The following is a 72089-nucleotide window of genomic DNA, read 5'->3' on the forward strand; positions in this document are numbered from 1 at the left end:
AATTCCAGCGCATGATAATGATTTACTCGCAACTACAGCTACTAGCTACTGGAAGGAGCTAGCTGGTTGATAATATCTCATTTGATTGGATTTAATTTAGAAATACACACCATGTGTATTATAATAAATAAAAAATATTGTAACATTTCATGAAAAAGTTAATTTGGCCCGCTGCTTCAAAACCACATATAATATATATAATATTAAGGTATCTTTCTCTTAGTTCTTATGCCTATTTTAACAGAACTATGTGCAACCGTTTCACAACATTAACCACACAAGCTTTATTTTGGTCTAATCCAACATTTGGTAACTTGACTGCGATTGCCTGCATGTCCTTTTTTTTTTTTTAAAGCGAATTGGAATGCCAAGTGTCTTCACAAACTCTGCATGGACATTTTCACTTGGGAGATAAAGGCCTTCCTCCTGATTGTGTGGTTGTGGTACCTTGTGGCTTTGACTCTTCACTGAAGGGGCAACTTCAGAACAGTCCAGTCTCTGGCCAAAACATAAAGCTAAGGGACGCTACCTGCCTCCACTAGCTCCCTCTATTCAGTTATAGCTCTCTTTATTCTAGTCTCACTCCATTGGTTTAGCTTCTTCCTTCTTTTCTCTTTTCCCCCTCTCTTTCTTCCTTACTGTTTCTGACATTACAAAGATATCATGTTTCTGGCCACTCGGTGGATTTGAGTCCAGTGTTTTCTCTATCTTCTTTATTCCAAGGAAACTATCTTGGTTTTTAACAGCTAAATGTTTGTTAGCTAAAACCTGGAAATGAGGTTGGTCAAAGCAGAGTTTGCTAAAAAGACCAAGACAAAGAGCTAAATGAGGCTTAAAAGCTCCATAGAGCTGGCAGCTTTTTGTGGGACAAAACTGCAAGCAACACCTTTCACATCAGTGCAGCCTTTGAGGCAATTAACAGGACAAGATAGGCATAGCTGTAACTACACTTCCACAGTTAGATTGAGGGGTTCAAATCTTTCTACTCCATTATCTCAAATATTTTATTCACGTCAGGGCTGCCCTGAAATCTGATGATTTGAGGAAAAAAAGCTTGCCTCTTATCCAGTTTGCACGTCACGCCTGAATAGAACTTGGCAGAGTTGATTGAGGGAGACATTTGCATTTGGCCGACCAAATCACTATTTTTATAGACCCCTTTCGCAATTACATATTCTCTGTGTTAATGTTACTTTCAGATGGAATTAGTTCTTTATGTGCTCCGATGCTTGTAGTCCATTAATTTAGTTTTATTGCTGCTAAATTAGATTCACTTACCCCCTCTGGCAAGGAAGCATAATGTGCATAAAAATAACTTATACCCCTAAACATTTGTTCTCAAAATATTCAGCTCAAGAACACTGTAGGTAGGCCACATGAATGTCAATAACCTTCAAAGCTCCTTCATGTTTCAGACGTTTATTGTGATACGAACTGAATTACTCTGCCTTCTTTCATTCGAGTTCTTCCAAAAGTCACAGGCAGCCTCTGCCAGGCTAGGACATGTCTCACCGCCTACTTTAAGTTTCTGAGGGAATGTTTTCTCTGAGGATCTGGCATTGAGATGATGATAATATTGTCACCTTCACCCACCACATTCTGTGCAGACGCCGCTCTTTCACTTTCATCCTTTAACATTATGTTTTAGTGCCACTATTAAGCCATTATGAGTTTGCATGAGTGTTTTCTTTCTGCTGGAGAAAGGGTTGTGACTCTCCGGGTCACTTTGGGAATTGTGTCTGATTGCAGCTTGTGTGGTGAACTATGAAGTACATTTTCAAAGAGCCGTACAGATTACTCTGTGGGGAACTGCGACTAGGACTGAGCTGAGGAGAAACAGCACAATGCTGAATATTAAAAACAAAGCAGCTCATGCTGATTGTGGAAATATTTTGACTCTCAAATCATAGAACATCTGTCTCCTGAGGAGGGAAATGTTACTTGAGAGCCATAAGCCAATCATTCATAGAAAAAGATGACCTATACTGTTTGAGTTCTGATGCATGACAAAGTTGCTATAAATTAAACAAAAGATGGTTAGTTTCTCTAAGTTGTTGATATGAGTAACTAATAATGTCAGTTATATTCAGTGTAAATTCTACTTTAAGGCCAAAATAGATTTGCTTTGATCAATGTACAACTTTCAAATCCTGACTATCACACGTTGGAATTAAATTTGTTGTTAGATTTTCATCGTTTGAATTTAACTATCCTCACATGTCTATTTATTTTATACTAAACTTTGAGCATGTATTTGTTTGCTCAATGTTACTTGCATTGGTTACTGTATGCGCTGAGGTTAATGTTTCCCTTTCCTGTGATATCAAAGGTTCTGTGCAGAGGGCTACATTAGAGTGTGAAATTTAATGTTCAGTAGTAGTCTGGCCCTGAATCTCTGAATATGAAAAGTAATCTTGATTTGTTTTGAGGAATACACTTTATCTTCTGTAACAATGTAACACATTGACGAAGTGCCTTCACTGCTATTAATTCAATAAAATAAAAAATAAAAACAAGAACACTGTGCACCTTCTGATTTATGATTCTAAAGGAGGGTTAAAGCAGTTCTAACCAGTTTTTTGATATTACTGTTCATGGCTCACACCATATGACAAAGGTGTTGCTCGTAGATCAAAAGGGAATTTTCACACCACTCTACACCCCCCCCTCAGCTCTATAGGCAATTTTAGTATCTCTGGCTCATTTTTAAGCTGTCCAGGCCTCATCTTTACTGCTTTGGTTCAATGTCATTGCACTCATCAGCACTGATGAGATCAGGTTAAGCTGTTTTAATCAAAAGATATAAAAAAAATAACTATAAAAATGTGTTCTATCCACCATTGTACAATGGTTACTAGCTTACAGTCTTCCTCTTCTTCCCTGTCTTTGCTAGTGTGTTGGTGAATTACTTGGTTCATTACAGGCACCTGCAGATCAGTAGAATAGTGTCAAACCAATGGCAATTAGCTGTAATAGATAAACAAAACAGGGACTCGCTTATAGATAAACTGCTCTATAGCGCTACTTGAGGTATCAAACTATACAGGGATATACTTTAAGGGTCTGCTTTGTTGCAAGTAAACAGCAAAAAAAAAAAAAAAAAAAGTCAATGTCTAGTATGTAACCTTTGGCCAAAAGAGTCTCGCATTCATCTTATTTTGTTCTCCTACTCTTCCATACAAGACATTGAATAAATTGCAATTATTTTCTTTGAGGAATTGCTTTTAAACTAGTGATTTGAATGAAACTGACAAAGATGAAAACCTTGGAACATAATGTGTGCTTTCACCATTCACCACAGCCTAAAACACATTTCCTAATTGAATGCCACCATAGCTCTGTAAGCCTCTCAAAGTTGAGCTGTGGTAAGGTATCAGATTTGATTGCTTCGTGGCCTGCACATGGCACATGGGAAATTCATGTGATTGAGGGATTAGTTTTACTAAAGGTTATATTTGGAATGGCATAATTGTTTATGGCTGATATTATGTGTTTTTTTAGTTTGACTGAGTAACTGTGAGGGCATATGTAATAATAGTGTAATTTCTTTATGAGTATGCCTCAAGTGTATGCAGTGTATATTTCTTTATAAGAAAATACTGACTGAATTACAACAAAAAAACAAAACAAATTACAGCTCTTTCAACCCGGGACCATAGGTAAAAAACTATAACTCAATTAAAAATCTATTCACATATTAAAGCTGATGAGTGTATATTGGCTGTAAAGCTAAATGGTTCGGAATTCTGTTTTCATCCCAAGGCCAAGATCTAACTCCCCTCAGTGTAGACTGAAACACCACATCATTTAATCATGTCTCAAATATCATAGAGCTTCTATCAGTGAGTTCCTGTGTGAGCGTCTGATGATTGGTATAAGAGGTTGGAGATAGTCCTTATCACGAAAGCAGAAAAAAACGTCAAAGAAAATCTTATCTTTTTAAATTCTTTGTGGCACAAAACACATTTGCCTTAAAATAATTGACTCCACAGACACTGTTATGGTAGTTCCTTTGCTTTATTTACCACCAGCGTTGAATTTAATGCTCCATTAACAACCTATGTCCCATCTTTACAGTCTGTTGTCTTCACTTGTCTTGACTTCTTTATTTTTCTTCTCTGTTTTTAGGGGTGGATTATGATGGCTGTCTAAGCATGAAGAAATTCAATTCAGGCCTGCCTCTTTGCTCCCACTTGGACCTGTTGTTTAATGAAAAATGTAACATTTTTGGTGTGAATCCACATAAAAATGTTGGCTTTCTCTGATTTACATGGAGTCATAGATCAAAACATTCCATGCAAACGTCACTTCTGATTGTTGTAATGCATGGATAATTTCAAACTAAATCACTATGCAGAAAAATAATGACAAAAGCAAAACACCAGACACTGGTGCATGATGGGGCTTATACTCTGTTCCATTAAATGTTGGAAGGGGAAAAATTCCCTGCTGGTATGGTGCAATTACAGTATTAGTATGCTACAGCGGTTCAGCTCAGATATGAGAAAAGTAATGAACAAAACATTGATGCTTATGAGATCTAACCTGCAAAAATGTATGTTGTCCGGACCACCATTAATGTGACAGTATGCCAGTGCTAGCTAAATAGCACAGTGTTTTTCCAAAATGCAACTTCCATTCGTCCATCTATCAATCGAACTTTATATTCCCAACTTATATATTCAGCATTTTATCATGCAGGTTTTAGTTTGATTTTACAGGAATTACAAAAAAAGATGAAAGTGCATTTCTTAGATGTCAAACATGTTAAAAGAAGTAGAGTTTTTTTATGTTGATTTACCACAGTATTGGAAAACTTGTGGTTGAGAAATCTTTCAAATTCTACTTGGAATTTCCACTTGATCTGTCCTTTCATTACATATGAGCAAGAGGGAGCAATTTGCATTTTCCCGACATTTCTGGCAGAAAGCGTCATTGCTGTCTAAACGTGTGATGGGGAATACTCTGGGCAATTTTAGTCTCTGAACCTGCACTTCCACTCTGACTGCTTTCATCATATGAAATGGTTAAACATCAGAGAGTAGGAAAAGAATGGCTGCGTGTCGGGGGTGCATACTTTACGCATATAGCACAAAGCACTTGGGGGATTTGGACTGTGATGCTTTTTTTTCACGGCTTGGAGTGAGACACAAACCCCCGCAAATTACAACAGATGACAAACCAGTGGAAGAATCACCTGAGACAACGGGCTTTGATGCTGTGTCTTCCCCAGTGCCTCCAGCAGCAATCCTTCAACAAAAAAACCCCAAAAGAGATCTAAAGCCCAGAAATTATCTTCCTGTTACCGAGCATTGTATGCATTGCTGCATATCTTAAAAATCGGCCAAACGTGATCAGTTGTAGTCTAAATTAGAAACAAACACAGAAATGCTGGACATACTGTGTATCTAATGTTCTGTAAACTTAAACAGCAACTCTTAAACACTGACATCCGAAGGAATAGATTAGATGTAATGATCCAATAGCATACAGTATTATATGTAAAACACTTGCTTCCGAATACTTTTTCGGTGAATCTCGCTTCACTTCAGAAATCTTTTTTGTTTTCCTGCGGTATGTCCTTCCAGAAAAGTATGCCAAAAAACGTCATTCAGAGGTGATATTTTGTGGAATAGCTCCTAATGATATTCACCAGCCACAGAATTTAGCATTTTTTTAAGGATGAAATGGGTTTGAATGCAGCCGTTTAAATCGTTTTTTTCATTTGCACTTAATGCCTGATTGACACTTTTTCTTAGAATAGTATTTTTTATGACTTGGTTTATGTATTTAAATATCTAAGTACATGTTAAGTATGTATCAGCATCAACAGCAGGTCTTGTGGTGATGGAAATCTCATTAGTGAAACGACCATCTGATGTATCAAAAATCCATCTAGAAATGACATTCTGTTAATTTGTAAAGATGTCCTGACACTGAAGATGTCAAAATGTACAATTTGCTTAGCTTTGCCACTAGTTATCAATAGCAAAAAGCCAAGTATTCAGATACTAGCCAGTTAAAATGATAAATGTCACCGGCAGCTGGTCATTACAGCTGTGGCTAATCAATATGTCCATAAGTGATCACAGGCCGAAAATAAAATTGTCCATTTGTTTGTTCTCTGTAAGCCAGTGTCTGCACTTGGCCAAGGATCTTTTGTGAGGGAAGAACATCCACACTGTTCAATTGCAAGTGGACAGAGTGGACAGTATATAGTGACATTTTCCCACTTAAACTGTTATTTCATTATTTTAGGCTATTTTAAACTTAATGTTTTTGAACAAAGAGCTGTTATTTTAGTGTGTGAGATGCATATTTAACCAGCTTTTATGTAAATATAAGAATCATATCTGACAATATTAAGGGACTAATTTGTTTTGCCAATTACATTTTTGCAGTCAAGGAAGTGCTACATTCTTGTACCACACAAATGTAGCCATGAGGAGGATGTGGTAGATTCTGAACGGTGGGTGGACAAAGACCAGGATTCACCTTGGAGACCAAAGACCAGGATTCACCTTGGAGACCAGGGCTCATATCTAACTGAAAAAGCTATTTGCTTAGGGTTTCTCCTTACAGCACATATGATCAATTTTCATGAAGTCAGTAGTTAATTACAGTTAACCTAAAAATCAAACTCACATAAAATCAAATCAAATAGTTTGTTTTACAATCTGTAGTCTACTAAGCGTATGGTTCAAAATTCATGACAAAAGCATGACAAATAGGCCTTTATGACAGCAGACATTATGACGTATCATAGTGGAAAAAGCACACGTGTTACTAATAACATTAACGATGGCTCTGTTCTATTCAAGTGTCCAACAAAGCCATGAGTGACAGTGAGCCTGCATGCACAATACCAGAACCCTGAGGAGGAGGAACTAAATGAAATTCAGCCATCATTAATCTTATTATTTACACCTGTGCTTTTCCTACTGAAACATGTCAAGATGTCTTATTAAAAAGATATTCCAGTCATTATGTAATGGTTGAACGAGTTTAAGTATTTTTTATATACATCCCAATCCCCAAATCAATTTGGATTGATTCTTTTTCTTTAGTGCACCTATTTTCTTGATTTTCTATAATTCATGTGATAAGAATTACAGCATATAACATGGTTTCTCAATAGCATATATGTTCTCATCTAAATCAATATATATATATATATATATATATATCTCATTTACCATCCTACCTAAAAGGATTACTTTTGCAGGTCAGGCCTTGAGAAACCGATGCTTTTACAAGTGCTCCAGACACATTTTCAGCTAGATCAACAGAAATATCTAGGCTTGTGTGGAAGAAGACATAGAAGAGCTTTTTCACAGCAGACATTTGACGTTTCATAGCAGGAAAATCTCAGGTGTTATTAATATCCTTAATAAAGGCTGCAATCAAGGTCCAGGGCCTCAGTATTCTGCATGCTGACTCACTGCAGCACCTAAATGTAATGAACTCTTTTTATTTCAAAGCTCTATTCAGTAATTGCATCACATGAATAAAAAGTACACCATCTATAGACCACACATAAAAATGTATTTTATTTAGTGTAATAACAAATTGTATTATACATTTTATAGACAGTGTTTTTGTAACTTTTGTTTCACAAACAACAGCATTATAAAAATAAAAGCACATGTAACATATATTGTAAGGTGGTGTCATTTTTTTTTTCAGCAAATCTGGAGTAATACAGCATCTATTTATTCATTTTGTTTATTCATTTAATTTTTTTCCTTTTCTTACAAAAATGTGTAGTAGAGTTTAAAAACAGGAGTGAGTTTATTGTTGTATGGAAAGCTAAAAACAATGAGGTGCCCATCATGTATGTCCCAGTTTAAAAGGATAGTAAAACAAGTATTTTATGTTTATTTTTGCACCCCGGAAAATAAATGTGATGAGAAAAGTACAAACAAAAAGACATGCTGGTGTTGAAATGTTCATATTTGTGAGATGATTACATTGCTTGGGTAATACTTCATCAGCAAAAGCTTTCGTTTACGTATGGGAGAGACGCAAATTTGTGCAACCTACAAACGTCAGCACATTGGCAATATATCAGTGGTGGTAGAGTTTTAAATTCATCTTATTAACCGTCAAAGTTATTATTTTCATCAGGAGAGAAAAAAAAGCTATGAGGCAAGTTTGGTGACATCCTCCTTATTTCTACAATGTTGTACAAATTTATACGAAAAGCTGACATGAGAATCTCAAATGCACTCTTGAGATCCATGACGACAATGAAAATGTCCCCCAAATGTCCCTTACACGACTCCAGAATTGCTCTTAACCATCATCAGGCCTGTGTGATAACTGCTCTGCCATCTGTGCACCTGGCTGCCTGCCCACTTATTAGCTACATAATTTGGTTGTTTCGTATTCCATCGAGTTGGGCTGCTTGGCACTGAAAGTCTGCAGGGCTGCCTGGATCCTGGCAACGTCTGTGGTGGACAGTTTGAGCCGGTGCCGCAGCAGACAGGAGAAGAGGTCCAGAGGCTGAGCTCCGGGCGGGGAAAGCCTGTTGACCCGATCCCGGATCTCCAGCAGCTGCAGCAGGGCCGAGTCCTGCGATCCCTGAGTATATGGGTAGTCTAGCTGTAAAATCAAGTCCTGGATCGCTTCCGGGTCAAAGTGCATACTGTAGCCATACACCTGGATGCTGTTGATCTTCATGTAGCCTAGATTTCGTCCCGGTTCCAGGTACTCCAAGGGTTCATAATATACAGTTCCATTCCCGTTACTTGAGGGCCCTCTGATCCGGCTCCTTAGGTAAAAGTGGACCGTCTCAAAAAATGTTTTCCACTTGTTGCCCAAAGTCAAAGTCCAGTTATAACAGTCATAGGGAAGGTCTAATTTAGTCCTCTCCCAGTCTGGGTAGTTATTCTGGTCTATGGGCATGATCCAACTCTCTGAGTGGCTCCCCCCAAAAGGATTGATATACACAGACAGCATGGGGTCCAGAGTGCTGTTCTTGGTAAGGCAGATCTGTAGAGACATCCCCAGGAGCATGTGGACATGGTTTGACTTGTACTTATTACTTTTCAGTGTCAGCAGCATCCTCTTCCTCCACGACGGGTCGAACCAGTTATTCAGCCTGACGTCGTTGCTGACAAAGATCCCGTGGATGCTGATGCGGTTGTCACGTTTCTGCAGAAGGTAGCGTAGCTCCAGGTCCTGCAGGTCCGTCTCAAAGCCAATGTAGTGGTCAGTGGAGTCAGGAACTTCGTTGCGGCACACCCCCTGGCTCAGCATGTATCCCTGGTTGCAGGTGGCACAGCGGGAGCGGTTCTCATAGGAGCAGGAGGCGCAGGACGTACCCTCGCCCACTGTGCAGGGGATGACACCCTGGCAGGGGGGATGTTCGTAGGGGCAGGAGCAGCTCCTGGTTTCCTCAAGGTACGAGCCGATGTAGTTGTTCTCACTGCAGTACATGATTGAGAGGATGTAGTTGAGCCAGTAGCTGATGGGCCTGCAACAGAGACAGAGCAGTATGTAAGATTTACTGTAGATATATCAATACATCTATATTACAAATATTCACTTAAAATTTTCCCCCAAGTAATTCTTTACATTTTCCAACTTTTTATGCTGTGTCCCTGTGTTAATTATTCAGTTTTCTACATCTGTCAAGTATAATCAGTACAATCCCTATTTCCTCCTACTGTGAAACATGAAAATATTTTTGATGACACATCCTGCAGCGTATACATAAATATATCCAGTGCATTCAGGGCGATCAACTAAACCCTCGCATTATATAAAACAGCGGGTTGTAGTGGTGAGCAAAAGGGATATCATGAGGTTGCTATGTGTTTTAATGTCAATGGAAAAAAAAACCAACCCAAAAACATGACTAAGGTCTAATATCTACCTTGTTCGCTTCCTGATCCAACAACTGCTTCATATTCTCCAACATTGCATTCAAATCCCTGAACCCTTTGATCAGACAGAGATTATACCATCTAAATATTTGATTTCAGTCCATAATACGTCAGTTTACAGAAGATAGAGAGTTAGCACATTTAGGTTTTTTCTAATTAAGTTTAAGCTTAGCACTGAAAAGCTTGAGGTGATGTATCTCCCCTGGCATGATGAGCTAACAGTAGAGCAACTGTAAGAAGATTCTGATTGTTATGTTGTTTCATTCTGATCGGTGATGGAAATAGCTAACATCACCTTTTTTCCAACAGCGCCTTGTCCACTTTAAACCAATAAGAGCACAGACAAAAACACAAAAACACAGATTTCTCATAATGACTATTATTGCTCTGACGTTTCATGTAAAACCCCTTCTGATAAAGAATACATATGTCATTTGGGCCTTTAAGAACACTAAGATAACAAACGTCCAGATCAGAATCTCTTATATTAAAAGGGTATTTGAGAGTACATGATTCAGTCCAGAATAATGATTTCGAGTCAGTGACTGGTAACAATTGGAAAATGTTTCATTTATTCTAAGACACAATCTCTAATGGTAAATCAAAATTCCTGAGATTGTTTGTGAAAAAAGGAGCAGCTGGACTGCATGGCAAGAATATAATGTCATAAATCAGTCTTTCACTTTCTTTGTTCCACATCTGTCCCACTTCTGAATCCACTTTTGTTCTCTAGCAGAGTTAGCAGTTTTGTTTTTGTGGTCGTGTGCAGCTGCTAAATTAATTTAGGGGAAACAATGGTGCATGTATAAGTAATTTACATTCAAAAGCATATTTTTGAAGGAAAAAATAACATTTGTCCAGACAGTTGTTTGACTAAATAATAGCTGGGCTGCACAGTGTGTGCGGGGCACTGGGAATTTTACCTTTAATGATGAATATTAGATCAAAGCCATTAAAAGTCTGCCAAGTTTCTTTCCACAACTTCACAAACCAGGTTTAGAGCAAATATATGAGGCATATTTCAGCATTTCAAAATAAGTGTCTACCTCAGTACATTTTCCTGAAGGCCATTTCCCATTTCTACACAGAAACAAATACTATGGCGGTGTTTGATGAGACACTATGATAAATGTTGAATGCATGTGATTGTACATGGCACTGTCGCCAGAGGAGAACAGATGAAAGTAATTTGCAATACATTTTAAACAAAACCCTTTTTCTCTCACTCAGCTAAAGAAGACTTTGATACTTTAGATATGAAACTTAAAAACTGCATATCCTGTGCAGGAAAGATAAAGCAAGCTGAGTGTATTTTTGAGAAAGTCATCTAATAGATATATGTTCATCTTTGTCTGATCTGATTCAACATATTTTAAAGCAAAGAGTAACATTTTTAGTTGCCTGGAAATCATCTATATGCAGGAATCGCACAGACATGGCAGAGTTAGGGTGATTATCACGCTATGCAATGTGATGAAAATGGTAAAATTGCAAAACCTTTTCAATAACTCAAAGAGGCCCCTCCAGACATATATTAAGACATATACAAATGATCTGCATGGAACAATAATGTCTGTCTGATATGTGTTTTTTTTTTTCCACAAAAAAAGTATAATTCCCATATTAAAATCCTTAAAAAGACAATTACTCCTTCTACTTCAATAAATATTCCAGTATCAATGAATATGCTAATCATATTCATTTGTTAGGCTTTCCTGCTGGACACAAAATGTCTCCTACTTCAATGTGAAGCCCATTCTCAGTGTGCAGTGGCGGCTTCAAGTTTCTTGTACTCACACTTGTACTGATTGCAAATTGGACCAGGATTAATTTCCAAATGATCTGTGATGCAACAAATCATACTCATAAGCCTTAAAATCAGGAAATCAGAAACTTTCCACTTTCTGCAGATGATTGTGAAAACATCCTTCCAGTGTCAATCTCTGCACATACATCATTGTGCACTGTGAAGCTCAAACATCTAAGTCTAGGAACAAGAATAGTTAGTGGAGGGGTACTTTAAATATAAACATTAACATTATAAATATGTCAGTTTTTGCTGCATTTGTTAAGCAGTGTGAACAAGGAAAAAAAATGCGCAAAAATGATTGTCATTACAATTTTTCATTTCAATCCAATAAATGAATATATTAAAAAGAAAACTTGTACGAGGCTAATATGAAGAAAAGAGCCAGACTAACAGTGACATATTGTTTTTTATTTTTTTGTTTTGTTTTGTTGTTGTTTTTTATGAAGAGCATTATGTCTCAAGCATGAAAAAGATAAAAAAATATTATCATGTCATGCCAAAGTCTATAAAACATTTTCAATTGTGGTGTTTGTCTGCTTCAAATCAGTTTTAACACAAGCGCTTTGAACCAGCAAGGGACTCTAATACAATATTCCAACATCACAGTGAGAGTACAGGACTCATTTACAGTGTGTAGCAGAGTGTGATGTGGAGGAGAAAGGAAAGGAGCAAAATACTTTTTCCTCCAATCATCAAATTTAAAATCTGCCGACATTTTGTCAAAAGACAGCTGATATAATGTGTTAACAGACTTAACAGTACACAGCTTCTCAGAAACTCAGAGTCAGTTGTGCATATCTCACCTCCAGAGTGGAGGCTGTGCACAGCAAGAGAGAGGAAGCTGTCCCGCCTTCACAAAGCTCATTGTGTCAGCAGGACATGTAAACTGTCATAGCGACGCGGTGTGCAGTATGGGCCAAAGAGAAGCTGGGTGTTCACTCTGCAATCTGTTCATTGTCTGTCAGCTCATTTCACACAGATCAATGCCACACAAACCTTCTCCAATTTTACTAGAGAGCAAAACTTTTTTCTCTGCAGAAGATTTCTTTTCCATTAAAAGGCATATTTATTTACTTGGTGAGCCACAAAAAAACATTCTCAGACAGCTTATAACTGAGAAACCATACTGTTCGTATCTTCAAAGACTGTACTAGAAAGTTAGAATAGAAACTCCAAAATGGATTTGCAGTGTTAACTTCCAAAGCATATGATATTTTTCAGTTTGCTTTTGAGAGATGAATGAATATTTCTTTTATAAAAAAAACCAAAACAAATCCTCCATGAACTAGGTCATTACATACAAAGCAATATGGAAAGATGCTGTGGACATTATTGTATTATTTAGTGTAAAACAAGACACTAATTTTTATGTAGCTATTTGAAGTGAAACTTGTAATTCTTTTTGGGCAGATTTTTGAAATACCAAATGTTTAAATTATATCCCACAATTAAAAGATTTTAAAAAGGAACTGTAATATATCATCTGAAGTGGGGACTGGGCCTTCTAATCTAACTGCTTGGCTTTCAGCTCCATCAATATAAAGTGACAGACTCTTGCCTAGATCTTTTGAGAGCAGCAGGTTATATCGCAGCAGGATCCAAAATATCCAGTTTAAGTATTTACTTTCATCCCTTCCACATATCTCATTACCGTATTTACAACCCTCCGTGAATTTCGCCCCAGATACTGTCCAACTGAAGTGTTAATATTAAATATTAGAGTGCATATATAGTGCTGCACAAGTGGATGTGCCTTGTTTATCCTATAAGTCACCTATTATTTCATCATCTAATTTCATTGTCAGTTTTTGACAGTTTGGTTTTTATACTTTGCGAGCTCTTAGACACAAAGGGGGATATTTACTAAGCCTGTTGCAAATTGCCGTCAGGGCTGCAAATGTTGCATGACCGCAATTTCTAAAATTAAGACTACACACATTTTACCGGATTAAAGTGCTGCACAGTAGGATCTAATGCTGGACTGTTTTAATGAGCGTTGTGTATGTTTGAATAGCTGCAGCTGAACTTGGAATATAGGTTGAAGCATATCATTCTGCAAGAGGATGACTATATATGTAGCATCCCCAGCCCACTGTGATCAGAGGATGACTATATATGTAGCATCCCCAGCCCACTGTGATCACACTATAAACATACAAGAAAGAAAAACAAACCAAACATATCAGCTTCTTCTTTTAACATCCTAATAGAATATAGATCTTGTATTAAATGTAATTTGGCTGTTTAGCACCTAAAAGAGGCTGCAGAACCTTACAAAATATCCCAACAGTGTCCAACAACTCTGTAGTTCACTGGCTATTACGTTAAACTGTACTTTAAACTTTATCATCTGTCTGCGCTTAAGAATATGTCCTATGCATGTGGCTGTCTCGTAAGATTTTGCAGGCAATTGGTAAAATGCCGGTACAAAGAATAATGTACAGTTTATATGAACAGGGATTATATTCACTTATTAAATAGGAAATGATGGTGGTGGGCGATGGGAGACTGTAGCTGCAGCTAAAAATCACACTGCAGAGGATGAATATTTGGTTTCTCACCTGAAATAGCTCCTAAAATAAACCTGGCTGTGTCAGCTGTACTGACTTAATCACATTTCTTTTTCATAAGCTCAGAGTCTGCAGACAATATGACTGACTTTTTTGAGAAAAACACAAAAATAGATGGCAATGACGATGATGATCTACTGAGGAGACGAGGAAAACTTTTTTGTCTATGACTTCATCACAGACAAGTTAACCAACAGAAAAATCTCCTAAACTTAGCATATTCTTTTAAAACACTGCACCGTTTAATTTCACAGGAGGATAGCTTTGATTTCCTGGATGTAAAGGAGACCTGAGCTGGGAGTGCAGCCAAGTCATCAGGTGTGACACTATTGCTCACTTGAGTAGGACCTCAGTTGAATATCAAAGCCCTAATATATTGTGTGTATTATTAGCATAATGTCTAGTTGGGGGGGATAACAAAGCGCTGCGCACAGAGTGGGCTGAAGAAAATAAATGAGCACTGCCGTTCACAGCTTGCTTGAAAGGACTTGTGATGTAGCTGCAGGCTTTGGAATTTTTGCTTATTTTCACACATGCGCTACCACACACAGACATGAACACACACACACACACTTCCACATCCGTATGAACAGAAAGGTCAGCAGGAATAGTTATCAGCATCTCACCTCTCCCTCAGCATAATAATTTTGGGCTGAGATCGACACCTCTTGCTAAGGGTGAAGAGCTTGTTGACGATGCGTCGTGCTTTGCTCAGGAGCTGTTGGGTGCTGAGCTCCAGCTGTTTGTAGCGCTGGTGAACGGTTGGCTCCATCTTCCAGAAGTACTGAATTGCAGACGTGTTCAGGGCGTAGAATGTGGGAAGTCTTCGAACGAAGTTCTGAAACTCCTCTGGAAGGCAGGGAGAGATGAAGGATGAGAGCTGATCACTTATTTTCTTCTCCAACACATGCAGGCCAAACTGACTCCTCTCATTCCTTCCAACTATATTTGGCTAATTTAGTCAGACCAAATGAGAGAATCACTTCACAGAAGCCACATGGGCTCAAGAGCCGCAGGGCAAACTGGAAGTGATATTGTTTGACGCATATGCTAAGGGAGAAAGGCAGAGCTAAATACGGGGTCGGGGTACGATTTTGTTCTTCCATTAATGAACAGCCAACAGCTTTTCCAGGGCTAATACTTTGGGTCTGTCTGTGAGAAAATAGTATAGACAACGAACACAGAGGATAATATGTTCAGAGCTGCTGTCTGCTGCACACACAATGCACAGCAAAAAAGAAGACATTTCCAAGGCATTCAGTAACAATATCATCCTCGCTGTAATCCCAGTTGGTTGTATGGAAAATCGATGCGAAGTGCAACCCTGATGAGAAAATGACTGCACTATTTGTAATTAGTTAACGTTATCTTGATAATACAGCATCTGATTAGACAACCAATTAAGTGTCAATGGCTTCCCTGGTGATTATGGAAGGTGTATTACATGTTCCTATGAAATTAATAAGTTGATTAAACAGCTTGTAATAAAGTATATTAAAAGAGTATTTGGGGGGGATTTCCATGACCTACATTTTTAAATGAGAGATGTTCTCTTGAGGAGAAGAGAAACCACATGGTGCAGATTCTGTTTGTTCATTTGAATCCACATGTTCAATAAAGATGTTGCCTTTTGACATATTCATTTGTATTATTATTTTATAGGGAGTTTAAAGGATGCATCTGTTATATTTTTCCTTTCATCAACAAATCCCATGAAAAAACGCATTATGGTGCATTGCGTGTCTCCCCATTACATACATGTGAACCTCCAAAAACTCAATTTTAAGTAAAATGAAAAAAAAAAGTAGACTGATGGACAGTTGCTGCATCCACTGCAATGTGTGAGACTTCATTGAGAGTATCGTGAGGAAAGTTTTCAATGACCCTGCCATGCAAGTAAGGCATAAAGGAGGTTTCACACAGGCGAATGTCTCTGTCAGACACCACCATGACAAGGTGTATATCATTATTGTGTCACAACCTCTCCTAGTCCCTCTTACATGATAACTTTTCGGCATTGAGATACAAACTGGGATATTAATGGCTGTCTTTCTTTATTTATCTTTATGTGTTTGCACAATTGAAACATCATCTACCGTACAAAAACTAAATTCAAAATCAAAACTATCTGATGACACAAAGAAAATGAAAGCAAAAACTGCTTCAAAGAAACTTATAAAAAGGAAATTACTATTGAAAAGAAAATATAGGACAAAGAAAATATCACTAGACATTTAAAAAATGGTATCCTCCATGTTTTTTAATCCGTGTTAAATGTATTATGTAAGATTTTTTGTAAATTGACTGTGTTTTTCCATGCCTGCTATTTTATGCTCAGGAAAAGATACTGATTAAACACAGTACATAAAACAGTAACTAAACATGTTCATGCTGTCAAGTTTCCTAGGGAAGATGGAAACTGCAAGTTGCTGCTGAACTAGACCATTATTTTATCACCAAGACAACGATACCTCATCCCTGGAAACCCACTCTCTACCCACCATTATTATCTTGTCACCCACTGAACCCAGGACGGTAAGAACGCTTTAAAAATAGAAGACACTGTCACATTTGGAGGAAAATAACACGGGAGGGAGGGGGGATTTGATGTCTAAGTTGAGAGGCTTATTTGGCAGATTCTTCTTAAATTGCTAAATTATGAGGTTGCAATTACTAAATTATGTGTCTTAGTAGCTGGGTTAATTCTAAGCAAATATATTATTATTTATGTACAATAAATGAAAAATATTGAAATACATTTTGACCAAGAGCTCTTGGACCAGTACCTACTATCCGCCCTGACATAGTACATATTTTACCCTCTTGTCAATGGGTCTTAGTCCTATGTTTATTTCAATACACTATTATGAAAGTGACTATTATTTGTCTTACTGAAAACTGAAGATCACCCAGCAACTAAAGCACTGAGGAACTACACAATTTAAGAATTACTGATCCAGCTATATAATATATAGTCTCCTAATTAAAGCATATCACACTCTGTGGAAGGTCTTAGCAAATCATGTCTGCTATCAGCTGACTGTGGAAACCTCATTTAACAATCAGAGTCGTGATTATTAATCTCTCTGCTCTGCTACTGATGTTAGTTGTTCTCTATTAGATGAAATATCCAAGTGGAACCCCAAGGGGTTCAAGGGAGCTTACTTATTTTTCTTTATTTAATACAACGCCGCAACTGCAGTTCTCCGGGCACCTTGCTGTTTAAGTTATTGCCAGCTGTGTGCTAATCAAGTTGCCCTTAGTACAGAAGTATGTAGCCAGTAATACGCTCAGCCAGCAAGGTGCACAAGGAACAGCTTAAAGCAAAGACTGAAACAGCTAGATGCCCTCGGTGCCTGTAGATGCAGCTCACATTTTCAATAATGATGGGGACCCAGAAACAGAGCTTTGTTAGAACTCAGTAGAATATGTGATACACTGTGAGGGTGCAACATTTCAATGTGCACCAGACAGTGTGCCTATTATTCAAAAACCCAACTTGCAAAAAGCTTCTTTGAAAGATTGTGTGAATTCTGTTCTCACACTCATCCCACGTGAACACTGATGGTTACCCAATGGTTACTTGTTAGCTGACGTGCCTGTGTTTGCTATGCTACCCAGCTCACATTAAATAAGGTTAACTGATAAAATGGCTACAACTGTGATTACATTACAGGTCATAGGCTGCTAACAGATTACAGCAACTATACTTTGTTTCTGGGGTGTGACAGCTCCTCCTACGGTACTGAAAAACCTTCATTTGACTGAATCTCTGTTGACCTCGTCACATTAGTGTAAAGGCTGCCCTTTCATTTCCTGGACATTGAGATTTGCACCATGCAATTTCTGTACACAGACAGGCTCAAATGTCAGCAAAAAGTAGTGGTTTGAAGAAGAAGAGGGTTTTGACAACATACACTGTGAGATGACAGATTTGTCAACTGCTAGAGATTTTTCAGTGCTGTTTCTACTGAGTCAGCTATGCCTTTAATATCTCTTGCTGTATTAGGCCACTGAGGGACATGTTGGCAATCAATAAGCAGGGTTGCTTTATGGCAGTATTCAATTTACAGGGTTTCTTCATCAATGTGAGGAACAATAATTTATCAAACATTTAATTTAGCAGATTGTCCAACAAACATTTTATGTATAAACTGTTTCTCAATTTAATTTGTGGAAATTTTACAATATCACAATATATACTGATATTGTAAAGTAACATAATAGACTTAATCCATATTGTTCCCCCTTCCTGAGGAGTTGTGTACCATATCAGCTACAACATAGTTATGTTTACCATATTGTTTTCTGATGGCATTTTAACCAAAACCAACCAAAGTTATGAAATTAACCTTTTGTTGTCAAAATTTCTGTGTAAGAATTGATAGGCTATGACCACACCCAACACTGGGACTTTGGGAAAATCTATCACATTGAAGCCATTTCAGTTAATAGGCATGGGAGGCTCTTCTCTGTTTTCGTATAATTGCAAGATGCTGCTTTAAAAATTGCTCCTCTGTGTACTGATGAATTCCCATTACATGGATTGGATTGCAATCGTCCCTTGTTTTCTTTGCCCATCGGCTCCTCTAACAATAAGGTCTAATTTGTTGTCAGTGGGAGGGTCACAGCCATTGAATGAGCGTAGAAAGGAAAACACTAACCTGACTCCTCAAAGTCTTGGTTGGCCATGTTCCAGGAATCTCGGATTTTCAGCAAACTGGCTTCCATAGCCCTAAGATCCACCTCAGGGCAATTACACTGTGGGTAGTCCACGGCGCACTGGCACCAGCAGTCATTGTCTCGGCACACAAACTGGCCCTCCTCATTACAAGCGATGTAGCTGAGAGCTGCCTCCACAAACCTGACCCTCAGGTACTCTGGCAGTATGGCCTGCAGACCTGTGGCAAGGACAAAAACAGGACAAAACCATGCAAATGTCTCATGGATGAATGAGTAGGAAGCTGTAAATACTTTAGTAGAAAAAAAGCAGAAAATGTGTTTGAATGGATGGTATATGCTAGGTCTGTAACTCACTGAAGGCCAGCACTCATTTCCTCTGTTTTTTTTGCCATGCTTGACATATGCTTGGCGTCACATACAATATGCCGAGATTCACTTTAAGTTGTATTTTTACCGCACATTTCTGCTACTTTTGTTCTGAATCATTACTGTCTGGGATTCACTTCAGAACTCTGTAAGCATGCATGAGAAAAAAAAGCCAAAGAGTGATTGAAGCTAAATTCGTTCTGACACTCTCACGCTGCAGTTATAAGCTTGCCAGAGAACAGACACTGTGACAATTCCATCAGAAATTGGGGGAGTTCAATTATGGATGGCCAACCTTGCAAATGAATCTTGTTTTCGGGGCTCTGAACCAAAACGGAGCTGACAGAGTCGAGGTTGTCATAGTTACTGCATCCGAGAGGGCCTGTCCTTGTTTCGGTCACCTAAAGGGAAGAAAACAGAGGCACATGACAATAATCCATACTGAGAAAGAAGCCCACTAATGGCATTAAATATACAAAGAGAGGGAGAGAGAGAGAGATAAAGAAAAAAGAAAGGAAGACAGAAAGGCAGAGCACATGACTAAATGTCATGCAGAATAAGATTAACAACACCTGATCCCTTCTTCTGAGAAACACAAAATATATTATCCGTTATTTAGACCCCTCCATTGTGCAAATCAGATTTAGGGGAATGTCTTTGTGAGCTAGTGGGATGGTAATTGAGTTGTGATAAGGATCCCTGGAGTAAAGCGTAATGAGTAAGTTCTGGTGTCATCTGTCAAATTTATCTCTGCACTGTGTTTACTCATTACAGTGCCCACTGACACCCATAACATGCTAAAATCCATTGTGATGTTAGTGTAAGCATGTCCTATTCAATTATCCATGCACCTGAGGGGTCATGTAATTGCTTGGTGCAAACTTTTACATGAAGTATGCAATATTATTACAGTACTACACAGGCTACAAAACAAAATCACTGCTGCCAAGTGTGGGCCCGTTCTTCAAATGTGATTTAAAAGAGTAATCCACTGATTTAGCATTGCACTCATATAACACTGTCAGACTCAAAACGGACAGTTATAAAATTGATTAAGCAGAACCAGTTATATTGTCATTTTTATTTATTTCATGCTTTCTTTCTCCTTGTTAAAACCCAGTGCCTGTATAACCCACAATGCAACTCAAACTGCTAACACTTCGGTCAGAGTCTTTAGTGCATTAGTAGCAGTAAAGTAGACTAGGTAAGCTAAGCTAAAATCACCTCTTTCTAACTACACACCCCCAGATTTGTTTAATTTTCAAACTTGTATTAGGCGTATTTAGCCAACCTGTGAGGTGTACCCCACCTCTCACCCCATTTCACCTGGGACACCTCTGAAGAATAGCTAATGTATGGATGGATGTAAACGCGTAGACTTCAGCCGCAAACAATCTAATTTACCAGATTTCACCCAGCACCCTCTGGAGCAACAAAAAAACTGTATACAACTTTTTTTCACAATATGGTAGTACTCCTCAATCAAATCTTTGAATCAGCAAAGTTGTGTTGCATGTAACTTGGTGTTAGTCATGTATTGCCCTGCGGCCACTCATTGCAATACAATGAGGCATGCATGCTAACCATGATTAAGAATACGTGTGAATAACTTTGAATATACTAGTACTTTGAGCTCAAACAGCTATTGCTCTGACATTGCCAGATTAATTTTAGGACACCTTCATTAAGAACTACATCAACAACAACCTAATCAAACTTCAAAATCAATACAGAATTATTGCTAAGATATATCTACAGCCATTTTCAGAAGCTCATTAATCCATCTTTATTCCTTAGCGGTACACAAATTAGATTGTCTTTTCATGCCAAACATCCCTTGTTATCTATCGTAACCACTAGGTTATTTAAATGTTATTGTGGTTGTAACTTCCTCATGTAAAATTTAACTAAATGGTGGCTAAAAGACTGCCTGAGCATTGTTATGGAACTCGCAACATAATTTCTAACACTAGTTTTTGACTCATTTATGGCTTTTTTTAAAATCAGTGGCCCTGTGATGTGAGCATATATGGTGTGAGAATAGATTTTATGTCATTTTGGACTACAATGGGATTATATTGTGAGACGGTGTGATTACCTCAATCATGACCAATCAAGTCAACCCTTTTCATTTCCTTTATAAAAGTGCAGTTTGCACAATGGTAGTCTAAACATTTAGTGACGGAGAGAACAGTGTTGAGCGGGTTTTGACAAAAACTTTTCCCAGAGGAAAAGCGTGGGAGATGTAAAGTCTCCATGAGAGGATACATGACACCTTGAGTAAGCTATTGAGGGTTGGAGGATATTAAATGACTGCAGCTTGAGAGGAGAAAACACATTTGGTTAGCATGAGTTTCACTTGTCCCAGGAGAACTCTTGTACAAATCCAGGAAATGGTTCAGTGACATGAAGTGAGGCGCCAAACAAGTTGGCAGAAGTTGTTGGCTTGGCGCTGAGAGAGGGTCATCTACCAGCCAGTCTATAGAAGATATGGTCACCTTATTTATCCACACTCCATGTGTCATTACAGCATTTTTGTATATCTCACAATCTGTCACACAAAAGCTGTGTGTGTGCTGTGACTATATAATTAGCAATGAAACGTTTTCCTGGTTTAAGGATTTATCTAAATGATTAGACAGCTTTATTCCACAGAAAGAACTGGAAAGAAGAAGCTTTTCATAAGTGCTAGGTCATGAGTGGGCGTGTTGGAAGCAGCGGCTGGAGGTGGTGAGGGAACTTGGTTTTACATACCTATTCGAAGTCAGGTTAATTGACTCAGAACAGGTTAAACCATGTAGGAGGAGAAGAAAAAAACCACATCAATAGACACATATACAGACAGCCTTTTCCCAGCTCATATTTCGGAAGTGAAGAAATGTGTGCACATGCAGAGGCCTGTGGACAGTTAAGCAGTCAGTTGTGTGTACAAGGATTGTCCTGATTGTCAAAAAGCCGTTGTTTGTCTGAATAAACAGTCTGTGCAGTAAACATCACTGTGTCCTTGCGTCTGTGTAGCCGTGTGAAATAACTTTGCAATTCGCTTGCTAAATTTATGAAAACAGCACCTGTGATTTGTACTAAATTTGTTTTTCACCTTGCCTGTGACAAAAGCCAAGGTCACTATAACTTTTAAAACCTAATAGCAAAAGGTAATAGCAAAGCTGTTTTTGAAACAGTTTAGGATCTAAGCATTTAGTGTCCACTCCTAATATAATATATCATTACTAAATGACAGCAAACCTAACAGAGTGTAGAGGACTAGATAATGATTCATCTATAGCATCTGTTCCTTGCTTGTATTTTCTTATGAACAAGTGAAATGAACCTGTCTTTTTCCTCTTTTTTAATACAAGTATCTCCTGTGTGCCGGGAGGAAATGACTCTCTGGGACAAATGAAGCTTTTGAAGCTGTTCAGGCAGATAACTGATCCACAGCTCCACTCAAGCTGAATGTGTTTATTTCTATTACCAGTTGGGTGATCTGTTAAAACTCACTGCTGATTCTCTGCTGGCTTAACTCCAAAACAAATTCCATATTTAGGCTATATTAACTCAAAATTTAAATGTTATGATCCAATATGTGGGTTGACTGAATAGAATAACAAAAAAGAAAGCAACACTTTCTATGGAGACTGCTTCAATTTCCTGCAGCCATTAGGCTATACTCTGCTGTCTAAATTAATCAGCAACTGATGCATTAAGGTACATTGTAGACAAAGGGCTTTTAACACACAGTAACTTTGTGCAAGCACGTTTAGGAGACCGATTATGCCTATCATATTCCTCTTGAACATTGAATAAGGTGAGCAGGGAGCCAAACTCCGTCTGTGTAGTCTTTTGAAACACAGTCACTTAGTTATTCTTGATAAAAAGGCAGGATATTTTCACATCATGTTCATTTAAAGGGCCCTGTGGTTTTAAAATGTGCTGTGCATTGGACAAGTGGTCTGGGTTGGGCTTAAAAATTATTGTCTGGGCTCCTTGTGATGCAAATTTAGGTGATTGCTCTCACAGCACCATTCCACTCCAAAGTTGGTTATTGGCTTAGTTATTTTTGCAGTACTCAGAACTTGTGTGTGTGGCGGTTTTCATGCAGGCTAACCCACTCCCAATATAGCATACACCTGAAATCATACGACTTCATTTTTTTTTTTTTTTAAAAGTTCTGTTTGTATCATTTCAGAGGATCTATTTACATAAATTGAATACAATATTCATAGGTTTTCATTTAAGTATAATAACCTGAAAACAAGAGTCGTTGTTCCCTTTACCTTAGAATTAGCCATTTTTAGTGTGAGTTGTGGAGATTTATTCCACAAAGACCACCATGTTGAACCACCATGTTTCTACAGTAGCCCAGAATGAAAAAAAACAAACACTGGCTCAATTTTTCCCAGCTGGTTTTAGTCAAGGGTTTGCAATCTGCAATCTGCAATCACACCCCTAGATGCCACTACATTATACACACTGGTCCTTTAAAAATGGATGAAAACAAAAAAGAAAAAAATTGCATGTATAGTTAGCTAAATTAAGCATAAAAAAGACTTGATAGACCTTAAATGTAAAAGTCATAGAGACTTTTTTTTTCTCTCTATTTTCACAGATTACACTGTCATTGCATGAATACAATGAAAAAAAAGGTGCAACTGTCGAAGTTGGGAAAAAAAACTTGGAAGCGAGAAACAAAAGTTAAGTCAGCACAGAATACCTTCTGAGACAGGCATAAAAAGATCTCCCAACTTCTGCCGCAAGTCTTGAAAGACTCTACGATATCCAAGGCTCAGGGATATAACACCAGATTTGTGCTGACAATACACACACGAAACAACACTGTAGGATCTCTCTTCTCCTTTGAGCTCATGGTTAGATTGTTCACAATCTCAGCTCAATCATCCTTGACAAAAGCCTGATTTAGAGCACGCGTATATCCAGGCTCCATGGGCAGCAAAGATAAACTGCCAACCTGAAGGGAAATCCATCTCCTTCGCTGTCACTTGCGAATTATTGCCAAACACCATGACGGTGTCTTCTTTTAATATTTTCCCAAAGGTCCAATAAAAGTAACAACATCTCCTTGCTAGATTAATGACAGCAACCGTTATATCCAGCCAGGAGGAAAAGGAAGACTTTTGCCGCTGTGGGCAGAAAAGTTATTTTTCTTTGACATCTACTTTTGACAACTACAAGGTCAATGAGGAAACTAAATACAGAAAGACATGAGGATGAATAAAAGCTGGAAGCTCTGTGTGTACGATATACATTTAGTCTCTCTTTCAGTCTCCTACTAAAAAAATACTTAACTGAGCTGTTTTTCAAATTACAATGGCTTAAATACAGTTTTATGAATAAGATATTATCATTTTAGTCAGGACAGTCAGCTGGAGCCAGAGAGAGTCTGGGAGAGGGAGAGCAAGCGACTTCCATTCTTCTCTTTTATTATTGACGCGTTAACACAATTAATTAAAATCCAAGCAGGCTCCGTAGGGATCCGCAGATTAATTTCTAACACAGACAGATGTCCAACTTAAAGGGGAAAATTGACCAAATGCAAATCTAAAGATGGCTTTTCTATGCATAGCAATGAGACCATCTGCAAAGAGAACCCAGCGGAGCAGAGCATGTGTGCACAGTCAGCCTTCTCTATTAGAAATCGACCCCAAAAAGAAAAATCCCTTTTGTATATCTTACTACTTTCAAGACTTCATGGGGCAATCTTTGCCAAAAGTGAGAAAACATACAAATGATTAAAAAAAATGTGAAATGTAAATGACATGGATCGGTCGGTAGGGGAATTATTAATGTGCCATAATCGAGTACAAGATAATTGTGCTGACTGTGATGGAATAACTAACAGCTGCATTTAATGGAACATTTAATTGCACTTAAAGGCTTTCCTAGAATAAGCAGTTTGTGATGCACATGCTGTGGACGTGACTTGTATATCTTATCACAAATTTCACTTTGCCCTCCAGGCTTGCTTTTGATGTATTCTTACTGTCTGAATACTCTTTTTGAATTAATTAAACCTGAACACATTCCTTGTGTAGAGTCCCACAATCTTTAATCTTGAAAAAAGGTTTGTACAATGTCTTTAGGGCTGACTGCGGAAAATTAATATAATATATATAATATAATATATAATAATATTAATATAATAATATTAATATAGTAATGGGAGTATGTTTCTTGACGAATCAAAATCACATGGCTGAGTCCTTACTGCAGGGGCACAGGTTCAACTGTAACCTTTGAAACATGTCATTCCCCGCCTCTCTCCCCCAGTTCCTGTCTATCTAAAAAGTACGGTGGCCGACAAGGGCAAACGCGCCGCAAATGGGCAAACGCGCCACTGGTCCCAGAGGACTGGTCCATCCCTCAGGTTGGGTCCCTCTAGTGGCCTGGCGCACTTCCGTTTTGTGGAGCGAATTTGCAGCGTTTGACTCTTGGAGTTGTTTTGTGGGTTTGTGTGTTTTTGGTATTTGGAGCATTTTTCTTTGGCATTTGTTTTGTGGGTTTGTAAGTTTTTGCTTCTGCTTCATATCTGTGACTGCAGCATTTTTCTGTTGCTGCGTTTTTCTGTTGGATTTGTTTTATGTGTTTGTGTGTTTTTGGATTTGCATCCAACACGGGGTTTGCAGCGTTTAGCCGTTTGCAGCGTTTAGCCGTTTGCGGCGCGTTTGCCCTTGTCGGCCACCGTAAAAAAGGCCCTCAAAAAATTATAAAAATCTAAATCATAAGTGATCATATTGATGTATAGTGCAATGCACTGTATTCCACTGCTGTGCAAAAACTTTTTTGGCTAAACTTCAGGAGTTTCTAAAAAAAAAAGAAAATGATGCATTTTCCTGAACTCATGCTAAAAAGTCCAATCATAAAAAAGATAATACCTTTTTCAGTTTTCCATTAAGCTGTCATTTTTGTCCCTTTTTATGTAATTTTCTGCTGTGCTGTATCTGTCTGTCTTCAGCCAATCACCATTATGCAGAATCCTTAAACTGGCAAGCTTTTAAGCTGGCAAGCATTACCATCAGATCAGTGCTAAGCTTCACAAGTATGAATCTACATATACTTCTATAAAATATTGCACAACAGCAAATAAAAAAAGGAGATGCAATGACCAGCAACGACAGATGGCTGCCAAATTACTGGAAAAATTAACAAAAATTAGTATGTATATGCAGGTTTTCTAAACGTAGCACTAAATTCACTTAAAATACATGATTGACTCCTTTCACACTGTCAATGGATGGGTTTGCCTTTCTGTTTCCATTCTGATGTTTCGCATTTGATGCCACGGACATGAACAGGGTTAATAAACAGTAGAAAGTAGCATGGAGGCCAGTATCCTTTGCCACTGACCTGACAAAAGCCAGATGTTAGTGCGTTTTAATAGCTTCAGTGCTCATATAGATCATGCCATAACACAATACATGCTTCACATAATTTTCATCAAGCCATTCACAGAGCTCTTGTGCCCTGAATGGAAGCATCAGCATTTGTTATGTTTCTCCACTCATTTATTCAGGTTTCTTTTTTCGTCACCAGTCTGTATATTCAAGCAGCGAGCAAACATTCCCAAGTGAGCCCTCTAGGCATCCTATTTAGTTTCCTATTACACTCTGCCGGTGAAAATGTAGCTCTGCCTGCTGCCAGACGCATCGTTCAGGGAAACACTGCTGCTTGGAAAGTTGACATAGTTCCACTCCCAGCGGCCCAGCACACGAGTGCAGAGGTTCAGGATGTGTCGTTTCAACTTTTGGAGCAGGTGAGAGCCAGAGCCAGCATTTGGCATCGTAACTGGATTGAACGCTGCACAGCTGCTGGTTTTACTCAGTTTCTACAGCAGAGGGGTTTTTTTTTCAGACCCGGTGTTCCCACTAGAGAGGTCTATGCACACACACGGAGACACACACCTCTCAGTTCAAGTTCAAATATGCTTTATCTGCTACAAGGATGGGAAATAATAGTGTTGTTGCAAAAGCAAGCAGATGACCCAGCAAACAAAGAAATCAAGATAATGAAAACACACACATACAAAAAATGTCATTAATCAATCAAGAAATACATATTAATATAATCTAATTGATTAATGAAACAAATTTGATCTAATAAAATAATAAAATCAATTATTCATTTCTCTCTCAAACTTACCTAAGCAGGAAGTCACCATTAAATATCTGAATTCATTGAAGAGAGCTGGAACTGAATATTGAGAGCTAATACATTTAATTAAGTGAATATGATAAAAGGAAATGATGCTACAAGTTGGCTATTAAAATACCTGTGTTATCTAAATCAGATTATGCCTTGTCTTGCACAGTATTTAGATAGATGATGGCCTCTGTGTTATTGGTGTGGGGCCTCTGCAGGGCAACGCAGCACTTAGCCTGTTAACATCCACTGATACAGATGGCTCTGAGGCACATCCATTATTTAAAAATGTAAGGCTTTAATATTATTATAAGACCAGTTAGGTGAGAGCATTTTACTGATGAAGATTCATCACTGCTGCGAATCCCTCATATGAATAATTCCACAAAAACAGCATAAAATGTCACTTAGCGAGCTGGTGTTGTCAGATTGAGCAACAATGGACTTTAAATGGCTGCACTTTCTGCTTGCTGGAAAAAAAAAAGTACACGATAGCATTAATGTTTCATGAAAATCATCTCTCATTTTAAAATTGCCTCATTCCGCTGCATCTTCAAGAATTGTCACTCGCTTAATCACCATGGCATAGTTGATGTGTAAATCCACATTTGCATCTGAGATATGTTTACGGCTGTTTATTCAGTCTTTGAGGATTTCAGTGCATGTTTTAAGACCACTTTGTTAAACTGGCTTACACTCTAATGTCAACCAGCGAGGGATAAGCAAGAAAATGGGGAAAAGGAAGAAAATAGCATCAGAATGAGATTATTGTGTGCCATCAGAAAGTGTGTCTCGAAGCGACAGAGGGAGCAGAGGGGAACCTTTGGTGGAAGAAAGTGGAAAATAATACTGTATGTGGTGTTATGTTCACTGAGTCTCTTTAAGAGAAACTAGTACCAGTCACTTGAAAGGGGCCAAGAGAGCAAATTTTATCCTGTGTATTTATTTTTGCTCTCCAGGCTTCACTTCTTTTAACCAGCTGCAGATCAAAGAGAAATAGCTGGGAGAAGTGAAATTCTATAAAATCCTGACATCGGAAGTCAAATATGAGACTAAAGCCAGGAGCTATCCCACATTTATTTATACACTTATCTGTCTGAGGCTGTCACCTATAGCATATCAAGGAAAGCAACCTATAGATCTTGTTAAAGGTTAAAAGGGTTATGAGACGTGATGAAAAGACAAAAAGAACGTTTGTGTTCCTTTCTGAATAATGAAGATCCTAAAAAAAAAAATGCCCATGATGAATTATTCATCCACGCGTGTGATAACAAAGTACGAAGTGCTTTGTTTTTGTTTTTTTGTTTATCCTGCCATCAAAACTGCCCCCAAACTCGGGGAGCGGTGTTCTCTGCAACCGTTCCTCAGCAGCCATTATCTGATTTCCGAAGCCTCACTTGTGTTCTCTTCTACTCTGACAAATGAAGCGTAACGCCGCATGACTGACTGAACACTCAAGGCTCGCACAGCAAATTGGGTCAAACATTCCTTATCACTTCTCCTCCCTGTCAATGATATTCTCCTCCCAACTTCAGTCTAATGAATCTTCAATACGGAGGAGCCTGGGCTGCAAATCAAAGGTAAGCACATTGATTGATGCAGCATTTCCTGTGTACCTGCTGCACCTTGATCCTGGGCTAAAAGGCCTGCTAAATAAGGCTTGTCTGTGCTCGTCTCATCTCTTCAGCTCGGTCGCATATGACACTTTAACTCATACAACAAAATGTCTGACAAATGACAGAGGCTCTCAAAGGAAATTACTGAAATGGAAGGGCTGATTCATCACACTATGTAACAGCAGAGCCATTTTTTCCACACTCCTATCTAATTTTTCCCGTCTTTGATTATTTTCCAGTGCTGCTGTGCTCAGTCCTCCAGGCCTCCAGGCCAGGCATTTCTTCCATTTAAAATATGTTATCTCTTAAAACCAGGGGACCAGTGCTCTTCTTAAAGGCAGCTTTGTTTTGGCATTCGTCTTCATTGGGGTGAGGTAACAACCTATGTTCAGAATTAAAGGCTGCTGACGCTGTGAATATTTTACATCAGTCACCTGAAAATGCCTCACAAACAAATGTACCCCAGAGGGCTCTTTCTCTATTCATCTCAATCAGAGGGGTTTTTAGCAGCACTTTGGTTCAGTGGCGGCTGCCAAATCAGCTCAACGTCCTCTTGCCAATTCACTTTCGAGAATGTACAGTTTTATCTCTGATGGACTGTATAGTGGGGCATCACTAAGGACAAGTCAATGAAAAATGGGCTGTGGCTCAGGAAAAGGCAAGCAATTTAGTTTTTTAGCTGCAGCTTCACAGTCAGAATGAGGGAAATCAACTCTGATGTTTCTCCTGGAGTTCTTTCCTGAGACAGGGATACTGCTTAATGTTTGCTTTCTTCCTGGTATAAGAAGTGACCTCACCTTCCCAACTCCACCAATCACCGCAATCTAGGAATGTAAATTATTAGCAAATTGTGAGTTTACATCACAGATCATCACAGGATATTATGTACTGGTGAAAGACTTGACCTGTGTTGCTCAAACCCCAAATGCAATGTATAGAAGGGTTTTTGAAAACATGTACAGACAGTTTGTCTTACATGCTGACAAACAGTATTTCACTTTTCATTTATGAAATGAAACCAAAGAGACCATGTTAAAAATCTCATTGCATCAAAATGTAGTTGATGCAATAGCTCACATGCAGTATTTACAACTCTTCATTTCAAAAGACCACAAGATCTTAGCAACATGGGTGTAAGACCAGAATGTTGCAGAGTTGGAAGAAGCAAAAAATCCTGCATACTGTCCAACACCTGTACTTACTTTATTTTATCAAGATCTTACTGGTAGGTAGACCTTCATTACGTAATCATAAGTCTACCAATTGATTAGTCTTTTGACAAACATATATATATATATATATGTATATGATACCCAATATACTGACTAAGTCATCAAACAATAATGGGAAACCTGTGGGAAAACTTCCAGTTTTTCAAATGTGAGGATTGGCTGTTTTTTTCTGTTTTTCTATTATTGTAATATGGTCTGTTGGTCAGAGAAAACAAGCAATTTCAATACACCACTCTGGGCTCTGTGGAATTATAGACATTTTTCCCTGTTTTCTGGCAAAAAGATTGCTTGTAGCTTTAGTCCCACATAATGGACAGTACTATCGTCACTGACAAAGAAACCATGTATCTCCAATTTTATTTTTTTCACGTAAAAATTCATTCATGGGTTGAAAAATGTCTATTTTCTTAAGCAAAATAAACAGTTTAAAAACCATCTAAAAACAAATGCATAGCCAATAAGCCGATCTTTGGGAGAGACATGGTTTTTACATGACAATAATTAGACCATAAATTGAAATTTGTACCTTAATATTTGTGTCCCAAAGCTTGGCTTTGCTGATGAAGACTGTGATACACACTATTACAAAGGCAACTTTCATGATAAAAAGATATTTTGTTGTCATTGTGGCCTCCTGCTGTACTCTGTCAGATTCTATGACATCTCATCTCAGCACTACATGTTGTAAATGCAGTACACATCCCTAACTAACTAAATACTTTAAGAAATTAGATATTTTTTTAATCCTGACAAATGATCCTGCAGTAATTATACATGGTCCCACCATAGATCTTAACACAGTTCATTCATCATTAAAGCAAAAAAGAGATCTAATTGTCAGATCAGATGTGTTTGGTCACAGAACTACCACTATAGAGACAGGTGTAATCACAGCATACAGCACATGACAAACAGTGTGAAGAAGCCGACAGTGTCTCAGATGGTGTGTTTTTGCAGGTTGCTGATATTACCCACATTGCGTGACGTTAATCTGTTGTTTACCACAAGCGAGAGTAAACACATTAAAGCCACGTGAGGGAACAGTTCCCAAAGAAAGCATCGAGAATTCAGTCTGCGGTGCGAAGGGCAAACTCAGCCGATTCAATTCATTTTTCTTGATAAGAACTGACAGAGTGATGAATGAACACACCCCGAAGGTTTTAAGCGGTAAAAGATGCAAGGTGATATTTACATCATAAGCATATCTTGATATGCATGGCATTCTCTTCCATATAAGAGCCTGTGCATACACACATGAAAGAGCATGGAGGGAAGTAGACAATACTGCATGCTTCATCTTCTTCTCTTGGTCAACTCATTTGATCACTGAGCATGCATGTGTACATGTTTACTCCAAGTCACATCAAAGTACTATAAAATGCATACAATGCAAAGCCCGTAGGTCTCTTTTTAATCAGCCAGATAAATAAATAATGTCTTCGCTAATATAGTATGCTTTTTTTAATTAGCATTAGTTTAACATTTACATTTGTGGCTCCTCAACACTGTCAAGTTGTTATTTCTTTTTTTTTTTTTTTATTGTATAATTACTGTTTTGTGGCTTCACCACATATTTTCATGTACAATTTTAAAAAGTAGCAACATGCAAATACAACCAAACATTGAGTGACAGCATTTGTATGTCTTAATACATTACAAATGTTGGTAAATACTCTGCATTACAGTGCCGCTGCTGGCAATGACCTCACTCAAGGTTGTCAAAAACAGCCACTTCCAGAAAAAAAATAAAATAATAAATGTTACTGTAAATAGAGGTAAAAAAAAATGCTGATCCATATCAGGCCTCAACACAGTCTAAGGTGACCTGAGCTAACCAAAAAAGCTAAAATCAGACTTGGGGCAGATCTAGAGAAATATTCCTTCACTGCAAACAATGAAGATATTTGAACTCAAAAACCTTACATTATTGTGGCACATTAGCAAAGTATTGAATAGAAAGGTCTAAAAGGTAGCATTGGCAATCAATACATGGTTTTATTTACAAATCTTCATTTCTTCATACATGTCTTTTTTCATTGAATTTACAGGATTTAGTGGCAGTTAGCTGGCAGTCAAGTTGCAGATTGCAAGTGTGTAGGAGAAATTACGGTGGCCAGAAAACTCTGGACGGGACTGGTGTAAGAAACATGGCAGTTCAGTCTCCATAGAAGGCGAGGTGCGGCATCTGTAGATAAAAATGGCTCATTCTAAGGTAACGAAAACATAACCATTCCTATATTCAGGTTATTACACTAATAAAAACATACCTATGAATATTATGTTCCATTTTTGCTAATTGATCCAGTCTGAAATGGGGCCATGACATTTTATTAAATTCATTTCTGTTTCTGTTAAGTGAATCTTCACTTCAATCTTAGGTGACGTTAATATATTTATTATGAATATACATTATTAATATTAATAATGACATCCCTCTAGATACACCCTAAATCAGACTGTATAGTGGAAACTATTTGGTTTTCTCAGACAGGCAAAGCTAGTTGTACCACACCAGAATGCCCCAAGCAGGTAAGCGATGTTTCAAACTGACTGTAAATGAATGTTTACATTCGACTGACAAAGCCCCCAAGCACCACAGGATTATGACTCTTATCAATTGAGAACAAAAGAGGAATTAACCCGTAGATGGAGAAAATCCGGGTGGATCGATGGGTCAACAAAACACTATTTTAACGCGAGAGACCTTTATTTGTTTCCGGTTTCTGACACTCGACAGTCAGACTGACAGTCAACGCTGGTTTCTTTCGACCACAATAGCAGTCATTCGATAACCTTTACCAAGCAATTGTCGTATTCATAATGATGAAGGTCCCCCTGAACTTCATCTATTATTTATTTAACCCAAATTGTGATATTTCCCTTAATCTAAACAGTAGTAGCTTCGTGTCTAAACCCAACCAAACCATAACAATATCGTCAGATAACAAACAGTGAGGGCAATGACAAACAATACCAATCTGTTGTTACTAAACAGAAAGACACTTATATGTCTGTGTAGCTTGTAAGTATGTTTTTATGGAGGGCATGGATAATTTCTTTTGTTTAATTTGGAGGACTTTTTGGCATGGAAACAGTGTCAAATGTGGTGCTAAGTAAGCTATAGAGACATCTTGCAACAAAATCCTCTATAACCGACAAAGATACTGAGTACTTCAATCAACTAAGAGGTATATAAAAAAAACAGAATCAGTGCCTGATGTCATGTGCTTTAACTTTGGAATAGAAATAAATACATTTAATACATTCTGACAAATGATGATACATATTTAATCTATAATTTAGTTTACATGAATAGTTTGCTTTCTTTCTGAGAGATAAACAGGAAGCTTGACATCCTTGTCATGTCTATAGGATACATATGAGGCTGCCAGCAGTTGGCTAATTAGCTTAGCTTAGCATAAAGAGTGGAAACAATGAAAAGCAGTTTCTTGGTTTAAGAAAAAGTTTGGGAACTACTGCAGGACACATTTTGCCCAACAGTTTTTAGATCTAATATTAAGTAAAGCTATCAAATAATAAAGAGGCATTATCTCCCACTGGGTTTTGGCTTAAGCATCAGGTGAGGTTTTGCAGTACATTCACTATGAAGGGTTCAATAATTAAAAATGGTAAGAAAAGTAGCTGAAGCATATCAGTCCATGTTAAGGGGAAATGAAGTTCTAATTTTGTCAACCAAGGACGTAAGTTGCCTTATGTCCTTTAAAATATGCTTTAATAATCGGAAGCATAATGGTATTCTGCATTTCAAGCAGGCCATAGTAGCTCACTGAGGGCCTATTGATGGGTCGTAAACTGCGTACAGTAATTGGTAGTAAGTGGTAAGTACTTGGCAAGTACTGACCACTGTAGAGTGTCTTAATTTGTTCCAACACTTATGCCCAGAGGGAAGCACAAGCGTCATTAAGAATCCAAAAAAGCACACAGCTATTGCACAGCAAGAAGTTTTGTATTTACTGCACAAAAGCTTTTGCCAGCTACTGAACTGCAAAAAAAAACTGAAAGAGAATCGCATAGATCTTTGCATGTTCTCCAAAACACAGTTACACACAGTTAACCATTATGAGCCCATATTTTATGGTAAAGAGCCTGTATTATTCTATTATATTATTTTTATATATAATATGGCATCAGGTAGGTTAGTTAAGTCAAAAAACTCAATATCTGTCGTTTTTGCAATAAAAAATATAGTGGTTAAAAGGGAATATACTGAATTCATTGGGAGACCAAAAAATAGACCCTGATGTGCCAGCAATAACAGCAATAACAGCTCTACTAAAATGAGCTAAACCTGCTGATTGTAGGGTTTCCATTCGAATGCTTCATACAACCCATGATTTCATTAATTCTTTAGTGAGCGAGCTAATCAAGACCACTTGCCATGTTTTGAAAAATACAATAATTATGTTCACTCATTGAAACAAAATCAAATTTGAGCAATGTCTTCATGAAATTGCTGTAATCATACATGAAAAAAGCAACAATGGGGGCAATATGAACCTTTGGGAAATGAGTATCAGATTTTTTTATTGTCATTGTGTTTGACAAAAGCCCAGTGAGCAGCAAGCATTTACCTTGATGGCAGTGGAGGCGATCTGGATGTGGTGCAGCTTGTGCAGGGTGCTCTCTCTGTCAATAAAGTAGGAGGCAGCCAGCTGGTGCAGAGCTTCCAGAGTCACAGCTGTGCCATTGGATTCAGTCACTTCAGACGTCCGACTCAACTTCCGTTTGTCCACAAAGATCATTAATGACTCTTCCCCTGTGAATACACACACACACAGACACACTTCATTAATGACTCATGCCCTGTGAACATACACAGATAATGTTCTAACTGGTGTAGGGGTAAATATTAACCCATGCACATCTGCCAACATTCATTATATAATCACATAGGCAGAAAAACAGTGCTTCTGAAGGTGAAAAGCTAATAAGAAACCTAACTCCCTCTGCTAATTTTATACTGTGGTCATCATTGTTTAAAATGTGGTGATAAGTCTGCAACTACAGCGCAGTCCACAAATTGAGATGCTTTATGGAGCAAGTCTTTCAATACAAATAGAGCCAAAGCTTTCAGAGAATAGTATATTGACAAACAGTAGAAAAAGTGAGAAATCAATGGAAAAATCCTTTTTAACAGCATTGGGTTTTATGGGGAATGCAGTTTTAATTTGGAGACATTAGAACTAACAGTACAATAAGGTACATTACCACTGGGGATAGATGGTTAACAAATGTCTCCACCAGTGTGAAAAAAAATAATTTAAATTTTAACAACTCACTTTATATTAGTGAGATCAGAGAAAAAAATTTGATGAAATAATTTAATGTGATTCCAATACAAATGAAGTTACAGGAGTAATTTTCTTAATTCTGTTGCAAAAAGCACCTTAATTTGGCCTTCTTTCAAGATACTAATTGTCTTTTCCCTTAACAAGGAAGGCAGGTTATATTAGGCCATGCTTTAGCTTTTATACTTCTTCCTTTTTATCTTTAACACATGATGTACAGGACTGTCTTTCTAATCTATTTTAAATACGGCTGGTATTCACCACGGCTTTGAGAGTTTATACACAAGAGATACAAGATGAAAAGAGCCAGCAGAGAAGCTGGAAGGAGATTGTGCTGCAGATAGCCATGGGAGCTTTGCTGCACATTACAGTACTCTAACTAGCTAACTTTTACATCTATTGTTATGAAAAAAGAGGATCCACTAACATTTTTGTCAGTCAACTCCAAACACAGACTTTACATGTTGAACCAGATAATTTAGCTCAAACAACCACAAACAACCCCACAGTCACAGCTGAGACAATATTATATTCAATGCTTAGTTTTATGAATACACAAAGCTTTGGAGCTTCAAATACGTTTAACTGCTAGATCTTTACTCTTTCATGACAGTTCACCTTCATTTGACAGCTGATGGTCTACGCAGCAACAAGGATGGACGGGCAGAGAAAGGAGGGGAAGGCAAGATCCCAATTTAGGACACTGCGGTTGTATTTATAAATCGGCTCTTTTCAGCCAAATAGTTCCAGGAATAGGAGGTGCAGGAACAAAAATCAGAACAGGAAATAAAAGCCCTTTTAGCACTTTTCTAATTTGAGGTTTCAAATGGGAAGAACTAATTGTTTGATACAGATTCATCAGTAGTTCTTTGTAATTTACTTCTGATTGACTGATGTTTCTATGGATATTGGAAAAGAGACATTCAGAGGTATCCAGTGTAGTAAAGATCCAGAGCGTGTTAGAAACAATTAGGAAATAGAGTATAATCACATTTTTCCACACACTAAAATTTAGAATCCTCATAGTTCCTAAAGTTGAAACCCTGATAAAGTTCCCAAGGTCATAAAATGGTTCCTGGAATATTTGCTGTTGTGGAAAAGGGCCACATGTTCATTCTGGATCTGGGCCACCTGGAAACCCAAAACTTCACCTTTTAACATTTTCTTTCTCCCATGTGTTCAGGTAGGTCAATACAATCAAAGAGAACTCAGCACATTTACTTTATTTACCTCCAAGTGTAGCAGAGAGCAGGAAGTGGGTTCCGTATTTCCTGATAATGTTGTCAGTGATGGCGCCGAGACTGGGCCTCCTGCCCAGCTGCCTAATGGTCTGGAGGAACTCGGGGTCCAGCGGCATGGAAAAGCCATTGTTCTCTTGTCTCTCCAGGGCCAAGCTGTTCACCTTCCAGCGGCCAAACTCCCTGCAATGTCACACAAACACACGTTCAATGGAAGCAAAGGACACACAACACATGAATGCAACATGCAGGCACATTTCAGAAAAGACACAGAAGCCATGTTATTTGAAGTCACACACAATATGGTCCCCGTTTGGAGAGCCTTTCCATCATTGTCAAAGATTGACAGGGATCTGGGAGCTGTTTTGAGATGTTTCCATTAGAGACACAATGCAAAGAATGAATTCACCAAGTTGGTCTGAACAGTTGTTTTGAACGGTGTTGTGATTTTAAAGTGGACAGGACACAGCTTGCCCCTCACGAGGAGGCTCGTACTCAGATCTGTTCCTTGCCAGGCGTAAAATATGATGTCTGCATGACCTCTAAGTGAATCTTTTGTGCCAGTCTTTAAATGATGAATGGTCTCATGCTGTTTCTACCTCCGGCTCGGAGAATTGCTTTGCACCATAGTGAAAAACATTGTGTTTCTCCACCGATTTTAAATAATAGAGCAATCTTTTCACATCTCAAGTCACTTTTAGAGGCACTGGACGGGCTGTAATCATGGTTGGAGTCTTGCTGCTTTCAGGGCCTCTTTTGGAAGGAACAGGCTTCATCTAAAGTCGTTTGATATTCAGCCTGGCCTTGGAGCATGCCAGCTGCCTTTATCTACCAAGTGCAGACTGAGTGCTGCTGCTTGATGCATAGATTAGTGCTATTCAAATACAGCTGGTAAAAAGCGTGGTTCCTAGTAGGGGAGAAATTGAAGACCTTTCAGTCACTGTTGAGTAGGTGGTTCACTTGTCTATTGGGAAAAGGAACACAATAAAATGAAAAGAGTGACTACAACACAAAACATACCTCTTCTGAGCACCATATTTATCCTCATTGCTGGGAGATATTATATAAGAATGTTATTAATATTAAAAGTGAAAATTAGAACCATCCAGCCACTAAGACAAAGACATCCAAAAGTTTACAAATTAGGATTTTTATTTCAAATATATAATTTAATGTCTGTTATTGGCTCTTAAAAGTCATAGTAGTTTCCTGGATGCTTAATCAGTATGGTGAACAATGCACACCTATGACACAAACAAACCCTGAGACCCCCTGATGAGAAAAAACAAGTCACTTTTTTGACCTGATTACAGCTATTTTGGAGAAAACAAATAATTAAAACCAACACATATTAACATAAATTTATCATCTTGAATTGGTTATACAAATGCAGTCTGGAAGTGGATGTAAGAAGACAGACAAATTTGACCAGAACAAAAGGGAGTGCTGACCACTATTGGCAATGTCCCTAGTTTTGGCCTTTGTTGCAAATTTTACTCCATTTCCTCCCATCTCTCTGATTTCTACTCTTTAAGGCCTAAAATGTCCAAAAGACACCTAGAAAATAAGGCTAGGACAGTGTCTCTGCTCTATTTGATAGGGTTGGTCAGTATGACAATAGCTATGAATCATAAGACATGTAAAAAGCTAAAAAGCTCTAATGAGTTGCAGGTGAATAATAATTGTAGTGGATGATCGATGAAGATTAAAAAGGCTATCTGTTGTTACACAAGGTTGTATTTCTGTAAGTAACTTGCCTTCAGTCATTATATTCACTGGGTTTACCCAAAACAGACATCCCCATCTGCAGATATTGAGACTACATACATAAAATATCCATGCAAGCTGGCTTTTAAGAGCACAGGGCTGCACAAAGAGATACTGTAGCATCTGCACTGTTTTGCAGCATTCTACTGACAACCACTGCATTCCTGGAATACCAGCTTATATTGTTTCTGGGAAGTAAAATCCCTAAAAAATTCCACAAACCCTGTTGGAAAAATTCTTTACAAAGTGGCAGATGGGAACTTTGGGGTTTGTGATGTGTCTTTCTCTCTCTAACATATATATAACCCCTAACACCCCATAGACACACACCCGCTCCCTCATGCAAAGACACACGCATTCACACACCCTGCAGCTGCAAACATCTCAACAAAGCTGCCCTTGCTGAAGCAACTTTGCTATCGCCTAGAATATCGCTGAGCCCCCGTGGGTGCGGGCCTGCTGCCAATCAATTTCCCACAAATAACAATGCCCCCCAGAGAAAAATACAAAACAGAAAACAGCTCATTAAGACCTGTTTCATGTCAGTGTTTGCCTATAACGAGCGGCCATTAGTGTTTCTCTCCGTCCACTGGGGCCGGCTGAAGAAGGGAGCAGCAGAGAGAGAAAGAGGGAGAGCTTAACTGTGATCGACACAGTACCTTTCTATGCTGCTCGCTGATGGACATTTATGAATGGTGCCACAGCTAAACTGGAGAATACAACACACACACACACAGATCTGCTGTCAAACACTCCAATTCAACCTCACCTGCACACACACACACACACACACACACACACACACACACACACACACACACACACACACACACACACACACACACACACACACACACACACACACACACACACACACACACACACACACACACACACACACACACACACACACACACTCTCTCTCTCTTCGGGTTTCATGGAAGACTGCAGGTTTATTTTACCCTTAACGGTTTTCACTGGGATGTTGAGTGGAATAGCCTATCATAGTGTGATGGCCCAAGCCACACAGGGTAGCAGCCAGCAATGGTAATGCAGTACAAAAGGCTACCATGTTTCGTTAAGTACACAGGTTAGGTTCTTTTTACAGTTAGCCACACCTCAAACAATTCATAATTTTAAATTACAGATTACTTAGTTTATTTGAGTTATAATATACATTTATTTGTTTTTGGCCATACACTGTTTAAATGGAGTGCACACATTTTCACATTGTAGGGTTAAGTAAATATTTTCTGTTATATCAGTCATTGTTTCTTGTGTTACCATGTGGAAGAGGTCTGTCCTGGTGGAAGAAAGGCGTGGCCAAGGGTGGAGGATGGTTATATCCTGTGGCCTGCCAATCAAGCCGTACCATGTGCTGCCATGTTGGAAGGGGATTTTGGGTTTAGTTTGTTTTACTTGTAGTAGTTGTAGTTGGCATCCATTTTGTTTTCCCCTTGCCACTATATATGTTCCCTTGTGTGCCTCATTCAGTGAGGTCAGTTTGTTCAGTTCATATTCTGTTTGTTGTATGTGGTTTTGAATTTTTTGTTGACCTCTTTTATAGGCCTAGATGTTAAATTCTTGGTTTCTATTGTTTGGTATTTTTGGGTAAATAAAAAACTATTTTTCAGCAAACTCCTGTTTTCCTCATTGCTTGACTGTTTGGTCCCTGACACATAGACAGGCTCGCACACAAACACACAAACAGACAAACAGGCGGCAGGTTTATTTCACCCGCAGATCTGTGCAGCAGGGGGCTCGCTTCACATCTACCTGTCAGCCCTCCCTCTGAGCGAGCCTGAGCGCTGTGCACCAGGAGGTGAAGAGCTGCAAGAGCTACAGGGGCCGTGATCAGACCAGGGGAGTCATACCCTGCTACCTGTCCATCACAGCCCAGGTGTCTCAGATCCATCACAGCGTACAGGCAGCCTGAGGGCACCACTTGGTGCCCAACATAACAAATCAGGGAGTCAACCCAGCGAATAACCTGCTGATGCTGTTGAAACACGCTACTGAGCATAGCAATGCAGATTGTGTCAGTTCAGTACAGTATGTGACTGACCAAGATCAGTGGGAGTCTGCTACTGCCGATGTTATCACCTGAGGCATGTTAACGGGGAAATGATTGTTTTTTTGTTTGTTTTTTTCAAATAGACATAACACAGTGTATTGTAAAACCAAAAGCTGAAAAAAATCTATTCAACAGCAATCTAAATCTAAAACTGCCTTTTAGCTCAAAGGAGCCTTTTGTTAGTTAAAACTTTTTGGATTACTTAAAAAAAAAAGGCATATTTTCATGTGTTAATTTTTTTTATGTATTGTCTTTATTTTTTTATTATTATTATTAAACACTAAGCAGAATTCTATTAACATTTCCTGCAGTAATTGTATTATGTGTGATGTTGTAGCATGAACAATTACAGTGGCTCCGGCCCACATAAACTATTGTTTAGATCAGCCTCAATGTCATTATTCTTTGTGAAAAATACCTATGGGACTATCTATTTAAAGGCATGCTGCAGGGTGAAATCATGACCCTCTGGTTAATAAAAAGCCCACAAGCTATATTATGACTGCTTGATAATTCTGTTAAATGACTGGAAACCACACAGGGGGGGCCACGCCATGTCTTTCAAACTTATGGCAAAAACCATGCTAAATTAGGTTATACTAATGCAGGGTCAATTAAAATCCTTTCAGAGGGATTTGCACATTAATTCAGTTGTTTGTTCCTATTAGCCTGAACAACTCTGTGGCCAATTTATGAACTGTTCACACAAAGTCGTGTGTGACTGGCAGTGTGTGAGGGCCTGTATTTGAGGCACAACCCAAACCTCTGTTTAATGGAATAAATCTGCACAAAATAATTAAGCTTGCGAGGCAGCGGGACTGGTGGGATTACAAAATCACAGGATCACGCAAGAATCCATCTCGCCAATGACCAATCAGCATCCGTTGAGGAAGTACTGGCTGCAGAAGAAGACACTGCTCATTAACCAAAAATGGCAGTTAGCATAGCTGCTAGCATCAGTTCTATCAGAACTTGACAGTATTTCTTAATCGAAAGAAGAGGAAAGAACAGCACTGGAGACTTTTTTCGATGGAAGAGATGTTGTTCTCTTCCCCCGACTGGCTTCAGTAAAAGTTTGCCTAAGTTCTAGTTCTTTGATCTGATTGGTTGGTTTTTCTTGTGACAGACAACGATAGATGGTTCATCCAATCACCTATTTTTTGCCTTTTTCCAAACAGTTTCCAACAATGACTTCCCAGATGGTTCTGTGTAACAAACCATCTAGTGCAGTCAGGTCACAAAATAATGACACTTACTAAAATTGCTGGTGTCTCTGATGAAATTGTCTCTGTTCAAAGATGTACAATTTGTCCTCTAAGGCTTATTTTGTACACGTTGCTTAAACTGTAATTTATGGTTAAAATCACTCAATGTATGCAAGACAATTAGTATGTATAAGCCTAACAGCTACAATTCTTCTGTGGCTGGTGTCTCAATCATGCAAATTGTAATGTGGTGAGCTACAGTGCATTCTCATTTCTACTCATCATAAGAACATTTGAATGTCACAAAGAAAGAAAAAGAAGAAAAAAGAGAACGTAAAAAAAACTTGACTTGTCTTTGCAGGTGTTCTGAATATTTGCATTTATACACCGTTTCCGACAGCGAGCTGATTACCACTAAAGACAGTCTTCTTCCATCTCTCATTTCCTCGCTGTTTTACTCAGATACTGTATAATGACTTTACAACAGTTAGGTCCAGATCATTGCTCTACATATCGACACAAGTTTAAAATTGAATTTAAGGCACAGTATGTACACAATGGAAAAACTGTGGAATACGGGCACATTTTCTTCTATTATGTAGTAATTAATGTATATTTTGAAAAGTGGTATAAAGGCGACAAGGTTAATCAAATAATTTCCTTTATTTGATGGATTTGACTTCATGCATTATTAAGCCTGTATTTATATTATATATTTGTCTTTCATTGCACATAAGAATTATGTTACATAAAGTGTTCCCTGAAAAAAAATCTCTTAAAGATTATGTTTACATACGTCTAACTAATTGGTTTTGCCAGTTACATTTTAATGGGAAACCTAATTGCTGATTAGATCATGTTCACTGGCAATGTTTTTTTTCCGATGAACAAAGTGTTATGTTTTGGTAGGGCTTTAACACTTGAGATCAGGGTTTCTATCTTTAGTCATATGATGATTATGGTTAAGCAATACATCTTTGGTTAAAGGTCCAGTGTGTAGTTAACATTTAAAAAGCTAAATAAATTAAACAAAAATATGTTTGTTGTTAATGGTTTGGTAATCTCTCTAGGTGGATTCAAAAATTAATGTGAAGATAAAAAGAGAGAAGGAAAACCACGCACGCTAGCCCGACATTTATATTACCATGATAGACAAACATTTGCTTATCATTAAAAAAGGCCTGAGCGAGAACACGTTGTTGTGTTTTGTAGCTGGGTTACCCCAGATACCAAAATAACCTACTGTGCAAAACAGTTGGTTGATGGAGACTCAAAGTTATTTCAAGGACCTCCCCAAAGAGAATTGAGCAAAATGGGGGAAAAGTCCTTCATGCTTCATTCAGTAAGATAAACCAAATTACATTTATTTTAAAGACCTTGCAAGCGCACCGCAACCACTCTGTTGTTTTCAATGTTGCAGATTTTTTCTTTTCTGCAGTTTGCTTTTTCCTTCTCCCAGTTTAATTTGATGTGACGTTGATCCTTCTCAATATTCATGCACTATTAGCAACAGAGAAATGATTTTCGAAATTAAGAATTACAAACAAAGAGGCTTTTCAAAAACAAAGGATATTCTCCACGTACCAGATGCATAGCGAGCATTTTCCTGAAAGGCACCTTCGTAGTGGCACACATCAAATTAATTGAGCTACTGATGATCCAGTCTTAACAAGAGTAGAGTTGGAGAGTCAAATTAGAGTGGGAGGAAGATGGAGGGAGAAAAAAATGGAAAGACTTCACCCACCGTGGAGACAAATGGAACGAAAGCGAGATCAAGACAGAGGAAGAGAGCGTAATGATGTGGTTAATAGCTGCTGGTTGTGAACGCTTCATGAAACTGCCACCAACAGTTTTTCCAACATCAAACAAAGATCAGACCATTAATTTGTGAAAATCCTATTAAACCTGCTGAGAGGTCCTATAAACAAGACAACATACTGTTTCCTGCTCATTTAGCTTTTTCATGCTATTGAAATACTTGAGTAACACCTAATAGCATCAAAGGTAGATTACCACATAAGGCTGGTCATTGCCACACTGGTGCTAAAGAAAGTAACCTAGCCCTTCTTTGAGGGTCGAAGTAGATTCCACCCCACTGGTCATCTCATTCACTTACAGAATAGCTGTCTGACTTTATACAGACACTCTCACAAGAGATTTCTTTTCTTTTCTGGCTTTAGTGTCATAGATAAACTCTAAATGTACTGTTCCAGAATAATACTCAACAGATGGACTAAAGGAGGAGTGAAGTCAGATTAAAAAAGACTAAAGTCACTACTAATTACTCAGGACTCTCCCCTGGGTTCCTGGCAACCTCATGATGGCACCAAGGCTCTGTTCTCTTGGCCAGGAAATCGTCCAGTAAATAGCCAACAATAAAATTGCAACTTTTTTACACTTTTGATAATAATTAAACACAGGAGAATCTATCACATTAAATAGTGGGCCATAGAGGTGCTGGTTTAGGATTTTGCTGGGTTAGGATTTTTCTTTACAGACAGAGCCATCCAAGATGTTTCCCTCTGCTTTCAATCTTTATGCCAACTTAAGCTTATTGTTTTCTGGCAGGTGCGAGTGGTGCCGATGTTATATTTCTTATCTAATAACATATTTCCCAAGTATTGTTTTTTAAAAGATAGGGTTTATTATAGGAGACAGGATGCAAACCACATTCTCCAGTCAGATAATTTATATGCTCAATCATCCACCATGACCTCCTCCCAAAGTAGCTCAGTAGAACAGACATTAGTTCGCTAGCTATTTATTTTTTATATTTGTAGCAGTTCCTTTCTTGTTATAGCACATCCCTGACTCTGTTTGAACTGAATGGAACAGACCTTAATTAGTATCATAGGTAATACCTGTATTTACCCTAGTATTTAACGTCAAAATGTATGCTGTGAAAAATATCTATAGTATATATATATATATATAGTATCTATGTTAAACAATTATTTCCTGTACACCTATTGTATTGCCTATGACATGTTTTACTACAGCATTGTGTTTCATTGCAGTGCATTGTGACATTCTTTATTCCTAATTCTTAAATTGGATCCCCATTACCTTCCACAAAGTGGTTGCTAGTCTTCCTTAATGCTACCCATTCTTTTTGTTTTCCTTCATTGCTTCATATGCTCCATGCAGCTGTATACCGATTTATCCCACCCCATTATATGATCTCTTTTAAATGTGCTGTCTCATCCAAAGCATTCAACGAACAATGGCAGAATCATAAACAGAGACAGATAAAGCACAATAGGCTATACACAGTGCAGGTATTGTAACGTCATGCCTCTGCATTCTGCTCTCTCTACAAACATGTTTGCATATAATTGAAACACTAATCACTCCATAATTACAAGAGACAACTCCTTACATCAAATGAAGTCAATGTAAAAGCCCCTGGGCTGACAGGAGAAAAGAGAGGAGAAAGCACGGGAGATGAGGCGTGATATAAAAGTTATGGCCCATGAAGAAGACGAAAGGAGGAGCTGACATTTTGACTAATATGCTACTGTCTGTGGATATGGCTCGACTACACACGAGAAATTATGGAGCAAGACCTTCTCACATTCACAGAAATAATTTCACAACACCACAAGCTTCTAAATTATTAAATGAAACATGCTTTTGTTCATTTTACAACCATTTCCACTTGTGATGCGCTCGTAACAGCAGCAGCTGCACACAAATATCTCTAATTTGAAGTCATGCTATCAGTGTGAACAAGAAGAGGAGTAAGTAGGAGAATGCCGTTAATTGATTTATTTGTGTCTTTAACAAATACGCCTAGGTATACTGCAAGCAGACATGCAACCAGCTTTCACTAATACATTAAAGCAACAAAGCTGGCATGAGATTTGCGACACTCGCTTGGAGAAGAGAGATACTAGAAGAATGAATAGGTGTTTTAAAACCTCCATTATGTCTGACATAACAGGTGCATTTTTCTGCAATCACAGCGGAAGTAATATTGTTAAGTGCCACTATGCCTGTTTTTCACTGCTTTTGAATCTGCTGAAACCATTAATTCATCACTCCCATTATTGCATTTGATCAGACCTTTTGAAGAGAAAACCTTTTTCACTCGGAGGATTTGCAGTTCAAAAATCACATTTTACATTACATCGGTGTGACAGAAAGCTGCAGTTCTCAGGTTTTTTAAGCCGGCCTTTTAATGCCAGACAGAAGACGAACAGTTGTTAGTGTAAAAATTAAACGCTTATAACTTCTACTCTGAATAATAGTCCATTAACATTTCGTTTTTTCTTTTTTACATTTATTGTAATAAGACCAGCCAGCAGGGGGGGATAAAGCTCTTGTCCCTCTATGTACTCCTCCGGTCCTCCCCCTCATCCCCAACTCCCTCTCCCCTGCCCCCTGACGGGAAAGGCCAACTGAGCTCTGGAGAATATTTATGAGCAAGGGAGAGCAATTGGTTTGAGATCATTCGACAAGGGAGGGAGGGAGGGAGAGAGAGCGAGGGGGGGATTGCGAGGGGGAGGGAGAGAAAAGAGAGAAAATGTGAGATGCACGTGGAGATAAAGGCAGGGACAAAGGCTGGATTTTAATGTTTTTATTTAAACTTCATTTAACCTGCTGGTTAATTAAAAGTAATTACTCATTGCTATTCCTCCATCTCTATCTCTGTATGCGTATGTGCTTGCATACATGTGTCTGTGCTTTTTTATAGTTACAAGGAACAAAAAATTGCCAAGAACACGCACTGAGGAAAACGGAGGACATTTTGGCTGTTCCTCAGTTTGGACTCGGATTTAGGATTCCAACACACAGCGGTGAGGATTCAGGGGGCAATAAGAAGACTTTTACTGACCCATAAAGGACCGTAATGTGTCTGCAAGAAGCAGAACAGTGTTGTTGATCAATAGCAATGACTCAAAGATTACTTTGCCTGGCTTTCAAAATTCATGAGTCTGTTTGGAACAGAAAAGACTGCGCAGCCCATTGCATTTTGAAGGCACTTCTGATCTCTTCAGTTCTCAGCTAACTGCCATCCTCAACTGCTCAGCAATGGATGGCAGTGCTCTGGGTGCAAGATATTTAAAGCCTAAAAAGACTTGTTTTCAAGACAAGGAAACCAGAATAAAAACGCAGGAAAATTTTTCCCACCTTTTTAACATGGTGAAGTTCTACTTCCTCGCCTCAGTGTCTATTGGATTTTTGCTCTAATGAGTCAGCTTACTTTTATTCTTCAGAGGAAACTGAAAAGGCCACCAGAGCTCAAGGGGAAAGGAGGGTTATGGACTTGTCAAGTTTGTATTTCTGGATATTTGCTGATAGAGGTCAATAAAAGTCATGCTGTAGGTTACAGAATGCTAAAAAGTGTTTAATGCTCTAGTCTTGGAAATGAAAGTGGTCAGAGAATGTCAGTGTGACTTTTAGTAAATGTAAAACTGTGAATCTTGTGTATGCAAATATCTGTTAAATTTTCATGGAAAGGTTTGGATAGCGAGACAAAAAAACAAGAAAGGAGGTATAGAGACATCCTGAGAGACAGAAAGAAGAGGCGAGCAGAGAGGCAGCGGGGGAGGACGTGATGGATGTGGGGAAGCCAACAGCGCTACATTCCCTATCTTTTCCTGGCATTGTCACCCCTGTCAGCTGCTAAATGCCAGTGTCAGTCAAACCTCTGTTCAGCTGGCATCAGCCCCTCCACTGCAGGGCTGTGGACAGCATTGCTCTCATCAACGAGTATCAAAACACTTACCTGGCACAACACACAGCCACAAATACAGACACTCAAGTATGCCGATCACGGCCAGACATACAGTACCCTGTAGAGAAGCTTATTGTTGTTGTGGTTGCCTGAAAACAGTATGTCAACTTTTAATTAGAAAAAGCAAATTTTTGGCTACTCTGGATCGAAAAGAAAGCATTTTGAAAAGGCTTCACAAGATCAGAGAAATTTCTTAACCTCTAGAGGAACACGACACCCTGAAGTCAAAAAAGGAAAGTACGTAAAAAATCCACTTACCATGGCAATTTGTAAAATAAACATGTATATATAAGATGATATATCCATCACAGAAACACACACAAGCACAAGATGTTACCCCTCCGGCTATATGCTGTGTGTGGGTCATGCTGCCTTAAACAGATGAACCACTGCCTCAAAGAATTCTACCAGACTGAGTTCAATGTGTCGAGTTTAAATGCTTCAGAGGTGTTTTTTTATTAAAAAAAAAAAAACTCGGGGGAAAAAAAACAGCACAAACACACACCCACACTTGCATACACATAGACTATTAACAAATGAAGAAAGCCTGCCAGGTTCAGTTGAGGTCTACAGCTGGTACACTATGGTTTTCTCGTGTACTTAGTCCAAATCAGTCACTTTATATGACTAGTGAAGTTTGGTGGAACATGTGAAATGACAACATCGTCATGCTTTCTTTTGAGATGCAAGATTCAGAATCCAGTGTTATTTAAAAAAAATACTACTTTGAAAAAGCATAGAACGTGTGTTGTATACTATTTCATGTCGTATTTATAACAAAATCCTCAACCACCTAATATCATGTGAATTCATACGTGGCAGTTTGCATAATAAAATATTCAGGTTTTCCTTTAATTCCACTCGCTTGTCTCAAAGAAGTGAAGAAAAATGTCCTCCTGTAGCAAGCTTTCAAACAATACCCTGCTGCTTCTAAGCACACACCCACCACACACTTCTGAAACCATCCTGTCTACCCACTGTCACACATCAACTGGCTCAGTCAGATATCTGTTACGTCCCGCTGCTTTGCCCAAACCCTCCTGCGGTATCTCCACTTTGAGTTTCCACTGATATGCAGCATTCTGACGGTTTGTATCGTACTCAAACCATATGTCTCTGCTGCCCACAAAAAGGAGAAGCAGGCAGTCGCACCCAAAGAAGCTTTCATCTATACAGAACGCATGCAGAGCTTTCATTTGTATGCAAAACTCCACTAAGTAATAGTCTCAATGCTTCATCCCACAGTTTGCCACCTACTAAAGCTGCATCTTTTATAGTCTAAAGTATTATGTGATCTCCCGCTTATACTTTTCTAAAGATCTTGCAAAAATGCCTCTTTTTTTCAAAGCAAAGCCACAAGAATCAGAGTTGACATTATATCAGGCTATACATGCAGCATCTCTACATTTGATTCATTTTGGGTTCAGATTTGACAAACAACCTTCCTCTCAGGCATCTTAGCTTTGCAGACCATGCAGAGAGTCATCTCTGACCCTGCTGTTCAGCAGTTCTCACCTGTATATCTTGTACTTGGTGGTGAATCCTTGCTGGTAGCGCTCTGTGAAATCAACAAACTCCTGCGAGTGGTGAAAAGGACCCTTGTCCGACAGGAGCCAGCCCAGGGGCCCAGTGGAGCCGCTGAAGCCAGCCCCGGCAGGGTCCGCCGCCCAGGCCCCTACTGACACCCAGCTCTGGAGCAGGCTTAGTGTTAACCACTTCCATAGAAACATGAGGGCCGTCAGTCTAATGGAGATGCACGGGCCACTCATGCTGCTTCCCCCGGCCCCGGTGACTCTTCATTCTCCCTGTACTGTGGATGAGTCCTGCTGGAAGGAGGAAGGAGAGGGAGAGGAGTTGAAGCAGGGTAGACACAGAGAACAATAAGATTGTAATTTTGGTTTGGGTGTGAGTGGAATAAAGATGACCTAAGAGAACTGCATTTGTCCAGTATTTACGGGTCAGAAATGATGGCAAAGGGGCACTATTTTTAGAGATTAGAATATCTAGAGTCCACTATATCATATCATAAAAATAGAAATATTCTGAAAGAATGTATTTTAAATGTAATTTAGATGTTATAAAAGCTTCAATATGTAAACGTCCGTTGCTTTGCTTGCTTGTTTTACCTTATTCTGTAAGTATTGTGGTCCGTGACTGGTCGGAATTAGTCTCCGCAAAATCCTCTGATAGGAGTGTGAAGTTGAGTTCGGCACAGCGCATAGACAGGGCGGCATTGGAAAAGGACTTTGGGGAGGATTATCGCCACAAATGCAAACAGACGCACAATTAGGGGCAGCGCAACTTGAGCGAAACAGAAGATGACATCCAACCTCCTCAGAGCGCGCTCCTCTCCTCCTTTTCAGAGTGGCATATTTCCAGCGGAGAGCCTCAGACGATGCGCAGTAGGTACTATAGGTCCAATCCAACGGAATGAGTCGCAGCGGACACGATGTTTCAAGAGCGCACAGGGTCAAACCTTCCAGGTAGACTAATTATTTAAACACGCCGGTGTGTTTTGAATTCGGTAAAGGTGCAGAGACCAAAGTGACCACCCGCATAGCTGCTGTCCTCTAACTCATTTCTGCTCTTTATTGGAGTGACGCGCTCGGGGCGCATGCAGGGCGCACAGAGCTGCTGATGCTGCTGACAGTGCCTGGACTCCCAGCGCACGGAATGTGTGAATGGCATTCGCGGTGCTCTTTCCCTCCCCCCTGTACCATACCGCCGCAATTTAATTTATTCTAGCAGCGAGTACCCTCCCGGTTGGCTGAGACGTAACTGGAGGAAGTGAGAGTAGGAGGTGTTCAGGGGGAGGGGAGGAGGGGACTGGCAGGTTGGATGAGGCATGGTCATAGGATGTTGATGTGCTGGAGTCAGATGGCTCATTTTAAAAAACAGTAATACAAATAATAAAAGGATAGAGAGAAAAGATGGAACAGTAGGAAATCAGCATAAAAAGAACATGCCAACTTTAGCAAGTCGACTAACATTTACAGTCTTACCTTTCTTTAGAAAAGTGTGTAATTCTGCTAATAGATTTAAAATGGAAAACCCATGTATGAATAATAGACAAAGTAAAAGAAAAAAAACTAAAATCAATTATGATTTCATTTATATTATTTGTCAAGAAAATTTAACTTGGATTTCAAAAGACATTTGGGGAAAGTTGAGTTTTATAAATAACCTGATAAATAATCGTCACAAGGGAAATTGATTTCATTAATTAATATACCAGGACTCTACTAGATGTAGTCAATCTGCTAAATGTAGATTGTCATAATGGCTGTTATCTTAGTTCAACTGAATCCATTTTTATTTTTTAATTATTTGAATAATGACTTTAATGATGGTGTGGTGGTGATGATGACGATCATAAGGAGGAGGATAGGGTGTATTCAGCCCCCTGCAGTTATTCTCGTTATCTTCTTTGCCCTCTTCCTCCCTCTCCCTTCTTCCTGCAGAATAATCATCACTTTCACCATCAGCAAACTTAATTAGATCTGCTCTATCCCCGCTCTATCCGAGCGCTTGTGCGTCGGACACCGAGCGTGGATCAGAGAGGCAGAGAGCAGGCCAACGGAGGGAGGGATGTGTGCTGCCTTTCAGCTTTTCTGTAGACGTTCAAAGGGAGGTTTTATAGAGGGATTGGATTAGAGAAATGAACACCATTGAGTCGTGAGATTCGCTGGTTCCCAAACTCAAAGAGAAACTGAAATCCTGTGGCATAGCGACTTGCAGATTCGGGAGTGAAAGAATGAGTTGATTTGTCACAGTTTCATCATCATGTCTTGGGATTGGGTGGCTTTTCTTCTGACCCTGCCTTGCAGCCAAGATGACTTGTGAAGGACAACTACCTTATAGGAACATGCATTCTTTGGTCTATAGGACTTCTCTACTTGGCTGTTTTTAATCTGCATTGTAGTTGACCATTTTAAGTTTGTCTGCAAGCACAGGTTAAACTTTTTTAAGCTTTGAATAAAAGATGATTTTCAGTGGAGAGAGTGTCACGGCTCATTACTTCCATGGATTCACATTGCATTTTAGTCAGTTTTTAGAACATTGTTTTCAGGTTGCAGAGCCCCAAAACTCATATGAGTGGAGTGCAAGAAAGTCCCTGCAGCTCATATTTAGTGTTTCAAATAAATCATTCATCAATGCGTGTGTGTTTGTCTGTGCAAGAGTTGATACGTTTACATGTGTACTGCTGTGTACACAAGCATATAACACACTCAGGCCAGTGTGCTTGTTTATTTCTTTTTAGTAGAGACAGGCAAGGCAATGGAATTGATTACCAATTGATGGAACATGAGCATGTCCATGTGAGACCAGATGAAAACCTACGTTGCACAAGGAATCAAATCAAAGGGAATGTCACAGCAAAGTGCTCATTATAGCTCGCAAAAAGTGCAGGAAATGTGTAGGACACAATGGCTGAGCAGTGACCTATAACAAGGAGTCATCCTTTTGCCCTTTGAGGCCGCAGTAACCAAAGATTACAAAAGCAGAACCTTGGCAACTGCATTCCGCCTCCTGCAGAGGTTTTGGAATTTGCAAACCATGAAGAAATGTTATTTGGAATTCTGTAATATTACTGCTAGTACTATGCAGCAATGGCACCAAGATTTAATTTAGATTTCAATTTTGGAGATATCATTCATTCCATTCTTACCATCTTGCTCCTATCCATGCTTGCTCCTACTATGTCCAGGGTTATGACTGGCTTCAACTGATTTGGGAAACAAGCTGTTAATACAACATTGACATATCATCATCTTTTAAGTTGATATAGCAAACTTGTGAGCAAACAATTGCTTATTTACACATCCAGATACGGAACAACATTTCCATTAATTTGGAGTCATGTTTCTTGCCAACTGATGGATGTACTGCCATATTCACACTCTTTTAGCTCTGTTTCTGGTCTCTACTAATTCCTGAGGGAAATATCTGACTCTTTAGCTGCTAAATGCCCCATTATGTTCACCAGCCTCTAACTGTGTTTATCTGCTGGTTGCTGCTGAGCGGGTCGTGTGCAGTGAGTTTTAAATACTTGAGCGGTGAGAGTGAACCAAAACTGTAAAGTTGCAGGCTGGATAGCAAAAGAATCAGCTGAAACTCAATATAAAGCTACATACAGCTGAGGAAAGCTGTAGTACGTAGGATTTAGTGGCATCTAGTGGTGTTGTTGCAGATTACAGAAACCTTGCCTCACCATTCTGTTCCAAGCGTGTAGGAGAAACTACACCACTACTTAACTCATAGAAATTGTGATAAACGTGAAAGGCCACGGTTTGGTTTGTGTGTTCTGGGCTACTGATGGTGGTTCACATCCGATAATGTACAATTTGATTCAGTCTATGCACACTTCAGACAAAGCAGCCAGAGTTTAGTGAAGAACTTAATGGCACTTATGTTTGGCAGTTGACCAGGAACTGAACTCCAAATGAATGCATGAATGAATGCATTTACTTTCAACATAATATAGTTTTACAGTAAGAACGTGAATGATGTGATTAGAGCTTGCTCCACTGCCCCCAAGTGGCCAAAAAAGGAAGAAAAGAAAATACATGTTGAAGTACAATTTCGAGGTACTTAAGTATTTCCATTGTGAGCTTTACATTTCAGGAAAATATTTATATTTTACTCCACTACACTTATTTGTCAGCTGTGTTACTACTTTGCAAGTTAGAGTTGAACATTTTGTACCTAAAGTTAACCAGGAATAGTTGCAATATGATGTAATCTTGCAGTGTTCTGCATAACCTTAATTTTGTATGTATGCAAAATTAAAGTTAAGTTAGTCAGTTCAAGTTGGTTTTGATTGTAATGGGTTGTTTTTAATCTTTGGTACTGCTAGATTTAGTTACGTAAAGGATGTGAATACTTCTTCCACCATGCATAACTTCTCATAAAATACAATGTAACATAATCTAACCTCATCATCAAAGGCTCACCGGTAACCCACCATTTAAAAAAATATATATATATTTTAGGGCTTAACCTATCCCAGCATGCATTAGGACAGCAAGCTAAAGGACCTGAGTAGGTCATCGTTCTATCACAGGGCAAACACAGATAAAGACACATTCACATTCACATTCACACATGCCGACAGATTCTTCCATCCACCTGACTTGAATTTTTTAAAGAAGCAGAAATAACTGGCATGTAGCTCCAAGCAGAGAGAATGTGATGTGGAATCAGTCTACCATTCCTCTTATTGTTAAGCAACGCTGTGCACCACTGAGCCACCGCGCTGTCCAGCAATCATTACGCACAGCAAAATAATAACAACCTGCAAATGGTCTTGTGTCGACAAACAGCTGGTACACAGACCTCGGGCTGAGGTCCCGTCTCTGCGTGAGTGTGTGTAACCTGAGTGGAGGAGAGGACCGAGGCAGTTGCATTTACTCAGCACTGAGACAGATAGTCATTAGGGGAGGTAAACATTCACTTAAGCTTGAGCGTGCTCATTGATGCCACTCAAGGGTCTTTGTGAGGAGTGATCAGGGAACGGAGTGAAGCTGAGGTTTTAATTAGCCTGAAAACCTGACAGCCTTTGTCAGTGCTTTGTCACAGCAGTGTTGGCTTTACTTGCTTTCGCCTACGGGATGGGAAAAATCAGATGTTTGACACTTCCATATGCTAGATGAAATACACGTCTCAATGTACCATGCAGATGCGTTAATGCGCAAAAATACATTTTCAAAGTTATCTCCGCCTATGAACTTTGACGAATAAGACATTGCATCTTCTTTGTTTGGATAAGTAGCACTAAGTGATGCAGGATGCCAGTTAACTGCCTCTATGTCTATAAATTATAAATTGCCACCAGTCAATTGTGAAAAAAACCAGAATCATCCTCACTTAATGTTGTCCACAGTACATATTTCAGAAGGGTCTGAGGCATACATAATGTGGTGATTAAAAGAGCCAATAGCCTGACAAGGCTTTAATCAGAATCTGCATTACGTATTGCTCATTTGGGTCACCAAACTCGCCATTAATCAACTTAAGAAAATGCTGAGCCTGTTGTCCACTCCTCTGGCTGTATCATCATTACACTTTTAGTATTCAAGTTCTTTTTTTTGTTCGAGTACAATAAATACCCTGTTTCTAATTAACTGTCTGGTTCACTGTGAGGTCTTGTGTTGTTCTCTGCACAATACAATGATGTGTCTCAAACAGCTACACAGAGGAGAGTCAATAGGAGATAGATCAGTGCTGCAAGGCTGGGTTTAACAGTATGTGCTGGCCATGGCTTCAGTGCATGTTTTTTTCTCTCTCATGCAATCCATGCCCTTTTCTTTTTTTAAGTGTTGATTGTTTTAATATTTTAGGAATTCGGCATTGACCTTTAAATTACTAAAAAACTATTCCTTGAAATGTGCAGTCTCCTCCCTGTCTCTTCGCACAGTACTGCAGGTTAGTGCATGTGAGTACTTTTCTGTAGTAGTTCATTATTTATAAGTGTGGATATGTGTGAAAATCATATAATTTAAGTTGTGAACAGCAAGCCTGCATTCTGGTGTATGAAAATACGAAAACATGAATATCTGCAGATTCCATCTTCACCTGCCATCAGCTCAGAGAGAAAACAGATGTTATATGAGACCCTGTAAACCAATTGTACTGTATTCAAATGTATATGTGTGAATGTGACTGTATTCGCAATACGTCTATAAGCATAAGGTTGTTTTTTATATAAACATATGCATATCTATGTGTGATCCAGTATGACCCTTATTTCTGTTGTTAGGTATTATCATAGGTTATTTAACATTTGTTTCATTTATAGTGTTGTTTCACAATGTCAATTTTGTTTCCAACCCTTTCTCCTACAAAATACCCATACATTTTGGAGGACATGTAATTGGATAATGTTAACTGTTGTTTTTTTTTTGGTGATGTGTCACATTCCTGTATTGCTGATAAGTCATACAGAGGAGGTCAGGGTGGGTACAAAATGTGCAAAGTACAAAGTGTTGTCCCTTAGCCTAGCAGAGGAAAAGATTGCGATTCCAGCACTGACTTTTTCAGTGTTTACGCAAGGCTACATGAATATTTCCCTAATCTTAAAGTATTTTGAGTTGCCAAAACCTAACCTTAAAAATACTGTGCTTTCGTTGCCAGGAGCAAATGTTACACTTTAATGTACTATTTCCTGCCAAAAAAACAGATAACAATTTACTTAATACACCCATTTTTAGCATTTATAAGCATTATAAAAACGTAATAAATTGTTTACAATACACTACAGTATTATCTAAGGGACCAGTGCGTAGGATTTAGTGGCACCTAGCAGTGTGGTTACAGATTGCAACTCACTTGCCTCACCCTGGTGGTGGGAAAACTACGATGGCTGCAAACAGCCCTATTTAAAGCCAGTGTTTGCTCTAGAAACATGGCAGTTCAACATGGTGGCCTCATTAAAAGGCAAACAGCGGCGTCTGATTTTTATTCTTATACGTATGTTCTTCATATTCATATTCATTTACGTATATGTTGTGTTTTGACATGTTTGCTTTACTGCAATTACCCATTCATGAAAATACAGTATATTTGAAGCACAAGAGAGGGATACATAATAAAATGTGTCAGTCTATCCACAGGGGGAGAAGCTCATAGTTCTCCTAACAGCCTTCCCTTATGCCCAGCCTCTCCCTGTTGTTGTCTCTCTTATTGAATGATTCTGACGTTCACATATTCAGTCAAGAATGCCACGACAGCCGGTGTGTTTGTGCACGATCATGCATGCGTGTGTGTTTACGATATGATAAGGAGCCCGTGTGAAATCATTCCCCACTGTTAAGGCTGGTAGACTTTTCACCTCATCAGGGAGTTGAGTTCATTTGCAGGAGCAAAATTGTTATTTGCAAATGTGGCCACTCCAGTTGAAAAACCATTAACTTCAGAGATTGAAATATATACTGTGTTGCATAGTAAAGAGTAAACATTATTTCACTTTTATTGAGTGGGAAAACACTGGGCTAACAAACAGATGGCAAACTACAGAATGTCTGGCTTTCAAGATGTTGTGCTTATAGCAATTATATTATATTCTTGCTTTCTTGTCAGTGATTCTAGATATAATGAAGCAGGTACTGACACAATCATCCAAATTGTTGAAATGATGTTGCTTCACTCTCAACAATGTGCACAGAAAGCTTGTAAGGAGCTGAGAATACAGGCATTTCTGTTGCTGCTCTATGCATAACATAGCCATTATTATTGAACAAAAACACACAAAATACATACAGTAAAACACCAGAATACATAACCTAATAGAATGAGTCAGCAAACATGCATATTACGTAAAACCTCATAGAGAGGTAAGGTGTGCAGCTGATGAATAATGCTGCTTTGCAGGAATATAGAAAAGTCTGAAAGTCCTCCTTTACAGAATCTTTATCCTGCCATGGACTGCAGCATTAGTTAACAGCTGACTCATAAGGCGCTCTTATGTAATCTGTTGGTTGTTAATGCCCCTGTATCAAACTGTTATGTTTGATTTTTAAAGTGTGAGACGTGGCTCCGCCTTCAGCAACAGGTGCTCATGATGGAGCTATGGATTTGATCACAACATATTCCTTCTGGTTAATAATTGTGGAGCATTTGAACTGAAATGTTAGTTTAGTTTATAAATTATATAATAATTGTAATGGTAATTCAGTTATTATTTCAAATCATTAATCATTCAGAAAGGAAAAATGATAACTAAGCCACAGTCTATCCTCAAAGTTCATCAAGATGACCACAATGACTTAACTGATATACCAAAGTCACCTGATTAAAGAAGGATCTGAAACAGTTTAACACATCTTTATTGGCTGAATGATCTTTTTAATGTGGTGTATATATGTAAATAAATAAATAAAAAAGATAGATACAAATGGTTACTTATTTACTTATCTCTCTGACTAATACAATAGCTAATTTTTTTAGCTTAGCAACCAGTTTCATTTTTGTCCACCCAGGCTGAATGTAGTTAAGGGTCTCATAAAACATGGTAAGAATGCTTATCTGACCAAGCAGATTGCTTGGCTGGCACTACCCATTGTATAAACCTTGTTAGCATTATGTTTTCCTTTCTCGTCTGTTTTTACCTTTGCAGAGTTATTCCCTCTTGATGCTAGTATGCATTTTCAGGGGGGCCAAGGACGATTCATTCCCTCCAGGGAAAGAAAAGCAAACAATTCACCAGTGATAGAGAGACTTTTTCCAGAAAAAAGCCCAGTGTTAGTAGGACATTGTCTGGTTTTATAGAGAACATAGGTCAGGGATAGAAAGTGCCCATACCTCTGCCTGTGGCGGGTGGCTGCTGATAAATGACCTCAGCAAACAGCCTCCAGTCTTGTGCAGTGTCCAGCTGAAACACCCAAGAGCTCTGCTCCAATCCTCTCCATGCGGTGCACATATTGTATACAAGCCTGATTGGACTGCTATTGCTCACCCATTGTAAGTGTAACTGTCATAAGAGTATGCAAATTGCCCAAATGGCTGAGTACAATCAGTCTGTCTTGCACTCTTGTGACTGTCGGCGCTGCATGCAAGACACACTTCTTTCCCATTTTTCCTATTAAAGGAGTAGTACACCAGATAATCACATATTTTCAATATTTACTTTTTTATCAGACTCATGCTTGCTTGTTAAAAAGCTTATATATGAATATAAATTATTGAACACTATATGTATTTTTTTTCTTCTGGTTCATGGACAAAAGTAATTCATGGTCATTCATTAATCCCCTGTCAGATGTATGGACATTGAGAAGAGGCCAAAACTCACAAACAGCTCCCAAAGAGATGTATGCCTCTGCTGTGTCTCTGGCTGAACTGTACGTATTGCACTTGCAATTGGAAAATAAATTTAAAAAAAACTTTCTGTCAATCCAGTTATTTCAGCACTACAAATAACACATGAAATATATTAAGGCAGCACTAATTGTTTTTTTTTTTATTAATAATGACGAGAAAAAAAAAATCAGCATTTCCTTCCGCTCTGCAAAGCATTGTAGCCTCTTTCAGTTTATTCTTTTGGTTTTATAGCTCAGACCCTTAAGGTTTTGGTTCAGTCTCACAGTCCTCATCATCCTTATTTCTAGCTGCAGCAGGCGGTTATTTTAAGTGAAAAAGCTGCCTGGCCCAGATATTTTTGTCAGGAGTTTGTGAAGACCAAGACATTGCTAGGAGAGTGAATACTGGAGTTACCTTCATCAGATTTCCATGAACACAACTCCAAATGGATGATATTTTTTCTTTTTATTGTACATTACAGATTTGTCATGACAACATAATAAGTTGATCATATGTCTTCCTGTTACTTCTACAAGTGAAGCACTAAGCAGCTTTGCTGCACTTGGTAGCCACCAAAATAAATGCCAAAGGAGCTACTATTGTCTCAGGATTTGTAATATCTGACTAATAAGTATTGTATATTATTACTGTCACATCTATAGCTTTAAAATTATGAAGATTGTGCTTATAAAGAGGGCATGAAGACAGCAGCAGCACTTTTCCACATGCAGTGAGGCCACGAGAGCATTGTGAGTGGGGAAAAACTAGGAGATAATGAGATAAATATTGGACTTTTGAATACATCAATTGTGCTGCACAAGATGTTTGCAGTAATTCTAAGGTCATTGTTTGCTCACATTAGATCTCAAATGACCTCGCTGTGGGTCACCACTGTTTTGGAGGAGAAGCTGCACCAGCTTACTCGTTAATAATGACATGCAAACTTCATCAGTGCAGAGAGGAGGATTTCGATTTTTGGGTAAACTAATAACTGTCCTTGATAGTATTAAATTTCTCTTCACTACTCTGCTTATACTAATTCTGTACTGTAGTCACCTCAGATAAATGAAATAATAATTTTAAAATTCCTGAGACTATTACCTTAACAAATTGTGGGTATTGCTCAGTCATTTGCTGCAGGCTATATTTGAGATAATGTCAGTGGCTGAGGTTGGAAATGTATCAGAATCTTAATACAATGGAGACATGGACTTATTGAGTTTTTTTCTTATGGTACTACATCTAAAAGCTGTGAATACTGCAAAAAATATTATCACACCTCTTGTGTTCTGCTCCAACTCGTCTCATAAAATGTTCATCATTTATAGATTTGTATATTTTGCTATTTTCATGTTGGGTGCTTCAGTTTAGTAAGACAAATTCCTCCTCGAGTGATATTTAGGAATTGATTTTGATTGTGCTTCTCATATGGAACGACATAATATCATCATTTTATCAGAGACCATATGTCCCTGCAATACTGAAATTATACAGCACAGTGAGATTTTAAACAGCAGACAACAGACTGCAGTGAGATTTAATGGACTGACTGCAGATGGACAAATGGTTAGAGCTAATGCAGCAGTGAGACGGACTGAACTGGTTAAATATAGTATATTGAGTGCGTGTGTGGCAGTTTGTATGACAGACTTTGTGTGTGTGTGTGTGTGTGTGTGTGTGTGTGGTGTGTGTGTGTGTGTGTGTGTGTTTGGCTGTGAGGCATGGCCAGATGCTGTTTTGGGACATGCTCTCAGGAGAATAAAAGGCTTGGCTCTCTAAGACCTCATCAGCTGCCATCAACACTGGGACAGTGGGGAGAAAACCAAATTACATGTGATCACAAACACTTACTGAATAAATGGAATGTTGTGATCCGAGGGTGTTGCTGGAAAATGACTGACACGGGGGAGACTGCAGGGACCTGAGCTGTCACAACTCCGACCAGGGAGACGTAAAAAAGAACGAAAATCAAAAGAAGTGTGAGAAGATAAATGGATTTATATAGCCCTCTTCTACCTTAACGGAGAAAGTGCCTTAAGGTTGTGCCTCTCATTCACACATTCACACACACACACACACACACACACCCCACACACACACACACACACACACACACACACACACACACACACACACACACACATGCAAGGTGCTGGCCTTTCCATCGAGGGTCTTAATAATGGAGCAACATGGACGTGAACATGGGTATCGAACCAGCAACCCTGCAATTAATGCATAACCCATTTTCTGGGCTTGGACCACCCTCATTGTGATGCAGTGGAGTATGAATGCACCTTAAGGGTTTTTGGGTAGAATAATTAAATTTAGGTCGATTTTAAGTATTCATCATTGCAAATGGTATTATGTTGATATACATTATAAGTGCACAGGACATTTTACGAAGAAAAGCAAATGCTTCTCTAAAAGTAGAATGTATTTATTTTTTCTTACTGGTGGTTGTTTACCTAGTGATATTTACTGACTGAAGGTCATATTTTCCACACCATTTTAATTTACGCTGCATCATTACCCACAGAGCACACAATGGCCGTATTCTTACACTGGGTGATTAGTCGTATTTAAAACTGCAGAAAAGATTGCACTTTAAACATTTCGATTTTAACCACAGTCACCTTGCTGCTATTAGGCTGTATTTATAAGACCCTGTGGGGTTTGCAGGAGGTAAGAAGAAATGCTATTTCTGAAGACTAAAAGTGCCCATATCTCTCTTTTATGACTATTTTTTTAATATATATTTTTTTCACTTTATGGGAATGTCTGAAAGAGAAAAAAATGTTTTGGCCACAGTGTTGCCAAATAAACTGATAAACAGTACAAAATGTAACACCACAACTGAGAGCCTATAGAGTAACATTTTCGGTGTTTTTTGATTGTGAGTGGATGCGGCTCTGCAGTGCTACCAGCAGATGTTTTGACACCCTTCCAGCTCCTTCCCCTGTCTTAATATTCTCACAAGGGTCCTCTCCTGGTTTTATTTTTAACTGGCATGAATAAATTAATTACTTGAGAAGGAGCAACAAATAAGGCTCCTTTGTGAAAATAATGGTATCACACAGCATACTGCTTTGCACGAGTGCAGTAGTTTCAAGATCACATACACATACACACACATACAAATATGCACACAAAAACATGCACCTGCTCATAAATCTCTCCCCCAGAGGGACCCACTGTAGCTAATTGCGGTCATGTAACTTGTGTGTAGCTATGTTGTTTAGCCTGAAAATGATCAGTGCGTAGCATGCAACAATGTCAATGACATCACTTCCACATTTATATCCAAAGGTACTTTAAAGCTTACGAGCTAGTTTAAGGACCAAAGCTTCTGATACAGTTGAATAAATCTCCTTGGTTAAGACACTAGAGAGAGTATTGGATTACCTATGCAAGCTATAAACTGGTTTACCAACTCAGCTCAAACTCAGTGCATCCAGTTTACTGGTTTTCTCTCCCTGTGTCCCTGCATTAAAGGGCATGCCTCAGGGTGCTATTCTAGGATTATTTATGTAAATAATTTTTGTGCAACATATCAAATGCATTGTTTCATTCCATTTTTTATGCTGATGATACCATTACCTATCCCCTATTAAAGGCATGCTAAGAGTTACCAGCTATCCTTCCAAGGCCCTGCCAAAGAAGTTGAAATTGAAATAGTCTGAAATTACTATTAGTATTAGTATTTAGGTGCTGCTATTAATCAGAACTTGTTTAAATAACCAACTGAACATGTTTAAATAGAGTTTTAAATAGAAAAAAAAAAATATTTGCTGTTCCTAAATGTTTTCTCAGAGTAGGAATTGTTGGGTCTCTGTAAATGATGTATTGTAAAGAGTACTGTGTATACATGCTCTATATGACTATAACTCCTGTTATGATTTGGTGCTATATAAATATAAACCAACTGAAACTGAACTGGATGATCTGTAATGGATGGGGTATACCACCATGCCTTATATTTCATTACTGGGTGTGGTTAATTACTCCCAGGAATAAAATAAGTTGTATGCTACTGTTGGGGCAGAGTTGCTACCTCAAAAGGACTTGAAATTGACAGAGCTTTTTAAGAGTTTTGAAGGATTTGGTCAGTTGATCTTGGTCAATGAGTTAGCCTTGCTTTGTCCTGTCCCAGTGTCAGTACATGCGTATTTATGCAACTGAATGTGACTTTGTCTATATTCTTGTAGCATTTGATTTTGTTTTGGCCAATTTATGTTGTTTGTATATTATGTATGTAACAATGTTTTAATGCCACCCTTTTGGCCAGGTTTCTCTTGAAAATCACATTTTAACATTTACCTGGTAAAAAAAAAAAAAAAGAGGAAAGAATGAAGGGCACTAAATGTACACTAGGTTGTGTTATTCAAACCCATTATATGAGAAGATCTCAGGACATTGGGATATGACAATGTATGAATTAGGAGGCATATACTGTGGTTTTTGAGCATACAGTGAGCGAGGCTTTGCCCCTCACATATATTGCTTACACTTCCAATGCTGGATAAGATATGCTTCTGTCAGCACCAACTTTGCCATCTTTTACACTGCATAAACACTTTTAAAGCAGATTTGATTGAATCTGTGTTCCATTATTAAGGAGCACATTATGAATTCATCCTCTACCATTCACAGGCACTCAGTCACCCTTGACATAAAAACCTTCTAAGACACAGTCCATTCGCTGAAGGATTGTTCAGTAAATTAACCAAATCCCCAACTGCAGAAGTGTCAGGTAATGATTTCCCTAATTACACTTTAATTCAATTTTGTACTATATTGACACCCTTCAGTGCATCTCTGACTCTCAGCCTGTCTCCCAGCATTACTCTCTCCTCCCTAAAGAGGCAGGAAACAGCTCAGCACTGATGTCTTCCCTTCATGGTCGGTTTGTGGCTGCTGCAGTCTGAAGCTGACTCTATGAGCTTTTGTTTTGTATCGGGACTTCCTTAAAGGAATAGAACAAGTATTTGGAGGATTATTTGATTGTAAATTCAACGACATCAGCCAAGTCCTAGCTTGATTTGTCTCTCCAGTGCTCCCCTGTAACACTATAAAAACTTTTATTACCAAGACCTTATGCGTTTGGATCATGCTAGTGGCTTGTATGGTTTTTATAGCTTGTAAAGGCTGAATAATAAAAAAAAGAAACATTACATTTGTTGCCACCTGCAAACTGAGTCATGTAATTCCGACCATCTATTGACATTAAGATCTGCATTATGGGAAAAAAAGTGTGTATGTTACAGCTTTCCTTCAATGGCTTTCTAATATTTTGCATTTACATTGACACAGCTGTTCCCCTGTGAACATCTTATATCTTTAATAAATAAAACAGCTGTTAAGACATAACAAGTTTATGCCTTATGTTTTGCTAAGTTTGACATTGTAAAATGTGCCCTAAGGTTTTCTTTTTAGTGCAATAGTGTTATCTGTAAAATAGATAGAAATGTGGAGAGCAGTGCCAGTCTTTTGTGTCAGGGAAGGTTGATGCTCAGAGTCAGGTTGATATCTTAAATGCACAAGCCACCATCTGCTTTTTAGGCTGGAACTATGGTTTTCAAAAGATGCTGGTGTTATGGGTAACTGTAGGTCACAGAGCCTCGCAAAGAAGCTGACTCGCATGCGCCTCTAAAATCTCAACAACTGTTGTTGGTGGATGGGTTTGAAAAAAGAATTAAATGTTAAACTCAAAACCTGAAAAAAACAAAACAAAAATAGCCATGCAAACCTTTGTGAATGAGTGCAGTCCAACGAGGCATGTTCCAGCCTTAAGGGTTACAGGTTTGGATCATGTTCCATTCACTCAATAACTCACAAGGCAAAATTGTCAACCTCAAGGCAGAGTTAGGAATTGGGTTATTATGTTGACAAACCACAGTGAGACATTTACCCCACCAACATTAATAGGGAGTCAGACGGAAAGCAGCACTGCTTTAAAAAGCACAAAGGACAGTGTTGGTTTCGATGTGTTGCCACTACTGGTGTAAAGTTAAAATACAATCCAGGAAGTCCAGGTTAAGTAGTACAACCCTGTGATTAAAGGCTTATCAGATGCCTTTACACCACTCTGTCCAGAAACCATGTCTCAATAATTGCAAGGTAAAAAGTATGAAAACACTGTTAATGTTAGAGGATATTCTAGCAGGAATGTGTCATTGAACATGTGTGAATTGGGTCACGTTTTTTACAGCAAAAGCTGAGCCAGGTTTGACTCGCTGCCGTGACAATACAGGAATCTCATTGAAGTTAAAGAAGAGGCTAGGCTTTTTGAGACTGTGCTCATGCCGGTTTAAATATTCCCCTTAGGGCTGAACCGCAGCACAGTGGGTTTTCTATCTGGATTCATATAGTCATTATCAATCAATTATAATATGTAGTGATCAGCTCTGATGCTAGAACTGATTGATTGGGAGTCATTTACACAATACAGATGAAGTTTATTTGAGATATGCAACCACACATCCATCCTCTGCACAGTGACATTTGTTGACACAACGAAAGTAGTCCCCACTAATTTTAAACATTTTAATACTGTTATATTTTTTATGAATTTTATTGGTCTCTTACAGAAGGCCTTCTGGTTGCATATCAGTTTAGGATTTCCCACAATTTAGCTTTAGAATTTACATATTCTTCAGTCTAATAAAAGCTTTCTGTAACCTGCCACCCTCCCTTCCTGTCTGCAAGCAGCGTGTCAGCCAGCTTGCCCTCTGCAGTAGATCCCAGTTTTTATTCTAACAAATCTCAGAAAAAGGGCCGCCGAGAGCACCAAGTCTGGCATCGCAGGCGCTATGTAATGCTGCATCATATTAGCCATAATATACTCAAATTCAGCTGATCTTGGAGGAGCATGCAGGACACATTTACATACAGACAGGGAAGAAGAGTAACACACTCTAACATATGGATGCCCACACAAAACATATGCACGGTGTTGTGTGTGCATACACATTTTCTCCATAACAGGCAATATGTTTTCCTCACCCACATTATTGTCATGGAAAATTAGCATAGAACTCCCACAGTAAGTTTCCAGTGGATTTTCTCTAAGACACACATATAAAGAACAGAAAAAGAAAAGAGACGTGTTGGGCGGAGAGTCAGATGGAACAGGTGCAAATATTGCACACAAAGAAGCCAAACAGAGAAGCCAGTGTCAAGCACATGGAGCCGTTTGTGCGAGAGCAGAAATATTTAGAAGGCTAAAAACAGTGGTGGCACTTAGACTCCACATCCATCACAGAGGAGACTGCTGTGTTTGTCCAAAGGAGAGGGCTGTGCGGGTGTGAGCAGACTGCAAAGTTAGCTGGCTAGGTGACTGGCCAGGAGACGAAAATCTTGTGGATTACACACACCACAAACATACACACAAACACACACACACACACACACACACACACACACACACACACACACACACACACACACACACACACACATAACACAGCAGTCCAGTGTATGAGGCTTTCCAGTGTGGTGGATAAAACTGTTGGACAGTTAGGCAGCCAGACATGACAAACTCCACTGACAGTTATAGACATTTGAATCAAATTAAAACAAAAGCAAAACAGTTAAAACAGTGAAGCAGTATTCTGTTAGCTGCTAAATGAAGCTGTGTTATTTCACCCATAGATGTTGTCTTTATCTATTTACATTTATACACCACTCATTCTCAAAAGCAAATATGTTTCAAGAGAAATGTATTGCAGCCTGGTTACCATTTATTCGAATCAACATTATAAAGAAAACTTTTTTTTTTTGTATCTACAAAGTTGCAGAATGTTTGATTATATCAGCAAAAATACTCACCATCAACATATTTCATTTGTCTCCCTAAAATATACACTAGAGCATCATCAACATGCTTTTATGGACATTGTAGTGAGTTTTCTGTTCTGTACATTTATCTCTTTGATGGACCTGACAGAATATCTCCAAACAAACTTCATACGTTAAGAAATGGGTGGAAAGAAATCCTGCAAATTGCATAAATCTTGTGCAATTGCAACAATATTTAGATAGCAGGTGCAGGAACTCTAAATAACTATACAAAACGGTATTCTATTTTATCTTCACATAGTGTTACAGCAAAAATGTTAATTGTCATTAATCTCTGAGTTTGACATTCTTTTTTAAATCTTGCCCTAATGTGGACTTTCTTTAAAAATCATTCAAGAAAACCTTTTGAAAATAAATTCAGTGGACTGGAAGAGAAATGTACTCTATTTATTATTATATATATTATATATATATATATATATATATATATATATATATATATATATATATATATATATAGTATTTTATTTGTATATTTGATTGTACTAAATGCTTTACAGTTTGTAGATATCAAATAAAACTGTATCATATCTGAATTCACCACAAACCATAGTCTCTCATGCCACTAAAGCCAACAATCTCTCTGATATTTGGTTGTACTGTGGCAGAAGAAGGAATTCTGTTTTACATCCAGGCTCAAGCTGTTTCTTCAGTTTCCATAAGGTCTCTGAAATGTCACCGCCTTCAGTGCTGATTGTCTGAGCTCTGACTGGTGCCATTACAAGACCATTTATTAGACCACATCAGCTCAGTGCTTGTAAAGGTTTATGCTTCCCTGGAACTGTTCCAAAGTTGTCAGTGCTAACATACAAAGCCAAAAGGTTTTCCAACCTGCAGGTTGGTACCCATGTGGGAGTCACACCCTGCAGGACTGAGATAATGCAGAAGATTTTGCATCTCTACTGTTAGTATTGTCCCCATATTTTCATCTATCTTTTAGGCAAAGATAACACACATTTCTAGTGCTTATTCTGATTTATGAACTGATTCTACACCAGAGAGATTACACTTTTTTTTACTTGCTGAAATGCTTAAAATGACATCAGTTTATATTTTTTTGCATAACAATGTTAGTTTGTTGGTCCACGATGGCAAGTTTTCATAAACTTACTTACTTAGTCCTACACAGTAGTGTAGTGAAAGGTATACACAGGTACAGGATATCTACTTATTATTTCTTCTAAATCCCCTCTGATAGACATCATTCAGTAGTGTTCTGCAAATTAAACGTCTGTGGACCAGTATTGATTGCAAAATCTGAACCTCTTCCACAGCTAGTGTTAATTTCATAATGATCCTTACTCCCTGATGTCAAGCAGCAGAGGTTAAGTGAATATATGCAAATAGCGCTCCATTTTTAGGTTCACTAAACATGCAAGAGTATTTAACTGGATGCGCTGCATAAAAAAAGGAAATGAAAAAAAAAAACTGGCATACATTTAAGAGTATGGCCACTTTTCCGGGCACCACTACAGCACTGGTCCTACAGGGGTGCTAGTTCAGTGAAACAGTCATTTAAACTGTGTCTGTTTTGAAGAAACTCCCAATTAAAATTTTGAACTAAAGTCAAAAAATAAGATTTGATTTTCACCTTATGGGCGTATTAAGAAGGTTATGCAACTCTTATCAGAGCTTTTTACATTGACTCAGGACCAACATTGCCATATATCGCTTTACGTAGGATATTGTTTCAGTTTTTTTGAAAATTAACATTTGTTTTTAATCCATCACATCACCTTCTATCTGCACCTCTAATTCATTTTTAATCCAGCTTTGCCTGTATGGAGCAGTTACATCCAACTGTAATGTCATTGCCTTCAAGTGTTATTTTGCTAAAAAACCATGGGGGAGAGTCGCTGAGCTTTCTGGATCCCTTAAGGAAAGAGGGGAGACAATATCCCTCCTTGACATTCGGTGAATAATCTACTCTCCCTGAACAGGGCGTCCTTGCTAGATAACAAAATGCCACGCATGTCAAATTGGTGAGAAAATGACTGTCCAGCAGAGCGCAACAGGCTAACAGCCAACAACACCACAAGGTTTCTATCGCCATTTCCATCAAAAGATGCCTCCCTGCCCGGCCAGAGAGCTGTGTGCCAACACTTCTGTCGTCTTCGAAGGCTCTTGGAGAGTGAGGGAAGAGGGAAAAACTGTGTGGCTCTCATAGTGATGGACGGAGTTGAAGTCTGTGCATAATGTTCAAGTCATTTTCACAGCATATGTCGCAGAACATTACAGCTGCCTGGTGTGAAGGCTGCAGCAGTGTGCACCACTAAATCTTATACATTGAATGTGTGCATGTGTGTTTGTGATGGGGAGATTTGATTAACTCTTGGTATGTTTGTATAGTCTTAACGTAACCGTTTAACTTCATACCTCATACTTAGTTTAATATTAGTATTTATATTATAGCGCCTACATGGAAGCATCTCTTCAGGAAGGAAATATACCAGAATCAGTGATTGGTTGATGATTGGAGACTTGAGTTACATCTGCCACTTCCAACTCTATACCAATGCCTCACCTCAGTTAAATATATAAAGGCAAAAGTAAAACCCCTTAGAGAGGGACAGAAAGAGAAAAGAGACCTTTCCTGTGACAATAAATAAATAGGCTCCTGTTCTTGTCACCGTGATATGTGTTTTGCTCAGGTATTTTTACCATTACTTTCGACATAGTGCATCGAAGGAACAACCATCGAGGAAAGGGGCTTAATGAGCTCTTTGTCTTACTCAGTTTTCAATGTCCTATATAATGCCTTTTTTCTTCAAAGTTTCTTATTTGTTGAGATATAAAGTGGTTCTGGTTTTTGGCTTGCTATTTCTACAAATAATCAAATAAGCACTGCACAATCCCCCAAGGAAAATGAGCTGTGTTTGTTTTCTAAATAGAGCTTACTCATTATTTATTCTGTTATTTATTTGTTCTATGCTGTTATCGCTTGATACCGTTGGTGTGGTAAATAATTATGGGTAAATTATGATCATCACAGGGTAAAACAGCCACTATAAGCAAAGATAAGTTATTTTTCCCACAAACATTTTTTTTTTACCAAAGACCCAATTCTCAATTAACTAAAATAAGGCTTCGTAAGTAAACAAAAATGAAGATAATTGGTTTGGTTCTCCAAAATATCCCATATGACCTCTAGAAAAACAATTCATATGAGCGTCTGAAACCTCTATGGCTCATGTCTGGTTAAGTTTAGGCTAAAAACACACTCAGGTAAGGTTATCTAAAGATCATTGACATTGTTAAAAGAAAGCAACTGCTGATGTGGGACACAATCTCCAATGTTTGAATGCCCATCATCATCCACCCACTCCAATCTGTTTCTTTATGACACATTCATATCAAGTCATACAGAACATAAATATGAGCTGAGTTGAAAAAACCTGGGCCTTGTAGTTGTAGATGTGAGTTAGAGCTGTGGGGAATTTCAAACAGCTTGTCTACAAAGGAGGCATTTCAGTCGCGTTTTCCAATCGTCCGTCATACGTATGTCTGGCGGGACAGATCCGCTTGTATTTTATCAAACAGCTTTCTACACAGGGCGTGTAATAGCTTGCATTTCACTTGCACTATACAGGTAAATGCAACTCAGTTATATTTGCAGTGTATTTTCTCCTGTTTTACACACCTTATCTACAGTGATTATGTTTTCAGTCCTGGACTTGGCTAAAACATGGCTGACCTACTCTAAGTACTGTGCATTAACGCATCCTGTGTGGACACAGATGAATGACTGAAGCAGCTGCTTTAACGTGTGCTTTTGCTACCCAAGCTGCGTAGACATTGTGTAACATATGGCTGTCTGTCATTGCAGTTACAATCAGTTTAGCTAATTAAAAAGGAGATATATTGGGTTTGTATATTTACTTATTAGCAGACTGTTAAACATATCTAACACAAAATAGCCGATGTCTGCCACATTTCCATTCATCTGCTGTGAATACCAAGCCTGCATGAAGTGGCTGCCATTGAGGTGTGGCTAGTTTCATTCATGGCCAAATACTCTATTGGCATTGCTTTTCATTGAGCATAACAGGGCTATACAAAAATTGATGGCACGACAGAGCTAAAATGATAGCTTCCTCCATTTGGGACTCTTTCTTCCCTCAAAGGTCCACACTGTCAATATGGTTTGCAGATGGCTAGTGGCACAAATTAGTATTTCAAAGCTAACCAAATTTAAATTCTGCCTGGAAACCACTGATTGAGGCAATTCCGTTGAACTGGATAGATTTTAGTCTAGAATGTTGCTGTTAAACATGCTGGTGTGACCAGGCCCTTTTCCCCCCCGGCGGTATAACAATGCCATACCATTTCTGCTTTTGCCACTGATGACCTGAGCCCATGCCTCTAATGGGATGGAAAAGGGATGAAGCCCAAAAACTCCATTAAGACTGTCAGAGGGTGATGAAACTAAGAAAATCCAAAGACCTGATGTATTGCAGCGCAGTTTTGTTGCCAACTTCATCACCCCTATCAGCACATGAGTTCCTCCAACACAAATGCATTTCCTGACCTTGTATGCTTCCACCCCACAGGCAAGATCCTGCCTAATGCATACCGCCCCTGACACACTATCCTCTAGTGGTTTGACATATTCCACACTAGACCTATATAAAACTGCAGAAATAGATAGGTCGGCAAACTTTGTCCTCCGTCTCCGCACGCACCGTCTTCAAGTCCTGCACGATACCTTGGTTTTATGAAATACAGATACTGTTTTCCATTATACTGTATATACCTCATGAAATACAGCTTGATGAAACAGTAATCTTCTTTACTGAACATTCAATGAAATTAAATGCTGTTGTAGATGGAGCAAGGTAGTTTTTTTCTCTTCTTTTTTATTGCATTGTTCTCCACCGTCAGACAATACATTTTATTTGGCTTCCTCGAGTGCTTCCCTTTGCTGTCGTTTCTCTTTATATTAAATGAAATCAAAATGTCATGCCTTTTGCCGCAGTCATTACTTTGTAAACTTTTGGACTTCCAAAGTAAATAAAAGAATCTCTCAGCAGCATTTATACCTGTCCTATTTTCTTTTTTCATTTTTCATTTTCACAAGCAGCTCTCTTGGATTCATGCCCTCATGAAAGAAATACACACATACTGTAAATCCCACTTGTTTGTAAGTGGCTTTTTGAACATTTGAAAGTGGCTGAATTGACTGAGAATGAGTTGAGAAACGTACAGTTCACAAAATCGTTTGAAGTCGACATTCAAATCATGCTTCACAGAATGCACAGGCCGCAGTTAATATTGGAGAATTTCATGCTCAGGCACGTCTGCAGAAACTCTGTCAAAAGGGACAGAGTGCCTTGACACAGAGGTGAAAAAGTGTTAGAGCAGACACATGATATTACATGTAGCAGTATAGGAGGTCACTTATGTTGTTCATCATCATCTTGTTGCGAAAGAATTTCTTCTTTCACAGCAAACGCACAACTTCCAGCATGAAAATTCTGTAAGTGCGAGGAAATGGCAGTTAAAGTGCTGAATTTGAAAATGCAAAATTACAGAACAACATTAATCCATTTAACTGTTGTGTATGCATGTTAAGCCGGCAGCCCTTACAAAGTTTTACGTGTCGGTAGCGCAGGTCCTGTTGTCTTCATTCAATGTTACATGATTGCTTTGGACACCTGTTACGACCCAAGCTGTCGTGCCCTGTATATATGCTTTCCGACTCGAGTCTAGCAGAGATGTTTAAATGTTTCACCAGCCCCACCCCAGCCCGTTTCCAGCCAAATCCATTTCATCCTCTCTGCG

At 38.6% G+C, this 72089-nt stretch overlaps 1 protein-coding gene across 2 annotated transcripts; it reads right to left on the bottom strand.

The window, feature by feature from the left end:
* Positions 1–7524: 7524 nt before the first annotated feature.
* brinp3a.1 (bone morphogenetic protein/retinoic acid inducible neural-specific 3a, tandem duplicate 1) lies at positions 7525–50367 on the bottom strand. 2 transcript variants are annotated; one of them, XM_051377502.1, is made up of 8 exons: positions 49781–50367; positions 49170–49477; positions 36861–37051; positions 34914–35098; positions 19615–19720; positions 18935–19171; positions 14897–15119; positions 7525–9478 (listed from the first exon to the last, which is right to left on the bottom strand). In XM_051377502.1, exons 2-8 carry the CDS (start codon positions 49421–49423, stop codon positions 8362–8364), a joined length of 2313 nt encoding a protein of 770 aa, XP_051233462.1. In that variant the 5' UTR covers positions 49424–49477; positions 49781–50367; the 3' UTR covers positions 7525–8361. The 2 variants fall into 2 exon arrangements, with proteins under 2 accessions (XP_051233462.1, XP_051233461.1); XM_051377501.1 differs by having other exon boundaries at positions 49170–49480.
* Between the last annotated feature and the right edge of the window lie 21722 nt (positions 50368–72089).

Source organism: Dicentrarchus labrax, unplaced genomic scaffold, assembly GCF_905237075.1.
Source record: "Dicentrarchus labrax unplaced genomic scaffold, dlabrax2021, whole genome shotgun sequence".
In the NCBI taxonomy this organism is placed as follows: Eukaryota; Metazoa; Chordata; class Actinopteri; family Moronidae; genus Dicentrarchus; species Dicentrarchus labrax.

What these genes read in the sequence shown, in the direction of transcription:
- brinp3a.1 (XM_051377502.1), bottom strand. Translation starts at nt 49,423, where the DNA reads ATGAGTGGCCCGTGCATCTCCATTAGACTGACGGCCCTCATGTTTCTA. An exon ending in AAACAAGATTCATTTGCAAG is followed by an intron (nt 19,172 to 19,614) that starts GTTGGCCATCCA and finishes TCCTTGCCACAG; the next exon opens with GTCTGCAGGCCATACTGCCA. An exon ending in ATTATTATGCTGAGGGAGAG is followed by an intron (nt 9,479 to 14,896) that starts GTGAGATGCTGA and finishes TCTCTGTTGCAG; the next exon opens with GCCCATCAGCTACTGGCTCA.